General features: G+C 62.3%; 11 protein-coding genes across 26 annotated transcripts; 4 read left to right on the plus strand and 7 right to left on the minus strand.

Annotated features, from left to right (window-relative positions):
• Window positions 1–4,590: 4,590 nt before the first annotated feature.
• Window positions 4,591–4,920, plus strand: LOC309450382 (uncharacterized protein; the record flags this gene model as incomplete). Its single annotated transcript, XM_082073217.1, has 1 exon — window positions 4,591–4,920. The coding sequence occupies one exon, from the start codon at window positions 4,591–4,593 to the stop codon at window positions 4,918–4,920; it is 330 nt and encodes a 109-aa protein (XP_081929343.1).
• A 2,145-nt stretch (window positions 4,921–7,065) lies between these two features.
• LOC309450315 (uncharacterized protein) lies at window positions 7,066–7,774 on the minus strand (the record flags this gene model as incomplete). Its single annotated transcript, XM_082073113.1, has 2 exons — window positions 7,066–7,170; window positions 7,640–7,774. 2 exons carry the CDS (start codon window positions 7,772–7,774, stop codon window positions 7,066–7,068), a joined length of 240 nt encoding a protein of 79 aa, XP_081929239.1.
• A 4,477-nt stretch (window positions 7,775–12,251) lies between these two features.
• LOC309450307 (protein MRP-126-like) lies at window positions 12,252–14,093 on the minus strand. Its single transcript, XM_082073105.1, has 3 exons — window positions 13,935–14,093; window positions 13,200–13,358; window positions 12,252–12,583 (listed from the first exon to the last, which is right to left on the minus strand). The coding sequence occupies exons 1-3, from the start codon at window positions 13,998–14,000 to the stop codon at window positions 12,398–12,400; spliced, it is 411 nt and encodes a 136-aa protein (XP_081929231.1). The 5' UTR covers window positions 14,001–14,093; the 3' UTR covers window positions 12,252–12,397.
• Window positions 14,094–17,061: 2,968 nt separating this feature from the next.
• Window positions 17,062–18,468, minus strand: LOC309450316 (protein S100-A8-like; the record flags this gene model as incomplete). Its single annotated transcript, XM_082073114.1, has 3 exons — window positions 18,463–18,468; window positions 17,485–17,730; window positions 17,062–17,226 (listed from the first exon to the last, which is right to left on the minus strand). The coding sequence occupies exons 2-3, from the start codon at window positions 17,686–17,688 to the stop codon at window positions 17,062–17,064; spliced, it is 369 nt and encodes a 122-aa protein (XP_081929240.1). The 5' UTR covers window positions 17,689–17,730; window positions 18,463–18,468.
• A 2,547-nt stretch (window positions 18,469–21,015) lies between these two features.
• On the minus strand, window positions 21,016–21,991 carry LOC309450383 (protein S100-A12-like; the record flags this gene model as incomplete). The annotated part of the gene is made up of 3 exons (XM_082073218.1): window positions 21,957–21,991; window positions 21,567–21,726; window positions 21,016–21,339 (listed from the first exon to the last, which is right to left on the minus strand). The coding sequence occupies exons 2-3, from the start codon at window positions 21,720–21,722 to the stop codon at window positions 21,016–21,018; spliced, it is 480 nt and encodes a 159-aa protein (XP_081929344.1). The 5' UTR covers window positions 21,723–21,726; window positions 21,957–21,991.
• Window positions 21,992–25,208: 3,217 nt separating this feature from the next.
• On the minus strand, window positions 25,209–29,774 carry MLLT11 (MLLT11 transcription factor 7 cofactor). Of its 3 annotated transcripts, none has more exons than XM_082073038.1 (2): window positions 28,292–29,774; window positions 25,209–26,878 (listed from the first exon to the last, which is right to left on the minus strand). In XM_082073038.1, the coding sequence occupies exon 2, from the start codon at window positions 26,868–26,870 to the stop codon at window positions 26,604–26,606; it is 267 nt and encodes an 88-aa protein (XP_081929164.1). In that variant the 5' UTR covers window positions 26,871–26,878; window positions 28,292–29,774; the 3' UTR covers window positions 25,209–26,603. The 3 variants fall into 3 exon arrangements, with proteins under 3 accessions (XP_081929164.1, XP_081929166.1, XP_081929165.1); XM_082073040.1 differs by lacking the exon at window positions 28,292–29,774 and adding an exon at window positions 27,767–28,282; XM_082073039.1 differs by lacking the exon at window positions 28,292–29,774 and adding an exon at window positions 27,409–28,282.
• Window positions 29,775–29,943: 169 nt separating this feature from the next.
• CDC42SE1 (CDC42 small effector 1) lies at window positions 29,944–33,205 on the plus strand. 2 transcript variants are annotated; one of them, XM_082073036.1, is made up of 5 exons: window positions 29,944–30,096; window positions 32,189–32,369; window positions 32,455–32,565; window positions 32,871–32,945; window positions 33,065–33,205. In XM_082073036.1, the coding sequence occupies exons 1-4, from the start codon at window positions 29,984–29,986 to the stop codon at window positions 32,940–32,942; spliced, it is 477 nt and encodes a 158-aa protein (XP_081929162.1). In that variant the 5' UTR covers window positions 29,944–29,983; the 3' UTR covers window positions 32,943–32,945; window positions 33,065–33,205. The 2 variants fall into 2 exon arrangements, with proteins under 2 accessions (XP_081929162.1, XP_081929163.1); XM_082073037.1 differs by lacking the exon at window positions 29,944–30,096 and adding an exon at window positions 30,742–30,883.
• A 1,048-nt stretch (window positions 33,206–34,253) lies between these two features.
• Window positions 34,254–37,528, minus strand: PRUNE1 (prune exopolyphosphatase 1). 2 transcript variants are annotated; one of them, XM_082073034.1, is made up of 8 exons: window positions 37,373–37,528; window positions 36,448–36,552; window positions 36,173–36,378; window positions 35,804–35,988; window positions 35,570–35,728; window positions 35,375–35,469; window positions 35,135–35,293; window positions 34,254–34,896 (listed from the first exon to the last, which is right to left on the minus strand). In XM_082073034.1, the coding sequence occupies exons 1-8, from the start codon at window positions 37,409–37,411 to the stop codon at window positions 34,576–34,578; spliced, it is 1,269 nt and encodes a 422-aa protein (XP_081929160.1). In that variant the 5' UTR covers window positions 37,412–37,528; the 3' UTR covers window positions 34,254–34,575. The 2 variants fall into 2 exon arrangements, with proteins under 2 accessions (XP_081929160.1, XP_081929161.1); XM_082073035.1 differs by having other exon boundaries at window positions 37,404–37,479.
• Window positions 37,529–37,681: 153 nt separating this feature from the next.
• MINDY1 (MINDY lysine 48 deubiquitinase 1) lies at window positions 37,682–42,132 on the plus strand. Of its 11 annotated transcripts, none has more exons than XM_082073028.1 (12): window positions 37,682–38,414; window positions 38,770–38,846; window positions 38,970–39,454; window positions 39,561–39,618; window positions 39,686–39,753; window positions 39,836–39,994; window positions 40,451–40,553; window positions 40,707–40,849; window positions 40,920–41,105; window positions 41,211–41,471; window positions 41,588–41,629; window positions 41,710–42,131. In XM_082073028.1, exons 3-12 carry the CDS (start codon window positions 39,008–39,010, stop codon window positions 41,923–41,925), a joined length of 1,683 nt encoding a protein of 560 aa, XP_081929154.1. In that variant the 5' UTR covers window positions 37,682–38,414; window positions 38,770–38,846; window positions 38,970–39,007; the 3' UTR covers window positions 41,926–42,131. The 11 variants fall into 11 exon arrangements, with proteins under 11 accessions (XP_081929154.1, XP_081929155.1, XP_081929157.1 ...); XM_082073029.1 differs by having other exon boundaries at window positions 38,985–39,454; XM_082073031.1 differs by having other exon boundaries at window positions 37,682–38,059.
• Window positions 42,133–42,566: 434 nt separating this feature from the next.
• On the plus strand, window positions 42,567–47,959 carry CERS2 (ceramide synthase 2). 2 transcript variants are annotated; one of them, XM_082073292.1, is made up of 12 exons: window positions 42,567–42,694; window positions 43,633–43,806; window positions 44,997–45,111; window positions 45,178–45,296; window positions 45,377–45,434; window positions 45,510–45,560; window positions 45,989–46,081; window positions 46,249–46,377; window positions 46,448–46,554; window positions 46,740–46,893; window positions 47,092–47,221; window positions 47,274–47,959. In XM_082073292.1, exons 2-11 carry the CDS (start codon window positions 43,634–43,636, stop codon window positions 47,218–47,220), a joined length of 1,128 nt encoding a protein of 375 aa, XP_081929418.1. In that variant the 5' UTR covers window positions 42,567–42,694; window position 43,633; the 3' UTR covers window position 47,221; window positions 47,274–47,959. The 2 variants fall into 2 exon arrangements, with proteins under 2 accessions (XP_081929418.1, XP_081929417.1); XM_082073291.1 differs by having other exon boundaries at window positions 47,092–47,958.
• Window positions 47,960–48,564: 605 nt separating this feature from the next.
• SETDB1 (SET domain bifurcated histone lysine methyltransferase 1) lies at window positions 48,565–60,259 on the minus strand. Its single transcript, XM_082073140.1, has 21 exons — window positions 59,954–60,259; window positions 59,314–59,486; window positions 59,156–59,193; window positions 58,945–59,044; window positions 58,448–58,600; window positions 57,741–57,942; window positions 57,012–57,085; window positions 56,372–56,562; window positions 55,509–55,638; window positions 55,019–55,157; window positions 54,434–54,589; window positions 53,707–54,285; window positions 53,414–53,530; window positions 52,767–52,936; window positions 51,387–51,997; window positions 51,162–51,190; window positions 50,925–51,057; window positions 50,354–50,513; window positions 49,623–49,834; window positions 49,382–49,470; window positions 48,565–48,938 (listed from the first exon to the last, which is right to left on the minus strand). The coding sequence occupies exons 1-21, from the start codon at window positions 60,151–60,153 to the stop codon at window positions 48,821–48,823; spliced, it is 3,774 nt and encodes a 1,257-aa protein (XP_081929266.1). The 5' UTR covers window positions 60,154–60,259; the 3' UTR covers window positions 48,565–48,820.
• Window positions 60,260–62,779: the final 2,520 nt, after the last annotated feature.

The following is a 62,779-nucleotide window of genomic DNA, read 5'->3' on the forward strand; positions in this document are numbered from 1 at the left end:
GTATTTATTGGCACATCCCTGTGTTTGTGAGCATTTATAGGACTAGAGCACATCAAGACCTTTTAAAACATCAGTGTGGTTTAGATACAAGATGTTATTTCCCTCCCTGTAAATACAAAGTGCTCTCCAGCTGTGATCAACACCAAAATCAAACTGGCAAAGCTGTGGAAACCAGGGCCACCCACGCTGCTCCCCAACCAGAGCGAAGCAAAGGTAGGGCTGGCAATTAAAGATTTCTGCAGCACAGGAAAGACGACTAATAAGAAGAGGTGATACGCAGCACAGGTGACATGAGTCACGCGAACAACCCGAAGAGTGGGGAGAGTGGGGAGGGAAAAAAGCCACCGGTGAGCTGAGCGAACAGGCAGACCTCTGGGGTGGGAGGTGCTTTGTTTCCGAATGGGGTGCGCGGAGATGGTATAAAAGCGCTCCCGTCCCGGAGAGCCTCATTCCCTCCTCATCCTTGAGCATCTCAGGTAAGAGAGAAGCAACGCCGGGTGCTCTGGGGCTCCGTGCAGCGCCTGAAACTCTCTGGGAGGCGGGTGGGTTTGGAGGGGGCCGAATGCCACCGGAGGCTGGGTTGGGTCTTGCTCTGCTCGTGAGCGGGGAACTGAGGTAAGGAGGGAACCCAGGGATGCTGAAACAGAGATCAGGGCTTGGAGGGAGGCTCTGGGTGTCTCTAGTGCCTTTGGGAGTGAGGTGTCTCCGCTTCAGAAAGCCAGCCGTGCCCAGGCTGCCCAGCTGCTCTGGACGCTCCCGGCACCCCTGGCTATGGCTTTGGTGGGACTCTCCCATGGGCGCTATAAGAAGCTGGTGCAAGTTTTAAAGATGATAGTGGGATCTGGTGAAGATGGTTAAATGTATATTCAGATTTGTCTTCCCTGGAAAAGTAGAAGCAGGAAAGGAAAGCCCCTGACGGCTCCTCTCTCCCCACAGGCCACCCCGACACACGACGATGTGCTCCCGACAGGACAAGGACCAGTGCCACAGGCAGGAGCGCTACAGCGGCGGCTGCCACAGCTCTGGTGGCGGCTGTCACAGCTCCGGCGGTGGCGGCTGTCACAGCTCCGGCGGTGGCGGCTGTCACAGCTCCGGCGGTGGTGGCGGCTGTCACAGCTCCGGTGGTGGCGGCTGTCACAGCTCCGGTGGTGGCTGCCACAGCTCTGGTGGCGGCTGCCACGGCTCCGGTGGAAGCTATGGGAAGCCCCAGATACCGTGCCAGCAGCAGCAGCAGCAGAAGCACATCCCGCAGGTGCCCTCGCAGAAGATGAAGTGATGGGGTGTCCCACACGTCCCAGCTCCGGCAGCAAAGGCCGCACATGGACCAGCTCCCTCTGGCCTCCCCAGAGCTGTACAAGTCCCGGGGCTGCCCAGCTGCAAACCCTCTCCCCTGCCCTCCAGGACCATCGCTCCTGGGGATCAGAATCACTTGTGCTCCCCTGCTCCCTCTGCCTGATGCATCAGGCTGCGCTTTGGCCCCATGATGTACCTGTGAGACAATAAAGCATTACGTTCCTGAGACTTCTCTTGTGTTGGCATTTCCTTACACTCCTTGTCCCTGTTTTCCATGCACACTATAGTGGTTGCTGGGAAATACAAGCTCCACAGAGTTCTTAGCAGCTCATATACCTTAATCAGGGGGAATCACCCCTGAGAAAGTGGCCAACCCTTCAGCACATGTGCATAAGGAGACCATTAGACATTGCACTTTAGGGACAAAGATACTGCTGTGCCAAACAGCTGCAATTGAATTCAGTGAATTCTTCGCCTCTGGGGTTTTCTGAAGCTTGTCATGCGTGAGCCGATGAGGTGAACTCAGTGCATCCTGCCTCTGTGAGCTGGACCAAGGGATGGAAAGAGTCAGGGCGAGAGTTGGCAGCAAAAGAAGCCGAATCATCTCCCTGCATAGCCCGGACCTGGCGGAGGCTGGAGAGGCAGGAGGGACAGGGACCAGCCTGGTCCGACGTGGTGCAGCCCTGGGCACATGTGGAGTCAGAAGGGCCAGGAGGAGCAGCCGTACCCCCTGCCAACAACTCTCACCACGAGAAAACCCTGCAAGTTTTGTGTTTCAAGATTCCTTTCCTTTGCCTTTTAGGTTTTTTTAGTATTTCAAGGTATTTTAATTGTTTTCCTGTAAACACAATAAAAAAGGACAAATGCTTATTTGATTCTGCTTTGTTGTGGTTTCTGCTTTTAACTGAAAGCTGAATGAACACATCTGAGAGGCTGGGGACTAAAAGGAAAACATCAGCCATTATGAATCTCATCGGTCCTTTCTCACTGAGTGAGTGAGGTCGCCACCTGAAAAACACATCAGCATTAAACTCTCCCACGCAGAACATCACCCTTGACCTGGGCAAGACAGGTTTGCTGCTAATGTCCTCCGTAAAAGACAACAACGGATTACACAAGACTCATGCACAGAAATGCATTTGTCCTTGACTCACGGGTTATTTTTCGGGTGGTATAGGGGATGCACACCGTAAGAAGCCCTGTGGACATGGCGCTCAGCCTGCACAGCCCCCATCTGCGCTTGCGCACACTTGCCCCAGCAGTCCCACGGGGTTTGCCTGCAGCACATACAGCTCTAAATGGGTGTCTTCCCAGTTCCTCCACTAATTGCAATTGCAGCCACCGGTTTCTATATGAAATGTTACGACATCAGCGGCAGCCAGCGCAGTACATGCCAGGTGCATTTTGTGCTGGTGAGCCACGAGTCTGCGAGGTCAGCGGAGAGCTCCGCAACCCGCCCCAGCGGCGACCCTCCGGTGAGACGGAGCGCCACCGCCACCAGGCGGGACGCTCACGATGGGTGGTTCGAGCGTCCAGGATCTCAGATGAGAGCAGCGTGAGCAGCTCACACCCTGGGAGCGCCTGCAGCCCCAGGGGAGGGTCCACCACGTTGTTGCCATGTCCACCTCGGCTCCAGCGGGGCCACATGCAGGGCATGGGGACCCCAGCACCAGCTCAACCCCCCACCACAGGGTATTTGTCCGAAGCCAGACAGGAGCCACCCGGCAGCCGCCAGGAGAGGCAGGAAGGAGCTAATTCTCAGTGCCACTGGCGGTGCTGAGTATAACGAAATAGCACGAATTCTGTGTGTCTAAGGAAAGACACTGACTTCCAGCTCACAGAGCCCAAGCCCCCGTGCTGCCCCCTCCTCCCTCAGAGCTGCCCAAGCAGGTCCCTCTGGCAACAAGCGGATCTTCACATCTGTTTACATGACTCCTGAACATCATCTTCTAAGGGGCAGACTTTTTCTTGCCTTTATCCTGTAGATGAGTTGTGACCTTTACACGTCAAGGTGCTTTGAGGGGTGGTGGTGTAGGACAGCTCTTCAACCAAGACAGGGCTGGGCAGAAGGGCCGTCTCCAGAGCTCCGGCTTTGCCCCAGAGGATGAACTCATGAACTAGGCAGCACCAGATTAGTCTTTTAATTTCTCAATCTTCATTTCCTGATCTTTGTCATTAAGATGACGGAAATAGTCAGTATTTGTCAATGAAGCACTCAGGGACCTTGCCCAGATGTATGCAAACATAGTAGGGCTTGCAAGGCTTTCAGAAGGCCCCAAAACTGTCTTCTGGCTACTCAGGTGCCATCTGGGGGGAATTCACACCCTTTAGGTCAAGGGGAACTAGAAAACCCCTGCTGAAAACCTGACACCCTTCTCTAGAGGAAGCCCGGGAGGATTCTGTCCTTGCCACCATGACTGTCCCCATGGCCATGGTGGCTTTCAGACCAAGCACCTAAGGGACAAGACAGAGCAACTTTCCACTCTTTTCTACCTGGATTATATCGGGGTTTATCTAGTGCTGCCTCAATAGCAGGCTTTAGTCTCCAAGAGCAGAGCCTCATGGGATGGGGCTATAATTATGCCTGGATATAATTTAACAAAACAAATCCCAAACAGATGAGCCTTTGGAAACCCAGGCACCCACAGGTGCTCCTATTAAGAGCAGGTGAGGCTGACAATTAGATATTAATGTGGCACAGGAAATAGATAAAAAAGGAATGATACCCATCACAAGTGAGTCAGGCCATCCATGTAAACAGAGGGTGGTTTGATAGGGATTGGGTATTAAATTAATAGATTGCTATGACAGAGAGCTGTGTCATTTCCGGGAAAGGGATCCAGGTCTCTATAAAACTGCTCCTCTCCCGGGGACCTTCATTCCCACTTCTCGCTTTCCTCTCGATCTCAGGTAAGTCTGGCAGCACAGGTGGATATTCATTCTGCAGGGACTCGGCAAGGGATGCGGAGCACGGGTTGAACGCAGCGGCTGCTGCTGGGGTGCAGGGGCGCTCAACGATACGTGCATGGAGGGGGGAGAGGACCCGTCTCACGGCCCTGCCGTGCCACGCTGCTGAACACAGCTGATTAAACCCTCCACTGGCCGACCAGGGGTGCTGTTCCAGACCCAGAGTCTTCCTGGGGACCTGCTGGGATCCTGTGCAGCAGTGCTGGGGGTGGGATTGCTGACGGGGGCACAGGAGCCACAGAATCGGGGCGCTGGGGCAATCGGGTTGATGGGACATGCAGTAGCCCCTGACAGCTCCTTTCTCCCCACAGGCCACCCCAACACTCGACGATGTGCTCCCGACAGGACAAGGACCAGTGCCACAGGCAGGAGCGCTACACCCCTCAGAGCAGCGGCGGCTGCCACAGCTCTGGTGGTGGTGGTGGCTGCCACAGCTCTGGTGGTGGAGGTGGCGGCTGTCACAGCTCCGGCGGTGGTGGCGGTGGTTGCCACAGCTCTGGTGGCGGTGGCGGCTGCCACAGCTCCGGCGGTGGTGGCTGCCACAGCTCCGGTGGCGGCTGCCACGGCTCCGGTGGAAGCTATGGGAAGCCCCAGATACCGTGCCAGCAGCAGCAGCAGCAGAAGCACATCCCGCAGGTGCCCTCGCAGAAGATGAAGTGATGGGGTGTCCCACACGTCCCAGCTCCGGCAGCAAAGGCCGCACATGGACCAGCTCCCTCTGGCCTCCCCAGAGCTGTACAAGTCCCGGGGCTGCCCAGCTGCAAACCCTCTCCCCTGCCCTCCAGGACCATCACTTGTGGGGATGGGAATCACTCGTGCTTCCCTGCTCCCTCTGCCTGATGCATCAGGCTGCGCTTTGGCCCCATGATGTACCTGTGAGACAATAAAGCACTAAGTTCCTGAGATCTCTTGTGTTGGCATTTCCTTAAACTCCTCATCCCTATTTTCCATGCATGCTACTGGGGCACAGACAGATTAACACACATGCTTATGCCATTTGTGCAGAGGTTTCTCTCTGAACCCTCTTGATGCCTTGGTCACTGGCCACAGTCAGTGTGGATCACAGAATCACAGATGGTTTGGGTTGAGGGGACCTTCAAAGCTCATCCAGTCCCCCCTGCCATGACAGGGACATCGTCACCAGCTCAGGTTGCTCAGAGCCCCGTCCAGCCTGGCCTGGGGTGTCTCCAGGGATGGCTCATCCACCACCTCTCTGGGAACCTGGGCCAGGCTCCCACCACCCTCAGGGCCAACAATTTCATTCTATCTAGCCTGAATCTCTGCTCCTTTAGTTTAAAACCATCATCCCTTGTTCTATCACAACAGGCCCTGCTAAAAAAGTCTGTCCCCATCTCTCTTATTGGCCCCTTTTAAGTACGGAAAGGCTGCAATAAGGTCTCCTCGGAACCCGATTTCCTCCACCAGCCGGGACCTACAGGTCTCAGGTGAGGGGAAAGAACATAAAGTCTTCCCATCCCATGTGTCCCGCCTGTGCCCTACGCCCAGGGCACGGTGCCAGTGTCCCCCATGCCCCCAGCGCTTTGCTTTTCTGCCCCAGCCCCGTGGGGCTTCCCCACCACTCTCTTTCCCCGCAGCTGGGTGATCTCCCCCAGGGAGGCTGCTGATAGCACCGTGGCTCACAACAGTCACACAGGCTTCGCGTTGGACGGGTTTTACAGTTTTTTATTGTATTACAGCCATTTCTGTAAGAAAGAGGAAAATAAGAATGAAAGAAAGAAAACAAGAAAGGCAGCTTGCTGCCCCGGCCGCTTGTGTTAGACCGAAACATCCTCATAGGTACTGAGGTGCATTTCTGGTCCCCTCAAACCCATGGGAATCTCACCATTGACTTCAAATGAGCTGGAAATGAACTCTCAACCACAGACCTTTCATTTTCCCTAAAGAATTGCCCCTCCTTATTCATTATTACCACACAGCATGAGTCAAGTAATTGCGTGGCTCATTCCAACCCTATTGACTAGTGATTTTTCACTTTCTATCCATTAAAAACGAAGGACCTCACAGGGGAAGGGGTTGATAGATCAGCCCTTGCTTTGCCATTGTGTTTACAAGAAGAAAACAACAAATCTGCCACCACCCCCCAGCCTTTAAATTGCATTTGCAAAGCACCCCAAAGAGACACCCATGGAGCATCAGGACAAAATGAGAGACCCGGGGTTACTTTTGCCTCATGGAGGTAATATGTGGAGCGGGACGTGGTCTTCGCATCTCAAGGACGAGCGTTGTCTGCGCTGGAGGGCAGAGGGAGCTGGAAGGGGCCGGAGGTGTCATCAGACTGTGCCACATGCTGCTGACACCTCTGTCCTTCGTCCCCAGGGAAATTCAGGGATCCTAGAGAAGGAAGAACATGGCAGGGGGAAGTTCACCCACTGCCCCAAAGCCCTGCTGGGGCCGGTGTCGCTCCCCATAGCTCCCGTCTCCCATCGCCCACCCTGGGCAGCACCTCTGCTTTGTGCCAAGGTTGCGCCCAGTTAGCACCAGGTGATTTTACTGGAGTTATTAGAGCTGATTAAACACTCCCTGGGTCCCCGCGGAGCTGGAGCTCAGCTCCTGGTTCCATCCCATCCTCCCCAGCGGGTTTGGCTCACTGGGACAACCGCGAAGGGTAAAGCAGACCTGGGGAGCCATGCACTGTCTTGGGGTGACACCGGTCCCGAGGGAGGATCTGTCCCTGCCCCATGAGGTGATGCAAACACCATCTGGGAGCTTCTCCTGCTCTGCTGTGCCCCCTGAGCCGTCCCCTACCTGCTCGTCCTGCACCCCGGGAGCAGCAGCTGTCACCCTTCAGTACACACAGTGCTTGGCAGAGCCCCTCTTCTTCTTGTTCATGGGCTCGGTGTCCGAATCCGGCAGGCTGGTGATGTATCGGTACTTGCTGGTGGGTGACCTCTGAGGGGACAGGAGCCATCAGACCCTCCGCAGTGCAAGGGGGTGAAGCAAGAGCTGGGTCCCCATATTGCGAGGGCAGTGTAACGGGAGGACAGCCACAGCGGGGGCAGAGGCGGCACAGTGCTCAGCACTAATGCTTCGTTGCATGGTATCACACTGGGATTTGTGCGGGGAGGAAAGGGCGGCGCGGCAGGACCCGGCACCTGTGGGGCCGAGCACACCTTCCTCAGCCTTCACCTCCTGCCCCTGCAGGAAAACGGGACCAGGAGGGTGCAGAGGAGCTTTGCTGCCCTGCAATGCAAACCCGAGGAAATTGCCTACAATGCTCAACCCCAGGAAAATCAAAGATTGGATAGACTCGACTCCAACTCTGGACGTGGGGTGGGTGTTGCAGGACCCCTCATCACCCCTAAATATTGTCCCATCACCTTTCCCACCCATCTTTGCATCCTTGAGCCCATTAAGTTACCTTGACAGGAGCAAACTCCTGCTGGATCAGCTTCTTGAACTCACTTCTACTGAACGATTCCGTTTTCTTCCCCTTCCTGGCGCTGCCCTGGTAACTCTCCATCATGTCCGTGATGGCTTTAATGAGCCTCGACATGTCTCTGGTTCTGGAGAGGACCAAAACCTGAGGACACAGCGAGGACACAGCGGTAGCTCTGCCCACAGAAACCCCCACATTCTCTTCCAGTAACCTGAAACATTTTCAGTCCATTTTCAGCCTAAATTTCTCCGCCAGGTGTAAAAATAAACCTCCTTTTGCTGGATGCTGGAACCCGGGCTGCCCCGCCACCCTGCCAGCTCTCAGGACTTTCACCTTACTTCACTTAATTTCTCCGTTTTCCCACTCCCTGGTTAAATTAGAAGGAAGGAGCTCCCTGTAGCCATCTCAGGCACTCGTGGCATTGAGTGAATCAGCTCTTGTGCCAAAGGGAAGCGCCGTGTCTGCAGAGCCGCTGTGCTCGGGCTGGGCTGAGTAGCCCGGCAGCTCGTCCAGCCCGAGCCTTGCTGGGGAGGACTCAGTGCAGAGCGGCCATGAAAACACAAAACCTCATTTCTAGTACAAAAATAAACGGTGGAGACTCACCCTCACCAACCAGCGGATGGGCGAAGATGGGACTGTTGGGACAGCTCTGTGTCGGCTCCTCGCAGGCTGCGAGGTGGGTGGAGGGTGAGGATCCCTCCGGTCAGTCCTGTTCTCTGGCTGCCTCTCTGCATTGCTGAGCTTCCCAAGGAGCCTCCCTCGCCACCCTCTGCCGGGAGGATGTTCGCCAGCGCACCTGGGAACGATGGATGTAGGTCAGCGGGTGTTGTTCGGGAACCCCAGCGCAGGGGTGTGCACAGGGGTTTACACAGGGGTGTGCACAGGGGGTTGCGCAGGGGTGTGCACAGGGGTTTGAACTGGAGACATCTCCTTTGATCAAACAAAAGTAAAAGCTAACCAGGGTTTCTCTTCATATATGAAAGTTTGCATTTAGCTTCCCCAAATAAAGGGTTTTTTCCTTTCCAATCAAGGCGATTGATGAGTTCATGGGGCTTTGCAATGCCAAACCCTAGAAAATGTCATAGGCAAAATATCTTCCTGCAGAAAAGGTGGTTTCCACCTTATTTCTGAGCCTGTCTCGTATCCCGTCTGACCTGCCGCTGATCGCAGGCTGCGTTTGTTCGCCCAGCTCCCACGGGGCAGCAGAGCTGCGGTTTCTCTGTGAGAAAGGAAGAGGAGAGAGCAGCCTGCTCCCAAAAGGGACAGCAGCGCAGGGTGCCCCGGCGGCGCCAGCCCCGGGTGGCCGTGGCCAACAGGTTTACGAGCTCCCTCCCGTGGGAAAGCCACCTACTATAAGTCTCGATGTGGCAGAGGCGGCCACCACCGCCCCCGGTGACACGGCCTCGGCCCCGGGCTGCGTCCCAGTCCCGATGGAGCGAACCGAGCGGTGCCCGGGGCACAGAGCAGGCACCGGGCTGCGGGGATGCCGGGCACGACACCTGGCTCCCGGCCCGTTCCCTGTGTGGCCTCAGAGAAGTCAATGACCCCAGGTTTGCTCACCGGGAAAGGGGGTGTAACAAGCCCTCCCTGCTAAGAAGGGTGTGCCAGCTTTCATTAAGGGCTCAGGCACCAGCCCAAGATTGCCAGATATGGTATGAAGCCCGATGAGATCATGCTCTACATCAATCTTCCCAGGCAGCGTTTGCAGGGCCGGGTTTGCGGTGGCGTGTTTGGAGAGGAGGGGTTGCTGGAGCCGACCTGCACTGCCCACGTAGTGCTGCTGACACCGCCAGGACGGCACAGGACACCTCCGCAATTAAGCGGGTTGTAAATGAGATACAAACCGTGGTCTGGAGCTAAATTTTACCCTGGCACAGTGAGGCGAGAGGCAGCAAGTCACTGCAGGTCCTCCGCAGCGAGGGCTGCCCAGCGCATGGCTGGTTCTGCTGCAAGCCAGATCAGCCCTGCAGCTGCTCTCATGCTCCCAGCTGCTTACAGCCCCAGGGGGCCTGGGAAGAGCATCGCCCTGACAGGGCGATTGTGCACGTCCAGGCGTGGGAAGGACCCCGGCGCCGGGGACGCTGGGGTGTAGCAGGCGTCGTGGTGCAGAAGCCACCACACCGGGCAGGAAGCACTTGTGGAGGGTGGGAGGGCAACGCATGGCAATGGCACCTGCGACGATGTACTCCTCCCTCCACCGCTGCCACCCAATTTGCACACATCCGTCCAGGGAACGAGGAGGAAAATTGCTCTGAATCACCCTGGGCCAGTCCCTTCCGCTGGCTCCATCTCCAAGCCGCTGCCACCACGGTGCCACCCTGTGGCAGCACGTCCCCTCCGCAGCAGCGTCGGGCTGGCTGTGCTGGGCTCTGCCCATGGGCCTCACCAGCACCCCAGGACCAACCAGTTCTACCCTGCTGCGGCTCATCCCCACTGGCATGTCTAGACTGATAACGACCACAACGCGCATGGTGCACCAAAGTCCCCAGCTGTCACAGCGCTGGACATTGTGCAACCGCTCTTGTGCCAGGCACCGAGCTGCACATGGGGGGTCTGCGGAGGGTGCAGGGGGCTGTGGCAGCTGGAGGGGACAAGAGCAGGTGCGGGTGATCTGTGATCAGGATGGGGACTGGGGCAGGGCAGGGAGCACAGCTCAGCCCCAGCTGAATCCCATCACCTCGTTACAGGGCGTTCATAAAGCCCAGCCCCAGAGGCTTCAGCCCCTTTTCTCCAACCTGGAGGTCTGGGAGGGGGTCAGAGGTGTGGGGAGATGGCAGAACCTTTCCAAGGCTGCTTTGGTGGGGCGGGACAGGGTGGCGGTCAAGGAAAGATACAGGCTGGGACCCTCTCAGGGCGTGAATGCAAAGCTCAGGGAGAGAATGTGGAGTACGACACCCCCGGGCAGGGAGGAGAGCGGAGGATTTAGCATTTGTCTGCATCCGCCGACTGCCTTGAGCTGCATCCTGGGGAACCGCGACGCTCCCGCCTTCTGCTGCCACTGGGAAACAGGTAAGAAAAGCTGCTGGGGCACCGCTGGGGAAGAACAGAGCCCTGATGAGCAAAACCGCACGGTGGTTTGAGCGGGGAGGTGTGAGAGAGGTGCCCGGGTGTTTGCAAATTGCTGCATGTTTCTCCTTAACATATAAATCTGGATAATCCTACTTATTGCAAAGAGCACGGGTGGTGTAGAAATCGGGGATGTGACAAATAGCGGGTCACAGGAGCGGGCTCTGGCTGTGATCAATGAGCTGTGTCCCCGGGTGTAACCCCTGGGGAGCAGGGCAGGACCGTGGGCTGGTCCAGGGCCGGTGGCCACCTCGACGGCCATGGTGGCAACGCCACCAGGTGGCAGCAGGAGCCTGTCACAGCCTGCCTCGTCCTGCCTTGGTTTGTGGGTGTCCCCAGCACCACATTTGTGTGCTTGGCCCCTGCACACAGAGGAATTCCTGTGCTGCACAGAGGAGAAGGGTTGATCACCCCTGGGAGGGTGCTGAGCTGCTGCAAACAGGCTTGTCCCAAAATGTGGGCATGTCCTTATGGGCCAGCACCGGGGACAGCTCAGGTCTTGGGTGTGATGAGCTGCTGCCCTGGCGGGGTGCTGGCAATGAACCAGCTCTACTGGGGCCGCCACCTTCTTCAGAGACCCTGAAGTGCTGCAGGATGGGGCGCATGGCCGGTGCCGGGGTGCAGGCTGGGTGGTGGGTGTCAGACCTGGTTCCAGAGAGGATCTGTCACCCTGCACAGGCTGAGGCAGGTCTGGGGGGTCTCTGGGTGCTGCAGCAGGTTTGTACCTCGTGAGCAGATGTTTGACCCTTGAGATGTCAAAACTGCCTCCAAAGGAAGCTGAAGCAACCTGGCCAGGAGCGGTGAAGCAAACTTGCGGCAGCCTTGTGTTACGGGGGCTTGCTTCAGCGCTGCTCTTTGGGGAAGCTCGTGGCAGGTTCCTTCACGGAGCAGGGTGATTTCAAACCTTTGACCCACCCTTAGGAAATCACGACTGTTCCTTTTTCCCCCTCTACAAGGCATTTGCAAACCAGTAGCAAGGCTGCAAGTATGCACGGGGGAGGCTGCTGCTCTGAAAAGCAGATGTTAATAATGGTGCAAATTCAGGATGCTCTGATTGTGGATCTGGGGTTCCTCTCGGTTCTTGGCCACATGGAACGCAGTGGACAGACCTCGCCACTGGCTGTAATGCTGAAACTAAATGCACCTACCCCCAGCCCATGCCACGGCCCTGCAGAGCAAGTGTGCCCTGAAAAGGGTGCTCGCTGCCCCCATCCTACTGTCCTGCTCTCGCCCACCACTGCCCCTCAGTCCCGGAGACATGCAGAGCATTTCCAGGCAAAAACGGGCACTCTTTTTGGTAGTTGGCACTGCAAAGATCTGTCAAATCGCACCACATTCCCTGACGGATGGAGCACTTTGTCACGTAAGCATTGTTGTGAACACCCGCTGAATTACACCCCCTGCCCTCCCCAGGCACCCCGCTCCCCCGGGAGCCTGCAGCCTGTCTCACGCTGGACTGGCCTGGGCTGGTTTAAAGAGGAAGGAGCAGGGCTGTTACCTCCGGAAAAACCCACTCAGGCACACAGAAGAGCTTTGACAGCCTCAGGGGAAACTTTATTTGGCAGCAAAACCATCAGAGCTGAAGGAAGGAGGGAGGCAGGCAGGGGGGAACGGAGAGGGGAGAGGCAGGGGCTGCAGATGCTGCCTGGGGGCTCCGGCGGGACCGCAGCCGGCTCAGTGCTGGTGCTGCTGTTTGAGCTGCTGCTGCTGCTGCTGGCCCTCGACGTCGTGGAGGTGCTCGTGGGTGGCGATGGTCACGCGGGTGATCAGCAGCATCACCTCGCAGAAGCTGATCTGCGCATCCCTGTTGATATCAAGGTCCTTCATGATCTCGTCAATGGTGGCCTTGCTCTTCACATGCTGCAAAGGAAGGGACAGGGTGAGGGCAAGTCCTGTCACCCACAGCTCAAGCCTCCACCCAGCCTTGCTGGGACCTTCGCAGGTGACAGGACCCGGGAACTGTGCGTGGCTCCGTCCTTGTGCCGTCATCACCCATTGCTTTGGGTAGAGAAAAGATTCACCTGCGGTGATAAAGCATTTGGGGCACAGCAGGCTGGCATCGACAGGGGACACGGTGCAACGTGGAGACCAGCGAAGGCAACAGTGCTGGATTTAAAACACTTCACCTTCTGCTTTGGTAAAGCCAGTTATAAAAAATGGGCTTTTCAGCTGATATTTCTGACATCGTTGCTCTTAGATGGCAAAGGAGCTCCTGGGCAATATGATCCTGCTTTTTGCAGAGAAGGTCATGAGGGTAAATCTCTAGCTGCAGGTTCACCCAGACCCAAGGGGGTTTCCTTCATCTGTCACTATGGAATATGTTTGAAAATGGGCAGTTGGACAGGGAGGGACTGGGCAGGTGGTGTTGGGGCAGGAAAGAAGAGCGGGAAGGGGCTGAATCCGGTCCCTGGGGTGTCTGGGCAAAGGGGTCCAGCCCGGCTCCCTCCCCACGTGAGTCACGAGAATCTCCGCTCACCTTCAGGTAGTTCGCAAGCTGCTTCTCAATCAGGAGCTTCAGCTCCTTCTTGGTCAGGGTGTCTCTGTCCCCCTCCCGCCTCGAGTACTGGTGGAAGACGTCAATGATGACATCCATGGACTTCTCCAGCTCGGAGAGAGGTTCCTGGGTCTGGGAGCTCTGGAAGAGAATTTGTTACACTGAATAACCCCAGGAACCACAGTAGGTGGGGAAGTCTGATGTAAACAGCAGAGCTCTGGTACAGCCACCTGTTTCACACCACATCGGGGTGCAGCCTGGCTTTTTTCAGTTATGCTTGTTTAGAGGATAAATTTGACCTGTTTGTGCTGAGTTTGCTGTTATCTACAAGCCAAAGGGCTCTGAGGGGGGTTGCAGCCTTCGCCTGCTTCTGCTCTGGGCTGCACAGCTATGGGTAATACCCAAAAGGTGATATTTCTCCCCTGAAGAATGTGCCTTCTGCAAGGCCGGCTCTGAGGAGCAAGGCTCCCAAAACAGCTCTTGGCACTGCGAAAGCCGCTGCAGAGATGCAGGCGCTGAGGATGAGACCCGAGTCCAGGAGCCGCTTTGGCCGGGCTGTCGGGGGGAGGAGACCGCGCTCCGTCTGGGTTGTGCTCGCTCGTTCTCTGCCGGCATCTCACAGAGGAGAGGAGAAGCTCCCCAAGGTCCTCTGTGTCTCCAATGGCCCAACCAGCACCTGGAGAAAGAACAGAGACCGTAAATGCCCATGTCACTTGCCTTGCTCATCGTGGCGAGGCAGCGCGATCCACTCAGGCTGGGATGGGGCTGGTCCAAGCGCGGCATCTCTTATAGCCCGTCCGCCCGCGTCACTCTGCCTGTTGTGAAATGCCCCTGTTCTGTCCCATTCCAGTGCATCTTTGTGACATGTTTGTGCATTGCTTAAAGTTTCAGGGAAGTTCCTTAAAAGGGATTTCTGTGGCTCTTCCCGCAAGCTCGGTGTGTCACACACGCTGGCTGGGTGGCAGGGAGGTGGCCAGGACGTGGATGTGGCCTTGCAGCTGCGTCCCCTCCACCTGGCTATGGGGGTGCATTTATCTGTTGGTTCTCAAGAGAAGCTGTTCCTCTCAGTTTCTTCAGTTTCACCTGCTTTATTCCCCTCTATAGGGGTGTCTTTTTGTGCCACGAGGCAGAGGGGACCCACAGCATCGTGTGTACACCTCCCCAGTGAGCCAGCCGTGCCTGGGCCCACAGCATCCCCATCCTCGCGGGCCTGCTGGACGCAAGCACCGTGCGGCCCTGTGCACCCAGGAGTGTCCCACTGTCCCCCTGTTCTACACTGAGAGCATGGACAGGGCTGCCTGTGTGATATGGGGACCGAGCCGGTGCTCAGGGTAGTGCCACGGTGCTGGGGACCATCCCTGCCTGCAGCAGGCAGCTCCTCATGAGAGGACAGCGGCATGGGGGCTCTCTGCCTGTCGGGACTCCTCAGGTTAGCGACAGCCCGTGCCAAGGGTGGTGTTTGCCTGTCTGAGGTGTGGCTGAAAAGTGTATTTGTGCTCTTTTAGGACTCTGTCCTCACTTTGCGGCTTTTTTTTAATCTTCTTTCTCCATGTCTCAGAACAAGCGCAGGCACTTCGGCTCAGAGCAGCCGGGATTAGGAGCAAAACAAGATTTTCCAGTGCTTCTTCATTAAAACGTTCTTCCTGCTGACTCAGCTGAGTTGTTCAGGGGTTTAACCTGCCAAATCTGATGTTAATCTCAGACACAAAGTAGAGGCCAAGGTGGGGTCAGGCACAGGCGAGCTGCGGGTGGTCTGACAGGGCAGCACCGTGCAGGGAGCTGCTGCGGGACACGGTGGCCACCTGGTCCATGCACGGTGGCCACCTGGCCCACACCCGGACCCCATCCCTCACTCACTGGAGTGCACTGCATTTCACAACTGGAGTGCTCTGATGCATGAAACAGCTGAAGAAGGGCCAGGTCATTTCACAACAGTGGCAGAGACCATCCGCTCAGTTGCAGAATTTTGTAGCAATTTCAGGAAACCATACTTTTGGTCATTTTATCATCTCGGAGGTGGGGAAGAGCAAGGAGGGGTTACAGGGCGTGGGGTGGGCCAGGGATTTCCAAGGCTCTCAGATGTGCCCACCAGGCAGCAGCGATGAGACCCCAGGTACGTGGTCTTTAAATGCCAGTGCAGTCCCTAAGGTGGCCAGGGAGCCTGGGTGCCACTGAGGTCACATGAACATACAGTCACAGATGGTTTGGGCTGGAGGGGCCTCCCCAGTCCCCCTGCCATGACAGGGACGTCTTCACAGCTCAGGGTGCTCAGAGCCCCGTCCAGCCTGGCCTGGCATGTCTCAGGGATGGTTCATCCACTCCTCTCTGGGTACCTGGGCCAGGCTCTCACCACCCTCGGGGCAACAATTCCTTCCTCATGTCTGGCCTGAATCTCTGCTCCTTTGGTTTAAACCATCATGCCATGTCCTATCGCAACAGGACCTGCTCAAAAGTCTGTCCCTGTCTTTCTTATAGACCTTGTTTGAGTACTGAAAGGCTGCAAGATGTGCTAGCACAGCTTTCTGCCTGCAGGATCTGCAGGGGTGTCTTCCTGCCAAGCCACACCAACGTAGCTGCAGCAAGTGACAACCCTGTCACCAGGGTTGAGCAAGGAAGGAGTGGGAAGCAACCCGGTAGCCATGGCAAGGGGAAGATCTGGTTGGCTTTGGCTGCGGCTGGTCGTGCCCCGAGGGCCCGAGCCCGGGCGGGACGCCCCGCGCTTGGCAGGGTTGCAAAACTCTTTCAAAACACACGTTTACGGGCAAGGGAGTGGCTGAGGCGGGAAGAGGGCACGGTGGGGTCTGTCCCTGGGGTTCACAGGACCATTGTGATTGAAGAGACCCCCAGATCATGGAGTCCAACCATTGGCCTGGCTCTGGGGCAGCAATGCCCAAGCCTTCAGTGAGGAAAAGGGCTGAATCACAGCGTATGGTCACCCAGACGCTGGTTTGTTGGTGCCACAAGGCATCTCCCAGGTGGCTCAGCGGGGACAAGACCCTCGTACCCCCTTGTACCCCGCTGGAGCCCATCAGGGCTTTGGTGAGTGTTCTACTGGTGGAAAACTTCAAGATGGAAACCATTTGGTCTTGGCTGGGTGGGAGGGAGCACTCTGGGTGAGTTGGCTGTACAGGAAACCTCTGAATTCGGAGTTTCATTGTGGTTTAGGGAGAAAACTTTAAATCTCAGAATTTCCCAGACTGGAAGCTGTATATGCAGATAGTGAGTTCTCTGTGTATTTTCCCCCCGTAAGAGCCCCCTGGCTTGTTCCTTGGTAAGGGCTGTGCTGTGCACCGCTGTGGTCAGGGGTATTAGTGCGTTTCCACTGCTCACAGGTAATTCTGCATCCAGAGGATGCACCTGAGGTGGCTGATGGGAAGAAGGATGAAGACGGGCAGAAGAGGAGGCGCCTCCCATTTGGGCAGAAAAATTCCTCTGCCTGGAGGAAAAACCTCTAATAATGGTTAAAATCCAGCAGAGCTCAGGAAGCGTCTCGCACTGGTCTTGTGGGCACTAATACCCTCCTACCCTCAGCCCAGCCCTCCTGGCTTAGACCAGACACTGAGCAGAACAGCTCTTGCCCACCCACCCCGTGACTGTAAGGTTCCTCGTGGATTTTGGGGTGCCCCCTTTAGCCAAGCTGTTGTCCCTCGGCTCTGGCAGGACCGCGCATTTGTTGCAGCCGGTGCCTGCCCACCCCTTCTGCAAGAGACGGATGCAAAGCGCGTGTTGAGACAAGGACTCTGAACTCCAGGTGGTGTTTATTGTCTCACGAGCATGAACGACCTGAGCAGACAGCGGCCGGAGCCGAATTCCGCTCCGAGTCTCCCACGAGGGGCGCGGAGCCTCAGTCGCGGTCCGGCCCGCAGGGGTCGTGCCCGTGGCTGAGCCGATGGGCGTCGTCAGTCAGCTTGGCCAGCACGATGGCGAACTCCTCGAAGGTCAGCTGCCTGTCCTTATTCAGGTCTGTCTCTTTGAAGAGATCCCTCAGGTAGTTTGCACGGTCCCTGCCCTGCAGTGGGGGGACCGGAGATGCGTCAGAGCGCCCCCTCCCTGGGCCGCACACCCACCGGTGGAACCGAGCCGGCTTTATCCCTGCGCGCCCTGGGGAGAGTTTGGAAGGCGCAGGATCATCGTGACTCTTCTACCGGGCAGTTATCCCCTAGTTAAAACCCCGGGTGGACGGGCTCTTATCCCAACGGTTCCTCCCGCTCCCCTGGGGCGCCCCGGAGGGATCCCCGTCCCCGTCCCGCCCGGGGGCGGCACTCACGCAGTTCTGCAGGAAGTGCTGGGCCTGCTCGTGCAGCAGCACGTTGAAGTCGCCGAAGCTGAGGAGGTCGAGGTTCCCGCTCCGGGCGCTGTAGCGGTGGTAGACGTCCACAACGGCGCCCAGCGCCGCCTCCAGGGAGCAGTTCCCCGGGAACTCGGGGTTGCCCGGGCACTGCCCGGCCTCGGGCAGGGCGGCTGCGGACATGGCCGAGCTCTGGATGGACCTGCAGAGACTCTGTGGAGAGACCTGGAGGCCATGAAGAGCATCAGAAATCAAGCGGCTCCTTGCCGTGCTCCGGTCCCGCTGTGCCAAGGAGGGTTGTGCCGCACGTCCCGCCAGATCTGCACCGGCACCCGCGTCTCGCCGGGCTGGGCAGCAAACAGCACCCAGCAAACCCAGAGAGCGCCGGCGGCTCCTCAGCATTGAGCAGGGAAGAGATATTTTTAGGGATATTGCTGCTTTACAGCATCACCCTCTAATTTTAGCTTCACCTAATCAGCAGCTTGTTCTTAATGACCTGGAGGCATTTGTGGGCGGGTTAGACAGACCTGTCAGGCTGCAGCCGGGTACCCGCACCGCGCCGCTGGCAGCAGGATGAGTGCAAGGCAGGGAGCACAGCTCAGGTACGGGGTTTGTAGCAGCTTCTGCCTCACCCTCGTCTTCCTCTCTCTATGAATCTCTCTTGACTCTCTGGGCTCCAAACCCTTTTCCCGCAGTCACTGAGCACAGGAACCCCGCTTTCCACTGGACACCGTGCAGGGACACCCCGAAGGGCGCTCTCCTTTCCAGCAGAAACAATTGCACCTCTGCTAAAGATGGCACAGAAACGCCACTAATTCATGCTTGTTTTGGTGTAGCCAAAACCAGCCTCCTACCCGGCCCCGTGTAGAAAGCATCAATGAAACGGGCATCGCACTGATAGCAATATCGCTTCTGCCGCATCTTATTTCCTGCGAGAACCACTGCAGGGTTACTTACCCTTGTGTCCAAGAGGGTTTGCAGAGGATGGATCTGTTGTGCTGACCCAAAAGCCTGGAAAGCCCTTTTATAGAAGTCTGAGGTCTCTTTCATCAGACGCAGTGACACACCTGCAAGCATCAGCGTGAGTTGGCCTTTCCCGTACCTGGAAATTGCGAGTGACACTCTGAGCCCCTCCCTGCCCCGTGTTTCTCCACACGGTTCCTGGATGCGCCCACCGGGCTCTGGAGACGCTGCCCCTCCCCCCCGACGGGGCCAAGCTGCTCGTGTGCCGGGTGACACATGGGACAGCGCCGGCTGTGCCATTGCACCCCATGTGAGCGCCGGCTGTGCCGTCGCCCCCCGACGCGAGCGCCGGCTGTGCCATCGCCCCCCGACGCGAGCGCCGGCTGTGCCATCGCCCCCCGACGCGAGCGCCGGCTGTGCCATCGCCCCCCGACGCGAGCGCCGGCTGTGCCATCGCCCCCCGACATGAGCGCGAATGGCAAATCCACCTTGGTCAAACCTGCCACGTGGTCCCCGTTCTCTACAACAGTAGCCGGTTGAACACAGGCAGAGGTGAAGGCTGCATCTGCCTTTCAATTAATTGTTTTCCAGGCTATTTCCCATTACTTTCTATATTCATGTCCCTTGTTCCAGACCTTTCCTCTGGCTCCATAGACTTTGTGGAGGAAACTGGACATAAAACAAGAAGAAAAATGACATCAGGGTCTTTAACGTCTGGACCATTAACTAGTTTGTGTTTTGCAACAGTCACCACCGTGCCACCCACCTTGCGCTGGCAGGACAGGTATTGGAAGAATGGACTATAAAAAGATGTAAAACGAAGATGACAGATTTCGGGAAGAGGGCAGGAACACAAGAACACAATGGTAACCACCCTGTTGGAGGATGCTTCTCGTGTGCGCTGCGGGCAGTGTCGGGAACTGTTGCGTGAGTTTTGTTCTCCCTGTAGTAATTATTTTGTTTGCCTGCTCTGCTCGTCAGGGACCGCCGACAATCTGCCCCCACCCCCGCTCCACAGCGGGGCCAAAGGCTGCGGGGGGGGCAGCTTCTGCTGCCCAAATGGCACCTGGGTGGCAAGGGAGTGACCAACGTCCGCCTCCGGGGGACAAGGGTGGTCCCCACGGGAAAACTGTGGAGCCAAAGAGCAATCACGTGTGTCACTGAGTGCGGGTGACCGCGCCGGAGCCCCGCGCTTCCTCCATGGCTCAGCTTCCCTCCTGGTTTCGTTGATGTTGGAGATGATGGAGCCTCCTGAGCCTAAGGGTTTCCCACTCAGCACAGTCACTGGCAGACAATAGAAGTCCTGTTCCGCTCAGGAACCCGGAGTGGCTCAGACAGGTGCTGTGACGGGGGCTGCTGCCCTACCCTAAACAAAACATCCGCGTTCACTGTGCGGAGCTGGCATCAGCGCCGGGGAGCCCCTCGGCTCGTCCTTTGCCCCACTGTTGTGCTGGGGCTTGCCAGGTTAGTGCTGGTTGCTTTGTGGGTTGCAAAATGATTGCATGCGCCCCGGGACACGGCACCCCCGGGACACCGCACCCCCGGGACGCCGTATCCCCGGCACCGCAGCGGGGTCCCGGCAGCCCCCTGTGCTCTGCCCGCGGCACGTCCTGGAGCTGCTGTGAGAAGGGGCCGGGAGAACCGGGGCTGAGGACGCGGTCATCGCTGCTTCTGCCCAGACCCCCCCATTCACAGAACAGTTTGGGCTGGAGGGACCTCCCGAGCCCTCCAGTGCCCCCCCTGCCATGACAGGGACATCGTCACCTGCTCAGGTTGCTCAGAGCCCCGTCCAGCCTGGCCTGGGATGTCTCAGGGATGGTTCAGCCACCTCCTCTCTGGGCAACCTGGGCCAGGCTCTCCCCACCCTCAGGGACGACAATTGCATTATATCCAGCCTGAATCTCTGCTCTTTTAGTTTAAAACCATCACACCTTGTCCTATAGCAACAGGCCCTGCTAAAAATCTGTCACCGCTGTTCTTATCAGCCCCTTTTAAGTCCAGAAAGGCCGCACTAAGGTCTCCTGGAGCTTCTCTTCTCCAGCTGAACGCCCCAGCTCTCTCGGCCTGTCCCCAGCAGAGCTGGTCCAGCCTCGGTCGCTCCTGGGGCTCCTCCGCCGCTCTCCAGCGGGTCCGTGTGTGTCTGTGCTGGGACCCAGCGCTGGACAGGAAGGCAGCGGGGAGGGTCACAGGGTCTCAGGTGTTTCGGGATGCGGAGCCCGCGCAGCCCGTGCTGCTCGGCTGGGACACGGCAGAGCTGTTGTCCTGCTCTGTCCCCGCAGGGTCCCCCCCGGGCCGCCTTCCCCTTCCCGTGCTCTGGTTCGCTCTGCGTTTAACCCCCACAGCCAGTGGGTGCCTATTGCATCCTCCTGCAGACAACAGGACACAACGTGGGTGCATTTGGTGCTTGAAGAGACTTTATTTCAATGCCACAGACAGAAGCTGATGACAAAGCTTTGGTTACAGTTTGGCTGTGCTTGTGGACAAGTGGAAGAGACGATGCTGCTGGGAGAGCACAGTCCCGAGGGTGCAACCACCCTGGCAATCGCTTCACTTGCGGGGGCTGTGGCCGCAGCCACGGTCCTGGTCACGGTTGGGACCATGGCCATGGTCATGGATAGGACCATGGCTGTGGCCATGGCCGTGGTCATGGTCATGGCCGTGATCATGGCCATGGCCGTGGTCATGGTCGTGGCCTTGACCAGCCTCTGGTTGCTGTTTATTCCTCTTGTGACACTCATGGAACCTCTCGTGGGCATCGATGACCACGCCGCTCAGGGTGGTCAGGAACTCGGTGAACCTCAGGCGGCCGTCGCGGTTCTTGTCCGCTCTGGAGAAGAGCTGGTTTATGTACTTATCCACGGACAGGCCGGGCTGCGGCAGGACAGAGCGACAAGAGTCAGCGTGAAGCACAGCGGGCCCGGGGTCACCCACCAGCCCACGGCACGAGACAAACCCAGCCAGGATCGCGTGGCTTCAGGAGAACCCGAAAACACCCTTCCTCCCCTCTGGGACCCCCCAGCCGCCCCCAGGCCCCAAGGGGCCGCGGCTCCTGCGAGCCCTGACCCGGATCAGCAGAGCGGAGTGCGCTCGGCTCTCACCGCCGTGTTCCTGTGCAGGAAGGGCTCGGCGTTCTCCTTCAGCAGCTGCGAGAACTCGGTCTTGTTCAGGTAGTCGTCTATGGGGGGGCACTTCACGGCGTACTGGTGGTAGATGTTGACGATGCACTCCAAGGCGAGCTCCAGGTCGGTTTTCATCTTGCTGGAAAGAGACAGGCAGAAACACGTTAAACCCTATGGGAGGATGAGGAGGACTCCGCGCTCCGCCAGGGCCCCGCTGGCTCTGCCGCCCGCACGGGGCGACCGGTGCCGGTGGCGTTTCCACTTCCCATGCCAACCGAAGCCACCACCTGGCAGGGTGTACGTACCAGCGGTGCCGGGGCCGGCAGGGTGTACGTACCAGCGGTGCCGGGGCTGGCAGGGTGTACGTACCAGCGGTGCTGGGGCTGGCGGCTGCGCGGCAGACACACGGGAGCGCTGCTGTGTGTTGGAGGCAAGGTCTGCTTTTTATACTCTTCCTGAGCTACAATTTGTGACACCCTCAAATTTATTTTGGGGTGATAACCCCGGAATTGTGCAAGGCTGCACAGCACACCCAGGCAGCGATTTATTGCCTGGAACCGGCTGCTCTGACTGCTAACAAGGGAGGGACACACCAAACTTGTTATGGCAAAACAAGGAAACGCCACGAGGCATTCCCAGAAGAGCCGGGATGCTGTGGGGTGAAAGCCCTGAGCGCAGGGCTTAGTGTGGAATTCAGAATCACAGCGTCATTTTGGTTGGAAAAGCCAAGATCAAGCCACATCGTTAACCCCCCCAGCACTGAGCGTGTCCTGAGAACCTCATCTGTGCGGCCCCCGGGACGGCGACGCCGGCGCTGCCCTGAGCAGCCCGTCCCGGCGCCCCCGGCCCTTTGGGGAGAAATTGTCCCCAACAGCCGGTCTGAACCCCCGGTGCTGCTCGAGGCCGCTGTTCAGGGTCTTCGCAGAGACGACGGCGGAGGAACGTTTCTGGTTCACCGAAGGGTGCGGCGTGAGGGTCTCTGGTGGGGTGACGCTGGTTTTGTGTTCACTGCTCCCGCACCTGCCCTGGTGCTGTGGGATTTGGCTGGTGATGCAACACGGGCGCTGGGGCGACCGGCGCGTCCCACCCTGTCAGCTCTACAGGACCACGCGCAGCACCCTCATCCCTCCCTCCCGAACCATCTAACAGGAAAGGGCGTTGGGAACCCGGGACCGCGCCCGCTCCGAGGAGGCGGCGCTTCCCGGCACCCGCGGTTGCTGCCCGGCAATAACCGGCGGTGTTGGCAACGGCTGCCGCCCCAGCACCAGGGACCGGGGGACCCGCGGGGGCTGCCGAGCCCCCAGCCCGCACCCCAAACAGCCCGTGGGGTGTGGAGCTGGGAGGGACAGGGGAGCTGAAACGTCCCCCGGCGCACGAGGAACTTGTGCTGGGGAAACAACCCTGGGTTAAACCCTGGATTAAACCCTGGATTAAACCTGGGTTAAACCCGGATTAAACCTGGGTTAAACCTGGATTAAACCGTGCATAAAACCCTGGGTTAAACCATGCATAAAACCCTGGGTTAAACCCTGGATTAAACCTGCATTAAACCCTGGATTAAACCTGCATTAAACCCTGGATTAAACCCGGGTTAAACCCTGGATTGCCAAAGCAGGAACCAAGGGGCCAGTGGTGCGGAGGGGCTGGGACAGCGGGAGCCGGGGTGGGACACGTGGAAGCCGGGAAGGGTTTGGGTCATTGTTCGCTTTGGGTGCTTTTGCTTTGGGGTTGTTGTTGTTGGTTGGTTTTTTGCCTTTTATTTTTTTCTTCTTAGGTGTTTTTGTTTGTTTGCTTGCTTTGGGGTTTTTTATTTGTAATATTTTTGTTCGCTTTGGGGGTTTTTTCCCTGCTTTTTGGGGGTTTTTTTCTTTGCTTTTCGTTGGGTTTTTTTGGGGTTTTTGGTTTTACATTTTTTTTTGTGGCTCCACTCTTTTGCGTTTATTGGTTGTTGCATCTTTATCAGTTTATTTGTTTTCAGTTTTTGGATTTTCTGCTTTTTGGGGTTTATTTGCCTTTTTTTATTCTTTCCTGCCTTTTTTTTTCCTTTAGTTGCCTTTTTTTCGCTTTTTTCCCGTTTTCCGGAGGACACCGCGTGCTCGTGTCCCTTTCTCCCGCCCCGTTACGTGTTGTCATTTGCGCCAGTTCGGGGGTTGTTTTCTGGGAGCGAACCCCCGGTTACTCCACGGTTGCACTGGGAGGGCGGGGCTCAGCGCAGCCGGGACTCGAACCCCAATCCCGGGGTCGATGACTCATTCACTGTCTACGCGCGGGCACCTGCGACCCTCATCACTGGATGAGTCACCGGCCCGTACACCGGGGTCCCGGGTTCGAGTCCCGGCTGCGCTGGGCCCCGCCCTCCCAGTCCCCGCAGCCGCGCGGGGCCGTGGCGGGAGCGCAGGAGCGGGACCGAGCTGCGGGACCGAGCTGCGGCACCTGCTGCCCCCTGCAGGCCGGCTCGCTCCCCAAAACAACCTCCCGAACTGGCGCAAGCGGCAACGCGTGAGGGGGTGGGAAAAGGGGCACGGGCACGCGGTGTCCCCCGAAAAACGGGAAAAGACAAAACAGAACTGAAGTAACAAAAACAGCAACCAAAATCCAGAAATAGGGCGCAAAGATAAGGAAAAAAAAGGGACAAAAAAAAAAACACACACCCACGAAAGGAAAAAAAACCCCAAAGACCAAAGCAAAAAAAAACCTTAAAGGAGAAAAAGACCAAAAAAAAAGAGGAAAAAAAAACAGCAAAGCAAAATAAAACAAACAAACAAAAAAGCAAACAAAAATGGGAAGGGAAAAAAACACAGGCGGCTGTTCCCGGCTCGTGGCACCTCCCCGTCTCTCCTCCTCCCATTCGGGCTGTTCTCGCCCCTCCCACCGCGGCCGCACAAAATGGCCGACCCGGAAGAGACGGCGGGAGGCAGTGGCGGAAGGATATCGGTGTCAGACAACAAAGAGTCCGCCTCTGCCGGCGGATTTCGGCAATTTCTCCTCCTTTTTCCCGGTCCCCTCCCCGCTCCGGAGCCTGGAGGCGCACGGAGAGCAATGGGGGAACCCCAGAAGGGGAGCATTTTCTCTAGCGGAGGGATAGCGGGGAGACGCGCAGGAAGCGTTAGCGCGGATGGCGGTGATGCGCCCCTGCAGTTAGTTCCGGCAGAGGCGTTTGGGCGCCAAGTACAAAATGGCGGCGCCGCCCTAAGGTAACGGGGCTCTGGGCCTCGTAAAGCCCTTCGGTATGTTTGTGTCTATAAAGAAAATATATATATATATGTGTGTGTATGTCAGTAAAGCTTGTGAGCCTCTGTCCCCTCCGGGTGCCTTCCTGTCCCGGTTTGGGCTCCCTCAGGGTGCGTTAACCCCCCGGCAGCCCTGACACACTCAGTGCCTGTTCTGAGGTAAACATGACACCCTGAGGCCTCTTACTTCGACCCTGGGGCCTCTTTCTTCTCTAGGGTTCGTCTGAGACGTTTCCCTGTGGGGTTTGGAAGAGCTGAAGTTTAAATAATAGCCTTAATGCTCTTAAGTTATAATAATCCCTTAGGCTTAGTTTTTTTCCACGCTTAAACCCTCCGTGTCATTTGCAAAGACACAGGTACGTGTTCTCAAGTCAGTTCTCAGCTCAACATAAAGACTTAAAGCAATTTAATGGCAAATTACGGAAATAACTCGATGTTAGTTTACATGGATTTGTTTTTGAAGTGTCCACAGGAATGCGTATGCTTTCAAATCATTTTATTTAAAGTCTCGTAATAAATACTTCTCCTGGGGGTTTTCAAACAGCTCTGCGTAGGAGAATTAACAACGTTTCGGTTCGGAGTCGGCAGGTTTGGGGTTTCCGCGCTCCCTTGCTAGGATACAGTGCCGATTTTTTGCAATATTTACCTATTTTGGGCACTGTTTAAGTCCCCCCAGCCACGTTCCCCAACTCTTAGGGCAGTTTTGGACACTCCACATCAAATCAAACCCAAAAAAAGCGCGTTCAAGACGACAAACCGGCCGCGTTCGCCCTCCCAGAAAACGATATTGGGGGGAAAAGCTGTTTAAAAGCCAAAAGTGATCCAGGGTTGTTTGGTGGGTGGGCGGTTGGTTTGTTTAGAGACGATGCTCGGAAACAAACCTCGACCCGTGGAGAGCGCGGCGGGAGCCTCCCACAGGCAGCGCGGCCGGGGGGACGCGGCGCGTTCCGCTGTGATTTGTAAAGGGGATGATTCATTGGGTGGGTAACCAAAAAGCTTTCATTCCGGGGCGAGACCAAACTGAATTCTCTGTTTTACGTTGCAGCTCAGCCCCGTTGCCCCCAGACCCCGCGATGGGCACGGCCCCGGTCCCAGCCCGGAGTCACACCTGGGCAGAGCACGCGAGGGGAATAGCGGAGGAAAATCGCATTTTGGGCAGTGAACATCCAGCCTTGAGCCCACCGAGCGGGATCGCAGGTTTCCGTGGGTATTTACCCCCCTGGCCATTGTTTCTGCTGCTTGGGCTCCAGCCACAAGGCTCGAGGAGGTGTATTTGGAGACAGAGGTTCGTGCCTCTTCCACCGTCATTATCCCCAGCGGAAGTTAAAGGGGCGAAGCGGCTTTTGGAGAAACTGGGCCAGGGAAGCGCAAATGGAGACGATTCCCGCCGGTCCCGCGCCGCTCCCTGTGCACAAATGGGTTCATTTGAAAAGAAAAACAGGTGAGAAATGAGCACAAACGCGCGTCCCGGAGCACGGGGACACGTGTGGGGTGGCAGCAACCCCCAGCACCTTCCCGGGGAAATCTGGGGGCTGTTTGTTGCCCTCTCCCCTCGGATTTGCCCCCCTGCTCGCACTGTTGTGTTTCCAGCTCTACTGCAAGATGAGAAGACAAGAGGGGGAAGGCGGAGAGGGGCCGAAGCTTCGCAGCATTGTGGTGAACGGCTGCGTTAATTAACAACATCAAAAGAACTGCCCAGAAACAACCAAAAATACCCCAACCTCCAAACCCACAACAAAACCGAACCCTCGCGCGCCCAGCAGAGACAGAGAGGGGCCAAGGGGCTTCAAATGAGCTCGAAATCTAAGGAGCTGATGCTGGCGATGGGAGCCCTCCAGAAGTTGAAGCTGTTGAACGGCAGCAGGCCGTCCTCCTCGTCCGGGCCGTCACGGCGGGGCCGGTCCCGCTCGCCGCCCAGCTTGCCCAGCCCCTTGGGCTTGTAGAGGGTCCCGTCGCCGAGCCCCAGCCCCTCCAGCTCCGCCACGTCCAGCCGCGGGATCGGCAGCCGCCAGTAGATGAAGGAGTCGTACTGGCTGCTGATGGTGTCCAGCATTTTCCAGGCTGTGAGGGCAAAGAGGGGAGAGAAGAGGAGGAGAAAAGCTCTTCAGGAGTTGCCCTAAAGCGGCTGGAACAGGTGAAGTGGTATTGACCAAATCCCACGGGGCTGGCCCCAGAAATGAGAGGGGTGTGGGGAGGTTGGGCTCTGGGCTGGGGCTCAGCGCCGGGCTGAGCTCCGCCGCCGGTGTGCTCCACGGCTTTGGGCACAACGCTCGGAGCCGTGATTTGGAGGGGTGGGCAGTGGGATTTGCCCCCCTGTGCCTCAGTTTCCCTACCCGCATAAAGGGGAGGGCGGGAAGGCCAGGGTGGGGGCCACCCCCTTCTCAACCACATCCCCCCACATTCACCCCACACCCGTGGAGTGACATCGGTGTCCCCCCCGCCCTGCTCTGACCAGCATCCAAACGAACCCGTTTTCCACCAAACCATACAAAAGGCTCTTGCCCTTTCCCTGTGCTGAGCCCCCCTGGAGCAGACAGCGACGGGGGTCCCTGCGTGTCCCCACAGCCCCTGTCACCCCCCGTCCCACCCACGTGGCACCGCATCGCCCCGGGGGACTGCAACGGAACGCTCTAGAAGGGGCTGGGAGAAGCATCACTCGGCGTTGCCATCACTCCGTCCGTCTGTCCGTCCGCAGCCGGGGGTGCCGGTGCCGCAGAGCCCCCCCGCAGCCCCGCCCAGCCCCACAGAACGGGAAGTGGCAGCAGGGGCCGCGCGGCCTGCGCTGAGTCACGGCGCTGCCTCGCGTTCCCCGCAGAATTGTGTCAGCGCCCGGCGCTGGCAGCGGAGCGGGGGAAACAAACAGCTTCTCCCAGAAATACCCTCCTTTTCCCCTGATTCCCTGGGTTCCAGCGCTGGGAATCCAAATGCTAAAGGATGATTCAGACATACCTCGAATCACGCCCCCCCGGCTCCCCGTCCGTGCGATGCGCAGTGACCAGCTGCTCAGTTTAAGGTTCTCGGTGCAGCCCAGAGGCTGTGAAAGGCTCCTGTGTCACCCCACACATGAACCGAGCCACAGGGCTTTAAAGAGCCTCCCCGGGGGTATATCCCGGGGAATCTTTCTGCACATTGTTTAACGGTGATGGATGTCATGGACAATGGATTTTAAAGCTCCAAAGTGGGGAAAAGGGAGTTTAGTGACAAGAAATTAAAAAAAATCAAATGTTCAGAAAAGGCAGTTATGGGGAAAAAAATAATAAAGCTCCTGTGTTGCGTGTCACCCCCAAGGAAGAGCATCTCTGGGTCAGCGTGGTCCCCGCGTCCGCGGAGGTGAGAACACACTATCCCCTTAATCCCTGCTGGTTGTTGCTTATGCCCCCCCAAAAAATAATCTGGGGGTGCCAATGCCTCCCTGCACCCAAAGCTCTTCCAAAGCCAAAGCATTCTCTTGCTGCTCGTCCCGCCGCCCCTTACCTGTCAAGGATGGACGGACAGACGGTGTCTTTGTGCCGGGAGGCGTCGCAGCGTGGCTTTTGTCTGCCGGCGCGGCTGGGTCTGCAATGCAGCCCCTCCGAGAAGCCGCGCGATGAATTCCCCTTCGTCATGGGGGGATGATGGAGAAACGAGGCGGATGAGTCAGCGGCTCCCACCCGCGCGGGGGGGAACCTGCGCGCTGGACCCCAGACAGCGATGTGTTAAATCGACTGATGGGAAATTGCCTGCAGTAATTCCTGGCTCACTACGGCTCAGGATTTGGGGTATAACAGACGGTTTTCGGCCTCCAAGGAGGCGGCCAAGGTTTATTTTTACCTGCATGTGAGGAAAGGGTGTCCTGGGCTGTAGGAGGGCGCTTTTGGGTCAAGCAAAAACATCCAGATAAGGAATTTTTGGGTTTTTGTGGCATTGCTGAGTCTGGAGGTGTTTGGTCCTGATGCTGTGTGGGAAAAAATACCTCGTCTTTGTGTCTGGAGCTGGAAATCGGAGGGTGACGCCCAGAGCCGGTGACACCGCCGGGGCTGGGACCCGGGGCCGGGGGCACCTGGCGCAGCCCCTGCCCCCCCTCCCTGGGCTCTGCCCGGGATTAACGTTCCTGGGGGGCTTTAGGAGGGTTTTTTCCTCCCTTTCCTCCCCGCTCCCGGTGCGCAGCTGGTTTCTGCTGGTGCCAAGTCCTTTCGCCAGCGCTGGGCTTGCAGCCGGGCTATTTCTGCCTCCTCCTCCTCCTCTTCTCCCTGCCGGGAGCCAAGAGGATCCCAAGTCCCTGCTCCTAAACAAGCCGGGTTTAGCTCGGCCCCGCCACCGCCCAGAAAATGCCGACCGGGGGCCCGGCGGAGGATGCTGATCCCTCCCGGGGTGTCAAGTGTTTTTGGGGATCCCGAGGATGTGGGGCCCAGCTCAGGCTGGATGGGACCCGTCTGCTTTGGGGTGTCACCTACTGAAAGGGGTGGCTCGTGTCTGACAACCCGAAGTGTGACATCCCTCCCCAAGAGAAGGGACCCGGGGCAGACCCCATAGGCGACACAGCGATACGCCGTGGGGACCCAAATCTCTTCACCGCAGCTTTGGACCCAATGGTTCTGTTTCGGGGGCTGTAGGGGGGACAGTGTCCTCTGGCAGCACAAGAAGCCAAAAAAAAAGGGCTCTTGAGCTGAAACGAGGCCTCAAACACTTGGGGTATTATCAGCCCAGATGGCTCCGGGCAGGCGGGGACAGAGACGCGACTGAGAGGGGACAGTGCCGCCTTGTTCGGGATTGCTGGAGTGGGAGCCGTGGGGACAGTTGGGGTTTGGGGGCTGACGCAGGAGGGGACACCCCAGAGGTGACACCAGCTTGGCTGCTGCCTGGAGCCGTGGGATGGTGCTGGTGGCAGGACCGTGGGCGGTGGCAGGACCGTGGGCGGTGGCAGGACGGTGACGGTGGTGGTGGCAGGACGGTGACGGTGGTGGTGGCAGGACTGCGGGCAGTCCCCCAGGACCCCCAATTCTAGGACCCCCCGGCCATATCGAGACCCCCAACCTTCTGGGACCCCCAGCCCTACCGAGACCCCCCGGAACCCCCAACTTCCCGGGATGCCCCAGCCCTACCAAGATGCCCAGGACCCGCATCCCCGCCGGGCCCCCGAGCCGTTCCGCCCCCAGCCGTGCGGTGCCCGGCGCGGCGGGCCCTGCAATGCCGGCGGTGTCCAGGGTGGGAGCTGGTGCTCCGGGCCGGGCCACGCCTGCCGCTGCGAGCTGGGACCGGCCCGGGACCCGCACCGGGACCCGCACCCGCCAACGGGCCAGGTAACGGGGCCGCACCGGGACCGGCCCCGCGGGAGCCGCGACCCCGCGGGAGCGCCCCCGAAAGCGCCGTGGGAAGGCGGGGGGCACCGGAACGGGAAGGGGGCGGCGGGAGGACCCCCCCTTGCAGCCCCCCGGTCGGAGCGGGGAGTCCTGCCCGGACCCCCAGCGCCACCGGAGCCCCAACCCCACCGGAGCCCCGGGACCCCCAGCCCTGCCGGGACGCCCAACTCCCAACTCTATGGGGACCCCCCGCCCTACCGGGACCCCCAGTTCTACTGGGACCCCCAATTCCACGGGGACCCCCCAGCCCCACCAGGACTTCCCAGCCTTACCAGAACCCCCGAGATCCTCAGCCTTACTGCGACCCCCCAGCCCTGCGGGGACCCCCCAGCCTCAGAGCGACCCCCGGGCCCTGCAGCCCCCCGGGGCCCCCCGTGCGGCGCCCAGCGCCCCGGGTGGCAGCCGGGGCGTCCCACACAAAGGGGCTTCTCCCTCCATGTTGCTGCCTCCTCCGGGGGGTCCCGGGCGCGCAGCTGGGGGGTCCCGGGGCTCTCACCAGCATCCCCCCACACCGCCGTCCCTTCCGACCCCGGGGGACCCCGGTGGGCGGGTGACCCGCAGCGCTGGGGGTCCCGGAGCAGCCCCCCGCCCCCGCCGTGCCCCGCCGGTGACGCAGCCGCCGAGCGGTGCTTTCCCAACCGGGAAGTCATTTTGTGTGTGCCGGCTCGGCTGGGCCTGAGCCGCCGTCCCTGCGCTGCCGCGGCCGGACACAGCGCTCTGCGGGGCGGTGAGTGGGGAGGGGGCACCGAGACCCCCGGGGCGGCCGCGGCCTGTGGGACCCGCCACCGACAGCCGCCCGGAGCCGGGAGAGCGGCCGGTCCGGCCGTCACCTCCGCGGGCGGGGGGACGTGAGCCCCGCGGGTCTGGGGTGGGTGGGGGGGAGGGTCCGAGGGGGGGTCGCGGCGGCTCGAGCCCCTGGGGGTCACCGGGGACTCGCCGGTGGCTCGTCCGAGGCTGAGCGCGCCGGGGGGGCTCCCCAGGGACCCCTCGGTACCGAATGGTGCCGAATTTGGGGGGTGCCCCCTCCGCACGGCTTTTCCGCCGCGGTGCCGGATCCGGGGCGCTGTGCCGGGGGCTCCGGCAGCCTCGTTTCCTAAGGAAATGGGGCTAGGAAGAAACCCCCCCCGTCCGTCTGTCCGGTGCGGCCCGGGGGTGCCGGTCCGCGGGTCTGGCCCGGGCACAGCCCCGGTTTCCGCCACCCCGGACGTGTCACAACCTGCCCCTCGGCACCGCTCGCCGGGGGCTGCGCGGCAGGCGGCCCGAGTTCGGGGGTCAGCGCCCCGTGTGGGGGTGCGGGCGGCCGCGGGCCCCGCTCCTCCCCGCGCGGGCAGGAAGCGCCGCCGCCGCGGCCCTTGGCCCATCCGGTGCGGCCGGCGCGGGGCAGAGGAACGGCTCTTCCTGTTTGCCGGCGGCCGGGCGGCCAACTGCGGCCGAGCTCGCCGTGCCGGCCCCGCCGCGACCAGCCCGGGGCCGCGCCGCTGGCGCCGGCTGCGCTCGCCCTCCGCGGGCGGTGAGTGCCGTGCGCGCGCCGGGCGCTGGGGCACCGGGATGTGTGTCTGGCCTTGACGGGAGGAAGCACCAATTTGGGGGTGCACCCTCTTTCCACACCCTCTGCCTACCCAGCTTTGCCTGCCCCCCGCCGGGTCGGGGCGGTTTTGGGGCAGAGTCCCCGGTTTATTCTGTTTTTCCCCTCCGTCTGCCTTTGAGCCGGAGCGGAAGAGCCAAACCTCCGGCCTCTTTTCGGAAAGGCCGGGATATTTATAGCTGCCTGGCTCAGGGAGCTGGGATTTGCCGTGGCCGCCTCTGTCCCCCCATCCTGCCGCAGCATCCCGTCCTGCGCCGGGGGGCGGGACAGCTCCTCTGGGGGGGTGTGAGATGCCCCGGGGTCCCTGGGGGTCTCTGGGTGACGCTGGGGGTCCCCTGAGCGTCTCTGTCTCTGCTCAGCCGGTGGGAAGTGGATTTGGGGTTGATTTGGGGGCTCAGGACTCTGGATATCTCTCCCCCCCATTCCAACCCGCTCTGCCTCCCCCAGGTCCATCCCCACCGGCTCAGCCACCCCAACCAGGTCCCCCACCCGTCCCCATGGAGTGACCCCGTGCGGGGGTCTCTGCACCGGCGCAGCCCCCCGGCAGGGCGGGAAGCTGGACGCCACCGCGAATATGAGCGACTTCTGGCACAAGCTGGGCTGCTGCGTCGTGGAGAAGCCACAGCCCGTGAGTACCATCAGCCTGGCCGGTTCGGTGGTTGGGGTCCCGGGGCCGTGGGTTCGGGGGTCTGACGGCCTCGGTCCGCTTGCAGAAGAAGAGGAGGAGGCGGATCGACCGCTCCATGATCGGGGAGCCCATGAACTTCGTGCACCTGACGCACATCGGCTCTGGAGACATGGCCGCGGGAGAAGACCTGCCCATGGTACGCGGCCCGCGCGGGGGGACGGGTGTCACTGCTGGGTGACAAGTCTCAGGGCAGCCTTGTGTTTGGGACACAGATCTTATGCTTGGGTGGTGGGACAGCCCAGCTGGGTGGTGGGATGGCCCAGTGGGGTGACAGGATGGCCCAGCTGGGTGACGGGATGGCCCAGTTGGGTGACGGGATGGCGCAGTGGGGCGGTGGGACAGCCCAGTTGGGTGACGGGATGGCGCAGTTGGGTGACGGGATGGCGCAGTGGGGCGGTGGGTCCCGCAGCGGTGACGCCCATCTCGGTGCCCTCCCCGCAGAGCGGTGCCGTCCAGGAGATGAGGTCCAAGGGCGGCCGGGAGCGACAGTGGAGCAGCTCCCGCGTCTTGTAGCATGTGAGTACACGGCCCTGAGCGCCATCTCTGCCCCCGCCGCAGCACCGCCGCTAATTAACGCACCCAAACGAGCCCCTGCCTGTGCGGGTCCCTCACCCGGCCTCTCTTGGACCTTGCAGATTCCTGGCTTTTTCAGCCCAAACTTGAACTGCCTGATCCCCCAACCGGAGGAGGAGCCGACCTCGAGTGCTTTAACCCCGCGGCAATTTCTGCAGAGCCATCCTCGCCCGGCTCCCGGTGGCTTTTGGCTGTGTCCCCCCGGCAAATCCCCGCGTCCCGGGGACATCGGGTTGGTGACAACGGCCCCCGCCTCGCGCACGACCAGGATCTCAGCCACAGGGACGCAGCCGCCCTCCCGGAGCCGCCGGGCACAGCCCAGATGTGCCAAATCCTGCCCGTTTTCCCTCATTTCCACGCCGGCATCCCCCGTGGGCCCCCGGTGCCTCGGTTTCCCTGCGGCATCCCAGCGAGGCCGGTCCCGCTGCTGCGGCTGCTTCGGTGCCCTCCCGGAAAGGCGCAGAAGAGCAAAACCGGGACTAAACCCCAACGCTTCAATGCAAAACCGGGATTAAACCGTGATGCTTCGGCGTCTCACCAGCAGCAGCTCAGCGCCGAAACCACCACTGAGCCCACGGTGCTTCCAGCCGGCGTTTCCACCCCCGGTAAACCACCACCTTTCTTCTTTTTTAGGATATATATTGTTTTTTAAGCTCAAAAACCCAGCTCAGCGGCCTCCACCGCCTCGGAGGCAGGACCGCGGTGGGGATCTGCGCCGGGGTTTCACCGGCACCGGCCGAGGCAGGACGGGGCCCGACCCGAGGAGGGGCGTGGGCTCCCGAATTCGGGTGCGGGTGTATATAATTTAAATAGCGCCGGGATTAAATATTAAATGGCACGTGCCGGGCACCGCGGCCGGGGGCAGCGGCTGCTGCCGCGCTCCACGCCGGCCGCTCCTGCGCGGCGCCGGGTTGGCCACCCTGCGGCACGCTCGGTGTTGGGAAGCGAGTGCCGATGCTTGGTTTGGTTTTCCCTCCCCTGGGAAATAAACACCCCCCCTTGAAATAAACCCCTCGTGCTGCCCCAGGACGCGTCCACCAGCGGCTCCTGCCAAATTTGCCAGGAGAAGCTGAGATCCCACCCCAGCCACGTCCTTTGTCCTCCCGTGGGTGCTCGGGGAGCGCTTTGGCCCCCGGAAAAGAGGGGGTGCCCCCCAGGGATGCCACGGGGAGGGTGGGGGCTGCGCCGAGCACCCCCGGGTGAACCAGCCAGTGCCAGACCCATTGTGAAAGAGAAGCTGAGAGCCAAAAGTGGAAGAAGTGAGGGAAGTTTAATCCTCGGAGCACGCGGGTGACAGCCCTGGGCTGGTGTGGGTCTGGACCCCCGCCCAGGGACCCCACAGCCCCCAAAGGGAGGGAGAATGGCAAGAACTCAACCACCCCATTAAGTGGGTGCTGTCGTGGCCCCCCAAAAACCCACCTGGGGGACCAAACCCCTCGGGGCCATTGGGGAGCCCGTCGGGGGGCTAATTGCACCAAAGACTCATCTCCATTAGAGCTGAGCTCTAACGAAGGCGGCTGCAGCCCCCCCATGCCCAGGGAACCCCCCCGTCCTTTTGTGCGCCCCAAAACCCTCATTTAGGGGAGCCGGGGGGCTGCCCCGCGGCGATGCGGCTGACCCTCTCCAGGACATCCTGGGGACAGAGGGGCGGCACGGCCTGCGCCAGGGGACATTCCTCCACCAGGCTGTTCATGGGGGTGGGCGGCGGGACCACCTCGTCCTCCGGCGCCCCCGCGGGCCCCGGCGCCCCCAGGGCTGCCCGCAGGACCGGCAGCACCTTCTTGCGCGACGCCAGCGCGTTGCCCTGCGCGTAGGTGGCCACGCAGGGCCAGGGGCTCGCCAGGGGCTGGAGCTGCAGGGACGGCGACGTCTCCTCCTCCAGCGCCCGGCACACCTGCGGCGGAGCGCGGCGGCTGGGACCCCGGGACCCCCAAAACCAGGGCATTTCAGGGCAAACCCAAGTGCCTCCCTCCAGCCCCCCCAAATTGGAGATTTCAGGGCAAACCCAAGTGCTGCAGCTCAGAACTGCCCCAGACCCCCAGAATCGGGGGACTTTGGAGCAAATCCCAGCGCCACGGCAGGGACCGCCACGCAGGACCCGCAGGGCGAGGGTCGCGGTGTCCCCCACTCACGGCGCTGCGGAGGGCCTCTCGCTGGCTGTAGACAGCAAGCTGCCGCGCGGGCTCGTTCCGTTCGTTAAAAGAGATGGTCATGGCCACCAGCCCCGCGTAGCCCCGAGCCCGGCAGAACGCCTCCAGCTCCGGCAGCAAGCCGGGCCGGCGCAGGAACGTCTGCAGGGGAGACAGGCGCTGGTGCCACCCCGCCGTCCCCGCGTGTCACCCCGTGCCTCAGTTTCCCCCACCCGGCCTCACCTCCAGGTCCACGTAGATGGCGCTGACGGCGAGGAGCAGCTCGTCGCTGGACAGGACCTTGAGGTCCTTCCGCAGCATCTGCTCCGTCGTCAGCCCTGCGAGGCGAGAGGGGCCGAGCGTGAGCCCCTGGGGACACGTCCTTGTCCCCAAGGAGGGGGGTTTGTCCCAGTTTGCTCCCAGTGAGACCCCCCAGACCTGAGACGTCGAACTTGGCCGCTTGCAGGGCTTGGAAGATGGTGTCACGGGCGGGCAGCTCGGGGAACCTCTCCTCGAGCAGGGACACGCACGCCACGTCCCTGGGCGTCACCTTGCCGGCCGCCGGGCTCAGGTTGACGCAGTCCAGGAGGATGGTGCCTGGAGGGGACAACGGGGGGACCGTCAGTCGTCACCGTCCCCCTCGCTGGGGTTGCGAGGGCCGCCCGTCCTCACCGTGCAGCAGCGCGGCCGTGGGTCCGTCCAGCACGCCCGGGGGACCCTGCGCGATGCGCTCGGTCACCAGGGTGGCGCAGGAGCCCACCGGCTCCGCCGTCACCCGGCAGCCGGGCGCCCGGTCCCGCTCCAGGGGCCGGTGATCCAGCACCTCCACCACGGCCTCTTCCAGGGCGGCGTCGGCGCTGGCGGGCGAGACGGGCAGGGTGAGACCCCGGGGCGCCACGCGGCACCCCGGCACATCCCGGAAGCCCCTTTTTGTTCCTCTGCTACCCTAAAAACACCCCGGGGAAGGGAAAGATTTTACCCACCCCGGGCCAAATCCCAGCTGGGTGGCCCCGGCTGTGCCCGCGTCCCCTCCCGGCTCACCCGGGCAGGACGTGGTGATCGACCAGCGTCAGGGCCAGCAGCCCGGCGCGGTGCAGCCCCCCCAGGTCGATCTCGTCCCGAAAGACGAGGGCGGCGGCGGGGACGCCCTGTTCCCGCAGCAGGAACGTCGTCTCCGTGCGCAGCGCGAAGTCGGCGCGGGGGATGTTCAGCACCGGGACGAAGGCGGCTGCGGGCGCCGGGGCCGTCTGCGGCGGGTGACAGCGCTGAGCCGTGTCCCCAGCGCCACCCTTGGCCCCCAGCGCAGTTTGTCTCACCTTCGCCAGGAAATACGCCAGGGCCAGGGCCGAGACGGTGGAGTCCAGGTCGCAGGCCTCGTTGCCCATCACCACGTGGATCTCGCGGTGGTGCCGGATGTTCTCCTGCCGGGGCAGGTGACATTCGCACGTCCCCGTCCCCAAAAGCCCCCGAGCCTGTCCCTTCCCCTCGAGGGGACCCAGAGCTGCCACCCCCATGTGCCACCCCTCTCCCAACCCTGGGCAACCGGTCCCTTGGGACGAGACCTGCCCAGGAGCCATTTCTGGCACAAAAACGTCACATTTTGGGGCACGTGCGTGAAAATGGGGCCCTGGGGAGAAAGGGACAACCCAGCTCTGCCACGGCGGGGACAGGGACCCTCCTGTTTCAACCCCAGATCCACGTGGTTTTCCAGAAGCACGTTTCGGGCTGGCCACCCCCAAAACACCACGTTTCACCCCTTTGCTTCTTGCCTGCAGCAGCAGGAAATATATCCCCCGTGTCCCCCCCCACATCCCGCGTCCCCATCCCGTCACACTCGAGGGAGCGTGTCACTTGTTCGGTGACAATCGTTTGATGCTGTAACCCAGATTCGCTCCTTTATTCCGTGTTGTAAATAACCGAGAGCCGCCTGCGGCACCGGCCCCGCGCCCGGCTGGGACGGGGTGCTGGGATCCCCGCTGTGGAACCGGCTTTGGGGTGTCCTGGCACTGAGTCCCCCTGCACCCCAATTCCCCGGGCGCCCAGTTCCCCTGCACCCCCGTCCCCTTGTGCCCTGCTTTTCCCTGCACCCCAATCCCCCTGCACCCCAGTCCCCTGGGTGCTCATCTCCCCCTGCACCCCGAGTTCCCTGTACCCCTCTTTTCCCTGCATCCATCTCCCCCTGCACCCCAATTCCCTGGGCGCCCAGCTCCCCCCGCACCCCGGTCCCCCCGGCCCCGCTACCTGCAGCGCCGCCCGGTTCCCCTCCACGAACCGCTGCATAACGGCGCCGATCCGCGCCCCGACCCGCCCGGCCCCGCCCAGCGCGCTCCGGCCCGGTTCAACAACGCGGTACCGCCCGTTCAACCCGGTACCGCCCGCACGGCCCCGCCCCCTGTCACACCGCGGGGCGTGGCCTCGCGCGTGCGCTGCCGGGAACGGGGCGTGGCTGCGAAGGGGCGTGGTTGCGAAGGGGCGTGGCTGTGAGGGGCGTGGTGCTTCGCCGCTGGCCCCGCCCCTTTCCCGGGATTTCGCGCCGGCGGGGCTGGGGGCCGCAGTGAGTGGGAGGGGGGTGACACCCCAAACCCCCGACACAACAAGCCCTCTGACACCCCCAAGGCCCCCGACACCCCCAAGCCCCCCCCAAAACCCCCCAACAGCCCCAGGTGGGCCGTGCCCCGCCCCGACTTTCTGCCCCCCCAGGGTGGCGTCGCCCCATCCCGACTGGTAACTAGTTCTGGTAACTAGTTCCCGGTGACCAGTGACCGGGAGCAGCCGCCCCCCCCGGCTCCTCCTCCTCCCCGGCGCAGCCCGGCGGGCGGGGACAGCGGCAGCGCAGCCGCGGAGCGCACGGACCACGGGGAAAAACGGGAAAAACGGGAAAAACAGCGGCGGAAAGGAGGCAAACGAGCGCAAAGAGACCGGGAAAAGGTAAAAGGAAGCGCTAAAGGAGGAAAAAGAAGGGGAAAAGGAGGAATAAAGGAAGAAGAAGGATTAAAGAAGGGAAAAGGATTAAAGAAGGGAAAAGGAGGATTAAAGAAGGAAAAAGGACGGGGAAAGGAGGAAAGAAGGAGGCAACAAGGAGCAAAAGAGAGTAAAAAGGAGCAATAAAGAAGGAAAAAGAGGGATAAAGAAGGAAAAAGAGGAAAGAGGAGTAAAAAGGAGGAATAAAGGAAAAGGAATAAAGAAGGAAAAGGAGGAAAAAGAAGGAAAAGGAGACAAGGATAAAACTCAGGAAAACAGAAGGGACAAGGAGAAGGAGGGAGCGGCGGCAACGCGGCCCCAGGTACGGGGGGGCGGGGGGGGCGGCCGCGGTTTGGGGGGTTTGGGGCGGTTCCAGCCTATATATGTATTTATTTATCTGGTTGTTGACAGTATCCGCGTGCCTGTCAGGAGCGTCTCTCCGTTGTTTCTTTGGTTAGCAACACTATTTACCTGTAGAGCTACTTACCTGTCAGGAGTATTCGTTTATTTACTATTTATCGATCAATATGGTTTTATCTCACAAGTATTTATTTACTTATTTCTCTGTTTGTCTCTGTGATACTTGTTTATTGTCATTATTTAATAGTAATAGCCAAAAAGCCAGATTTTCCACGTCTCCTGACTATTTCAAAGCCAAACTTTCAAAATCTCTTTAGCATTTCGACGCCAAAGTTTCCGATTCACTTGCCTGTTTTATTTCCCAAATCTCTCTGCGGGAGCATTCCACTAATATGTATGTATTTTTTTCTTGAAATCCGTGTTTTCCCCCCTCGGGGAGACGTTTGGGACGCGGCTGTTCCTGGGCTAATCCGTGTATTATTTTCCTGGACTAATACATGTATTTTTTTCCTGAAAGCCCCGTTTTTAGCAGGTTTGGGATGCGGCTGCTCCCACATGGACCCAGCGCATCCCCAGGGGCCCGATCCTGAGGGTCCCATGGAGCCGCCACCTGAGCAGGACAGAGGGACATCGGGGGACAAAGGGACCCCCCAGCCCCCGGGGGAGGTTGGGGGGGGCTCAGAGGTGCCTCCCCCCCCCGCCGTGGGGCAGGGCGGCTGCGCCCCACATCCCCCCCCCAACGAGCATCCACAGGACGAGGCTCCGGAGCCGCGAAGCGCAGAGGACGGGGTGTCCCCAGCGGGTCCCCGCGCTGCCGCGGGGGGGGCGACGTCCCCAGCTGAGCCCCCCCCGGCCCGGAGCCCCGCTCGGGACGCGGAGGAGGATTTCTATTGCGTGAAGTGGATTGACTGGAAGGGGGAGCGCACGCCCGTGGTCACGCAGAGCGCCAACGGGCCCTGCCCGCTCCTGGCCCTCATGAACGTGCTGCTGCTGCGCTGGAAGGCAGGTGGCTTCGGGGGGGCCTGCGGCCTTGGGGGTCCAGCCTCAGCCCCCCCAGTTCACAAGGGGAAGGGCCGGGGGACTGTCCCCGACCTCTCTGCGCCCCCAGGTGAAGCTGCCGCCGCAGAAGGAGGTGATCACGGCCGAGGAGCTGATGGCACATTTGGGTGAGGCCCCGGGGTCCCTGTCCCGGGGGGTCCCCGCGCGCGGGGGGGCTGACGCGCTGCCTTGCAGGGGACTGCATCCTGTCCACGCAGCCGCCCCGCGAGCCGGCCGAGGGGCTGCAGCTCAACTTCCAGCAGGTGAGAGCCCGGCCCCCGACAGCCGCCCCGGGGAGCGCGGGGCCGGGGCAGCTCCCCGCAAACCCCGCTCTGTGCTCCCCAGAACATCAGCGACTCCATGACGGTGCTCCCCAAGCTCGCGACGGGGCTGGACGTCAACGTGCGGTTCACGGGCGTCTCGGACTTCGAGTACACGCCCGAGTGCATCGTGTTCGACCTGCTGAACGTGCCGCTGTACCACGGCTGGCTGCTGGACCCGCAGGTGGGCGCGCCGCCCCGGGGGCTCCGGGACAGGGACGCGGGGCCGGGCCGGAGCTGGAGGGCGCGGAGCAGGCGGCCCGGAGGGGCTGGGGGGGCCTTGTCCCTGGAAATGGTCACGGTCGGGTTGGAGGGGGCTTTGAGGAGCCTGGTCTGGTGGAAGGTGTCGCTGCCCACGGCAGGAGGTTGGACCTTTGGTGACATTTGAAGGTCCCTTCCAACCCAAACCCGTCGGTGATGCCGTTGAGGAACCTCACCTGGTGGGCAGTGTCGCACCCCGTGGCAAAGGGGGGGGTCTCAATGGCTTTTGAAACCCTTTGGTGGCGGGTCCTTCCCCATGGCGGGGGCCACCACCTTGGCTTCCTGGAGGTCCCTGTGGTGGCTGGAGGAGGCTGTGACTGAACCAAGCCCTGGTCCCGGTGTCCCCACGCCCTGCGGTGACAGCCCTGTCCCCCGGCAGAGCCCCGAGCTCGTCCGCGCCGTGGGCAAGCTGAGCTACAACCAGCTGGTGGAGAAGATCATCACCTGCAAACAGGCCAGCGACTCCGGGCTGCTGAGCGAAGGTAACGGCGCCGCGCGGCCCCCCCCGCGCCGGGCGGCACCTCGTCCCACGCGCCGTGTCACCTCGTCCCACGCGCCGTGTCACCTCGTCCCACGCGCCGTGTCACCTCGTCCCACGCGCCGTGTCACCTCGTCCCACGCGCCGTGTCACCCAGGGCTGGCGGCCGAGCAGTTCCTGGAGGCCACGGCGTCGCAGCTGACGGTGCACGGGCTGTGCGAGCTGGCGGCCGCCGTGCCCGAGGGCGAGCTCAGCGTCTTCTTCCGCAACAACCACTTCAGCACCATGATCAAGCACAAGGTGCGGCCCCCGGCCCCGCGGAGCCCCCCCCGCGCTGGCAGGGGCCGACTGTCCCCCCGTCCCCTCCCAGGGCCACCTGTACCTGCTGGTGACGGACCAGGGCTTCCTGCGGGAGGACGGCGTGGTCTGGGAGACCCTGCACAGCGTGGACGGCGACAGCTGCTTCTGCGACACCGAGTTCCGCCCCAGCCACGCGCACGGGGGGGCCGCGGCCGCCCCCCCGGGACACCGGCTGCAGCAGAGACAGGTGGACCAGGTGGGACACGCGGGGCAGCTGGGGACACACAGGTCCCAGCTGGGGTCACTGCAGGTTTGGAGCCCATGTGCTGAGCCCCCCCCGTTTCTGTGTGTCCCCCTCCAGGATTACATGATCGCGCTGTCCCTGCAGCAGGGGGGAGGACAGGACCCCTCGGTGCTGAGTGACCTGGAGCTGGCGCGGCAGCTGCAGCAGGAGGAGTATCAGCATCAGCACCCCCAGCACCCCCAGCACCCCCACCCGCAGCACCAGGGCCCAGCGCAGGTATCGGGGGGTCTGGGTGCTTCCCACCCCCTGCCCAGCCCCGCTGCTCCCGGGGGGTGGCGGTGTCCCCGGGGGGTAGTGGTGTCCCCTGGGCGGGTGGCAGTGTCCGCGGGGGGTGACGGTGTCCCCTGGGGTGGTAGTGGTGTCCCCTGGGCGGGTGGCAGTGTCCGCGGGGGGTGGCGGTGTCCCCGGGGGGTGACGGTGTCCCCGGGGGGTAGTGGTGTCCCCTGGGCGGGTGGCGGTGTCCGCGGGGGGTGACGGTGTCCCCTGGGGTGGTAGTGGTGTCCCCTGGGCGGGTGACGGTGTCCCCGGGGGGTGACGGTGTCCCCTGGGGGGGTAGTGGTGTCCCCCAAGGGGTGGCGGCATCCCCGGGGGGTCTCTGCCCCCCATCCCCAATTCCTGCCCCCCAGGCCCGTGCGCCGCGGAGGCAGCGGCAGAAGCCGGATCTGGACTGTGTCCTGCTGTAGGACCCCTGGGGGGTCCCTGCCGTGCCCCCCCAGCTCCCGGCCGTGTGACCCCCCGGGGGACCCCTGGGGACAGGGACACACACGCATGAGGGGGTGTCCCTGCCCCCCCCGCCGGGACCACCCGAACCGTCCCAGTGGCCTTAACGCGGGGGTGTGACCCACCCGGGGGTCCCAGCGCTCGGTCCCTGCTCCGAGACGTGGGGGACACACGTCTGGGGGGACACCCCCCCGCCTCCAAAATGTGGCCTTAGCCCTTGGCAAATAAAGGACTTGTCCCCACACACATGGGTCCGGCTGTCTGACACCCGGGGGGGCCCTGCGCCCCACGGACACGCGGGTTTGGGGGGGCTTGCAGGGACTTGAGGGGAACTTGGGGTGTTGGGAACCTCCGGACCCCACGGACACGCGGGTTTGGGGGAGTTTGGGCGGTTTTGGGGTGACAGGACCCTCCGCACGGACACGCGGGGCGGGGGAGTGTCAGTGGGTGCAGTGGCGCGGCCGGCAGGAGGCGCTGCGCAGCGGGACCGCCGCCAGCGTGGGGGGTGAGCGGGGTCTGGGGGGGTATGGAGCGCATAGGGGGGTCTATAGGGGACACGGAGCGGGTGCGTGGGCTCCGTCCGCCCCGCCGCTCGCCGAATCGGCGATGGATTGCTCCCGCCTGGCGCGCCGCCGCGCTCCCCGTCTCGGCGATGGATCGCTCGGGCCTGGCGGCCCCGCCCCGCCCCCTGGAGGCGCCCCCCGCCCCCCCCGCGGCCCTCGGCGTTGCGGTGACGTCACTCCCGCCGCTGCCTGGCGCGGGGCGCGCGCGGACCGGGCCGGGGGGGCGCGAGCGGCGGCGCGAGGCGGCTCCGGCGGCGCGTGAGTGACGGGGGGGGGGGGCGGGGGGGTCCCGGGGCCGTTCGGTTCCCCGGGGCCCCGGTTCCCCGGGTCCGTTCGGTTCCCCCGGGGCCCCGGTTCCCCCGGCCCGGCCCCGCTCGGGGCGGCGGCTCAGGCCGCGGGGGGCGCGGCGCGGGGCCGGTTCCCGGTTCTCCCGCCGCAGGGGCCGCCCCGTTATGGCCGCCCGGGCCTGCGGGCGGGGGGCCCCCGGTGCTCCGGCCGCCGCCCGCGGGAGGCCCGGGCGCGGTGGCCGCCCCCGCGCTGGACGGGCCGCGCTGCCCCGGTACCGGGACCGGCAGCGCCGCGGGGCCCCCGCCGCCTTTATTTTCGCTCTGTAAGCTCCGCATTCCCGGATTTTCTCCGTTTCCCGCACGGTCGGGGGGGTCCGGCCACACCCGGTGGCGCCCGGGCCGGGTCCCGTGTCCCCCGGGCCCGTTACCTGCCCCGGCCCCTCCCGTGTTAGCGGGAACCGGTTGTGAAACCGGCCCCGGTGGTTCCGCTTCCCCCGCGGGGCGAAGCCGCGTCCGGATCCGTCCCTGTCCCGGGATGGAACCGCCGCCCCGGGACGGGAACCGGGCGTACGGCCCCCGGGTCCCGGGGCTGCGGTTCCACCCCGGGGCGGCGGTTCCATCCCGGGGCGGCGGTTCGATCCCGGGGGCGGCGGTTCGATCCCGGGACGGGGATGAGCCGAACCGGGCGCGGGGGGGGGGGGGTGTCCCCTCCGTGTCCCCGGGGGGAGGGACATCCCGGGGAGCGCGAGCGGGTGTGTCCCCGGCGGTCCGCGGTTAATCATCAATCACCCCTGACCCCGCGGCACCGGGGGCAAAGTCCCGCGGGGGGGGGGTCACCGCGCGGTGTCACCGAGTGGGTGTCACCGTCCGGGGGTCACCGCCCGGTGTCACCGTCGCCGCTGTCCCCAGCATGCTGCAGACCCTGTACGGCGCGTTCTGGTGGGAGCGGCTCTGGCTGCCCGCGAACCTGAGCTGGGCCGACCTGCAGGACCGCGACGGGTGCGTCTACGCCAAGGCCGCCGACCTCTACGTCACCCTCCCGCTCGCCCTCCTCTTCCTCGTCGTCCGGCAGCTCTTCGAGACGTGAGGACACTCCCCCCAGCCCCCCGCGACGGGGACGCGGTGTCGCCCGGTTGTGTTCGCACACCCCGGGATGGGGACGCGGTGTCGCCCGGTTGTGTTCACACACCCCGCGATGGGGACGCGGTGTCACCCCGGTTGTGTTCACACACCCCCGCGATGGGGACGCGGTGTCGCCCGGTTGTGTTCACACACCCCGCGATGGGGACGCGGTGTCGCCCGGTTGTGTTCACACACCCCGCGATGGGGACGCGGTGTCACCCCGGTTGTGTTCACACACCCCCGCGATGGGGACGCGGTGTCGCCCGGTTGTGTTCACACACCCCGGGATGGGGACGCGGTGTCGCCCCGGTTGTGTTCACACACCCCGCGATGGGGACGCGGTGTCGCCCCGGTTGTGTTCACACACCCCCCGCGATGGGGACGCGGTGTCACCCCGGTTGTGTTCACACACCCCGCGATGGGGACGCGGTGTCGCCCGGTTGTGTTCGCACACCCCCCGCGATGGGGACGCGGTGTCGCCCGGTTGTGTTCGCACACCCCCCGTGATGGGGACGCGGTGTCGCCCGGTTGTGTTCACACACCCCGCGATGGGGACGCGGTGTCGCCCGGTTGTGTTCACACCCCCCGCAATGGGGACGCGGTGTCACCCCGGTTGTGTTCACACACCCCGGGATGGGGACGCGGTGTCACCCCGGTTGTGTTCACACACCCCCGCGATGGGGACGCGGTGTCGCCCGGTTGTGTTCACACACCCCGCGATGGGGACGCGGTGTCGCCCGGTTGTGTTCACACACCCCGGGATGTGTCACCGTGTCCCCCCGGCCCGGGCGCCTGTGACACCCCGGGGTCCCTCCCGTCGCAGTCCGGCACAGGCCCGGCTTTGTGCATCCCCCGCCGGCCTCATCGCGGCGCGAGGAGCCGTTTGTTGGGCAAACAAGGGCGAGCGGAGGCCGGGAACAGACGGGGCTTTGTTGGGATGTGGGGGGGGGGACGCGCTTGGGCGGGGACGGTCCCCAGCCCCGGGGTGACACGGGGACCCGGTTCCCCCGTGGTTAAACCCACTGGGAGGAGCAGCAGCGGGATGGGGAAACTGAGGCACCGAGCGGCTGTGGGTCCTTGGGCGGCTTCGACGCGGCCACCTCAGCGCGGTGACACAAATGGGGACGTTCTTCTGTCCCTTTACCCCCCAGGTATGTGGCCACCCCCTTGGCCGGGCTCCTCAACGTCAAGGAGAAGATCAGGTTAAAAGCCGCCCCCAATGCCACGCTGGAGAAGTTTTACGCCACCACCAAGCACCCCAAGCAGGTGAGGGGGCGGGGAGGTGCCGGAGGGGGCAGCGCCGGGTCCCGCGTGACCGTCCCGTGTCCGCAGGCCGACGTGGAGACGCTGTCCCGGCAGAGCGGCTGCACCGTGCGCCAGGTCGAGCGCTGGTTCCGCCGCCGCCGCAACCAGGACCGGCCCAGCCTGCTCAAGAAGTTCCGCGAGGCCAGGTGAGCCCGCGCGGGCACGGCGCGCCCGGCCGTCCCTCGCCCCCGCGCGCCCCTCAGGACCCTCTGCTTCCTTTTTCCAGTTGGCGATTCACCTTTTACCTTCTTGCTTTCATTGCTGGCATGGCTGTCATAGTGGATGTGAGTACTGCCCCCCCCGGCGTGCCCGGCGCCCCGGCCCCCCCTAACCCCGTGTCTCTGTCGTCCCGCCCGCAGAAGCCCTGGTTCTACGACCTGCGGGAGGTGTGGAAGGGCTACCCCGTCCAGGTGAGCGCCCGGGCGCGCCGTGGCCGCGGGTCCCTGTGCCGCCGTGGCCGTGGGTCCCCGTGACGCGGTGGCCACGGGTCCCTGTGCCACCATGGCCGTGGGTCCCCGTGACGCGGTGGCCGGGGGTCCCTGCGCCGCCGTGGGGTCCCCGTGACGCGGTGGCCGCGGGTTCCCGTGATGCCGTGGGGTCCCCGTGACGCGGTGCCCGCGGGTCCCTGTGCTGCCATGGCTGTGGGTCCCCGTGACGCGGTGGCCGCGGGTCCCTGTGCTGCCATGGCCGTGGGTCCCCGTGACGCGGTGGCCGCGGGTCCCCGTGATGCCGTGGGGTCCCCGTGACGCGGTGGCCGCGGGTCCCCGCGCCGCCGTGGCCGCTGTCCCCAGGAGGGGTGCAGGCGCAGCGTCCCCCCAGCTGGTCCCTCGTCCCGCAGAGCATGCTGCCCTCCCAGTACTGGTACTACATGATCGAGCTCTCCTTCTACTGGTCGCTGCTCTTCAGCGTCGCCTCTGACGTCAAGCGCAAGGTGGGGGCTGGGGGGACAGCGGTGACAGACACGGGGACGCCTTGGGGGGGACACACAGGGGGAGGGTTTTCTTGGGGTAAAACCAGCAGGGCCGGGAGGACACGGGAGCTGGGGATGAGGGGTCTGGGGGGGACAGGGCCAGTGTGACCCCCCGTCCCCACACACAGGACTTCAAGGAGCAAATCATCCACCACGTGGCCACCATCATCCTGATCAGCTTCTCCTGGTTCACCAACTACATCCGCGTGGGGACGCTCATCATGGCCCTGCACGACTCCTCGGACTATCTGCTGGAGGTAGCGCGTCCCCCCGCGCCCGCCTCCCTGTCCCCCGTGCCCCCGCGTCACCCGCTCTGTGTCCCCTCAGTCCGCCAAGATGTTCAACTACGCCGGCTGGAGAAACACCTGCAACAACATCTTCATCGTCTTCGCCGCCGTCTTCATCATCACCCGCCTGGTCATCCTGCCCTTCTGGTGAGGAAACCGGCACCGGGGGGGAAACCGGCACCGGGGGGGAAACGGAGGCACCGGGGGGGGAAACGGAGGCACCGGGGGGGAAAATGGAGGCACCGGGGGGGGAAACGGAGGCACCGGGGGGGAAACCGAGGCACCGGGGGGGGAGACCGGGGCGCCCGTGACGGCGCGCGGCGTGTCCGCAGGATCATGCACTGCACGCTGGTTTACCCGCTGGAGCTCTACCCCGCGTTCTTCGGCTACTACTTCTTCAACTCCATGATGGCGGTGCTGCAGGCGCTGCACGTGTTCTGGGCCTTCCTCATCATCCGCATGGCCCACAAGTTCATAACTGGAAAGGCAAGCGGGGGCTCCTTGGGGCGGGGGGGTCGTGTCCGGACCCGGACGACGCGGTTTGGGGGGGGGAGGCGCCAAAACCGCGAAGCCAAACGGCGCTTGGCCCCCGGGTGGTTGGCGGGGACGCGGCTGCGCCGGGGAAACGGAGGCACGGCCGGGACGCGGGTGCTGATGGGCGACCCCCCTTTGGTTCCCCCCGAGGTGGTGGAAGACGAGAGGAGCGACCGCGAGGAGACGGACAACTCGGAGGAGGAGGAGGAGGGGACGAAGAACGGGCCCCTGTCCAACGGGCACCCCGTCCTCAACAACAACCACCGCAAAACCGACTGAGGTGTCAACCCCCCGTGTCACCGGGTCCTGTCCCCCCGTGGCCACACCGCGAGGTGCCGACCCCCGTGTCACCGGGTCCTGTCCCCCCTCCCCCTGTCCCGCTCGCTTTTGGGGTGTTTTCCTGCCTTTTCGCCCTCTGCCTTACGCCACCGCGGGGCGGGCGGAGCGAGGACGGGACCCGCTGTCCCCAGTGTCCCCGGTGTCCCCAGGACGGGGACGGCTCCTCCCCATGGCCCCCCCGGGATCGGCTCCAGCCCCTTTATTCCCCTTTTTCCAACCAGCGCGTCCACTTCAAAAATGGGAAAAAAAACAGGAAAAAAATCCCCTTTCCCGCCCGGTGTCCGGATTCCCGCGTGAAACTGGCGCGGGGTGTTTAGTGGCCGAACGACGGGAGGTGACACTGGGGTGACACTGGGGTGACACTGGGGTGACGCTCGGGGGCAGCGGGCTCCGTGTGTCCCGGGGGAGCTGGAGCGTCTCGCTCCCCGTGTCCCGTGGGTGGTTCTGGGTGTCCCGGCTCCTCCCCGGCGGGAACGGGACGAACTCGGGACTCACTGGGGCCTTGGGGGTTTTTGGTCGTTTCTATTTATTCGGAAGGAGCCGGGTCTGGGGGGGCCCGGGGGGTGGGGACCAGGGACCGGGGACCGTGGGGCCAGGACCAGAAGCGACGCCGACCAAACCGCCTCCTTTGTTTCTTCTTTTCTTTTCTTTTTTTTTTTTTTAAATAAAAGGTTAAATATATTAAAAGTTTAAAACTAATAAACTTCAGTAAAAAATCCCAAAGGGCCTGTGGCTGGTGCGGGGGGGCAGCGGGGGGGCGGGAAAGGGGCACATTTCACGATCTCTGTGTTTGTTTTAATATGTTTGATGTTTTCCCTCCCCAAGCGCTGTCGGAGCTGAAGCCGCTCGCGGTGACGGAGCCGCCGCTCGGGGCGCCCGGGACGGACCCGGCGCCCGCGGCCCGAAAAGGCGCTTTTTAGAAAGTGAGAGGTTATTGAGCATTGGAAAAGCAGCGCTGGGGGGGCGCTGGGGCTGCAGCGTGGGCTCCGGCGGCCCCCGAACCGCGTTGGGCTGTTCGGCTCCACCTGAACCGCGTTGGGCTGTTCGGCTCCACCTGAACCGCGTTGGGCTGTTCGGCTCCCCCCAACGCATTGGGGTCGATGGTGTCGAGTTCAGGTTCTTTCAACTGCAGCTTCGCTGTTTTTTTAGGCCAAACTGTGTTTTTCGGTGAGCGGTGGAACAGGCGGCACACGCGCCGCCCCGCGCGGGGTCGAGCAGCTTCGCTCCAGATTTACCGGGATTTGTTCTGCTAGAAACGGTGAAATCCTCCTCTTTCGGGGTTTTTTGCTGTGTCTGAAGTTCAAGGCAACTTTTTAATAGAAAAAACATACTTTATTGCTTTTTAACACTGAAAAGACTCTTTACAGCTGATCACAGTCAGAGACAAGATGCTTTTTTTGGTTGTTTTTTCATGTGAATTCACTGTAAACCCACTGAAGCGCGGGCCAGGCGGGTTCACCTCGGGGCTCAGTGCCGCCCGCAGGCGGCGCCGCGCGGTCCTCGAGCGCCCGTCCGCGAGGCGGCGCCGGCGCCGGGCGGCTCAGAGCAGCCGCCCCCGGCACTCGATGGCCCCGCAGCAGCACAGCAGCTCCTTGCCCTCCACGCTGCCCACCTCGTAGTTGTAGTCCCAGGTCAGCTCGGTGCCCGCGCGGATCCTCCTGCCCGGACGCGGTTTAGGGATTTAAATGTTTTCAAACAGAGAAGCCGCAGCTCCCCGGGCGGGTCCCGCTGCGCCGGGCCGGGGTGACGCCAAGGGACAAAGGTCCCGATGAATCAGCCCCGTGGGACGTCACGGTGTCACCCGCCCCGCGCTCCGGGTGTCACCCCCCCCCCCGCGCTCCGGGTGTCACCCCCCTGCGCTCCGGGTGTCACCCCCCCCCGCGCTCCGGGTGTCACCCCCCCGCGCTCCGGGTGTCACCCCCCCCTGCACTCCGGGTGTCACCCCCCTGCGCTCCGGGTGTCACCCCCGCCCGCGCTCCACCCTCCCCTTCGGAAAAGCCTGAAATGGGTGCGAATCGCCCCAGAATGGCCAGCGGGGGGGGGTCACCCCAGTCACCCCCGGGGACACCGGGAGGTGACACCCAAACCCTGTGCGACTCACTTGCTGGCGAAGAAGGCGACCCAGGGGAAGCGCAGGTCGTGCGTGTCCACGAACACGTTCTGCACGAAGAGGTTGGGGCTGCAGCTGTGCTGTAACGGGAGCGGCAGCGTCAGCTCCCACCGGGAGACCCGGGAGGCCCGGGAGACCCGAGGGGGAGACTCGAGGGTCTTTCCAAGCGAAGCAGCTCTGGCTCCACCCCCGGTCGCCCCGGCCCGGCCCGGCCCCGGTTGGGGCGACTCACGTTGAGGTAGCGGCCCAGGTTCCCCTCCAGCTTGGCGTCGATGATGTAGCAGGACTCCTCGCCGTCGTAGAACTGGCGCGTGGTGCGGCACACGGGCGCGCTCTCGCCCTTCTCGGCCGCCGCCAGGTTGGCGGGTTTGACGGCGATGCCGTGCGTGGACTTGAGCGCGAAGCCGCGCGTGGACTTCACGGCCACCTGCCGCTTGGCGGGCCCTGCGGGGGAACGGCCGCGCGGGTCCCGAGGGCGGAACTCGCGGCACAACGAGCCCTCGCCACAGCAGAACCACCAGACGCAGGTAACAGCGGCGGTAAAGCCACAAACCGCCACGTTCGCGCTGTATTTATAGATTTTCATTCCAACACCCCGTTGTTAAGATTCTCCCTTTTGTCCAGAATGCCTAAAAAACCTCCATTTTAACGCCCAGTGAGCATCAGCCCGATGGACAAACTGCCCTCGGACGAGCAAAGCGCCGCCGAACGCGGCACCGGGAGCGCGGGCCGGTCCCTCCTCGTGTCAGCAACCGCGTCCCGCTCACCAACGCCTCATTTTGTTTACAAATGGAAAAGATGCGTCATTAATCCGTTCTGCGGGTCAGAGGGGCCGGTACGGACGGGGACGGGAGTTCAGAGCAGACAGGACAAGGGGTGACGGTTTTAAACCGAAAACGGGAGGTTGGGGCTGGACACGAGGACGGAGCGAAGGGCGCCCGCGCGGTTCCGCCTCCCGCTCACCTGCCCCGGGCGCCGGGTTCCGCTTCTCGTCCTCGTCCCCGGAGCCCGAGGAGATGGTCTGGATGTCGTCGCTGTCGTTGGCGGCGCCGGGGGCCTGTCCGGCCGCCCCGGGCCCGTTCTCGCCCTCGCTGTCCGTGCTGCTGGACAGCGTCAGCACGTCCTGCGGGAACGGACGCGGCTCCGTCGCGCCGGTTCCCCACCGGCGCTTTTCTCTTTCCAGGAGACCCCCCCCGTCTCCAGGAACCCGGGACAGAACCCAGCGGGTTTGGGGGCCGGTTGGTCCCGCAGCACCTGACCCTTCCTCTGGGCTTCGCAGGGAGGAAAAGCCACCCCAACACCCAAAGGTTGTCCCCAGGACGGTTTCCCAGAGCTGTGTGCGCCCTGATGTGCGAACCGAGGGGCCGCATCGCGCTGTAACGCGGCCCCGCACACGCCGCGCCTGTTCCGGGCTCTAACAACCGGGTAAGCTCCCCCCAACACCTGAAACAATCGGCTGCCCCCCAGGAAATCACAGCAAGTGTAACCGGGGGCGCGAACGGCAGCGAACCGGCCGCGGGGCGCGGGCACTCACGTCGGCGCGGGCCGGCGGCGGCAGCGCGTGGCGCCGGCTCTGCAGCTGCGCCGTCTTGCTGGGCGGCCGCTGGATCCCCTCCAGTTTGGGGGGGCTGGGGTTGTACCCGTACATCCTGCCCAGCTCGCTCAGCCTGCGGGACGGCGACGGGACGGTCACTGCCCAGCGCCCGCGGCCCCGCGCTCACAGGCAAATTTGGGGAGAAAAAGCAGGAAAAGGCGATTTCAAGAGCCTTACCCGGACAGCTTGGTCGGCTCGTCGGGCTCCTGCGGGGGGAGAAGCGCGGGTGGTTAAAATCTCTCGGTTTTGGAGCAGCTTTTCCGCAAACGCTCCCCAAGACGCCGGCTGTCCCCCCCGCTCCCTGGGACGCCAGGTCCCCCACCCTCCGCGTCCCACGGGTCCCCAACACCAGGCACGTCCCCGCGCCCCAGCGTCCCCACCTGCGCCCCCCACCCCCCTCACCTCTTTCTTCAGCAGCTTCGGCTCCCCGCGCGCGTCGCCCGCCCCGGGAACGGGCGTTTTCTGCCCCTCCCCGGGCAGCTCCGCTTTGCCGCCCTTGCCCTCGCCGCCCTCGCCCGCTCTGAAGGAGCCGGCGCTGTCGCTGTCCTGGAAGCCGTCGGCCACGTTGTTGGAGCTCAGCCACGACGCCACCTTGTTCTTGGCGCTCTCCTCGGACACCGGCAGCTTGCAGGCGCCCGCCGCCTCCTCGTGGCTCGCGTGCCGGGCGAGCCCCGAGTCCTTGGAGGCCGTTTCCGACAGCCCGTTGTCCCTCTGGCCGCGGGTCTGGCGCCGCGTGGCGTAGCTGCGCCACACTGGGCTGGCGCCGAAGTCCTCGTCCTTGCAGAAGTTGTCGTCGGAGCTGTCCTCGTTGGACTCCTCCGGCTCCTCCGTGCCCGTGTTCTCCTCCTCACCGTCCTTGATGTCCACGCCGCTGCTGTCCGAGGAGCACCGGGCGTCGCTCTCGTAGCCCTCCTTGAAGTTCTCCACGCTCTCGATGTGGTCCAGGTTGGCGAAATACTCGTCGCCCATCTCCAGCCCCTCTTTGTCAGCAAAGTCGTCCGTGAGGATTTTCCCTGGGGGCAGAAGGAACGAAGTGAGTGGATTTTCTGACCGCGTTACAAAGCCAAGTGTGAGTTTTCCCGGGATGACGCTCCGAATCCGTAAGTCCTCATGCTCCTGAAGGGCTGATGGAGGAGCCAGCAGGAGCGACACCACTTCGCTCCAAAGCTGGGCTGGGAAAGGACAACCTGACACCTGAGGAAACGAAGATCTGACCCCTTGCGAACCCCTGGCTTCCAGCACAGAAACCTCCAACCAGCAGCTCACACTCTGGATCTCAAAGGGCTGGAGGCGACATGAAGGACGAGCAGCCAGAGCGCCGGGCGATGCCCGCGCGGAGCTTTACTTCAGAATTAGGGCAAGTTCTGCATTTCACGGCTCGCGCCCACGTCTGGGTGTCAACAGGAAGGAGGTTACGTGTCCATTCACCCAGAAACGGCCCCGGGGAGCCGCGCGTTCCCCTCGGTGCCAGCGGCGCCGGGCGTGGGGCTGCGCACGGGAAGGGCATCGATAGGAAATCAAAGTGCTGCGAGTTCAGCAGCTCGGTTTCCACTCCCCTGGGCGCTGAGCAAGCACAGGAAGAGCTTCACACCCGTTACTGTGTGACAAACAAAGCCCAGACCTCAGGCCTGACACAACCAGACCTTTCCAAATCCTTATTTCCCCCTCTCCTGAACCAGCACAAATTATCCTCTGAGTATACGGGAGCGCTGGGAAGGACACGGGCTCCACGGCGGCTTTCCGCACGGCACCGTTCCGGAGGAAGAGGTTTGGAGCTCCTACCTGCGTAGATGCAGACGAAGGAGCCCTTGGCGATGTCGTCGAGGCAGCGGATGCCCCAGCCCTTGTTCTGCGTCTTGAAGAGCTGCAGCCGGACCTGCAGCCCGTGCTGCACCAGCCGGTTGGTGCACATGTTGATGTTGCACTGGCACCGCTTGTTGCACTCGTAAACGCTGCAAGAGAGGAGAACGGTGACACTTCCCGCAACGCGACACGCCGAGCAGGAACGACGCGCCGGGCGGCGCGGCTGGAGCTCGGCAGAGCAGGCAGAGCGTGTCTGCAGGTTCGGAGGAGCCCGAGGGGGGAAATTTGGGGTGATTTCTCCCCAGAGGGCTGTGGGCGTTGGAACAGGCTGCCCAGGGCAGTGCTGGAGTCGCCATCCCTGGAGGGGCTGAAATACACAGAGATGAGGTTCTCAGGACATGCTTAGTGCCGGGCTGGGTTATGGTTGGACTCCATGATCTTGAGAGTCTGTTCCAACCAAAATGATTCTGTGGTAACGCACCGAGATCCTGGGATACCCGTTAACGGGCAAATCAGGAGCAGAGGGAGGTTTTCGGTGTGTGGGGAATTCCGCCTCTGCGCCAGCACCGGAGCCGCGTTCCTGGGGCGGGTGTTGGAGCGCGCGGAGGAGCCGCGGCCCTGCTTACCCCGTGGGGAGACATTCCTCCAGCCGCTTGTGCTGGTACCCGGAGTTGGGGTTGATCTGCCCGCCCGGGGTGCAGCCGGTGGCCTGGACCGTCAGCTGGTGACAGGCGCATTTCGACCTGCAGAGGAACGCAGAAAAAACCCACAAGTTCAGTTTCTACACCAAGTTCTGCAGCAGGGAAAATAAATCCCACCCTCCTGCAGAGACAGGCGCGTGGGGCTGGACCAGAGCGGGCTCAGGCTCCAGGGTGTCCTCCCCGCGCTCCAGGGCGCAGCGACACGCGGCGTCACCTACTTGTCCCTGCAGCCGTCCTTGCAGTCGCAGCCCACCAGGAACTCCCAGCTGGTGTTGATGTAGACGCCCTTGCCGGGGATGCGCTCCTTGCTGTAGGCGACCTGCGGCGGCGGCGTGTTGTCGATCTCGTTGACGCAGGACAGCGGGACGTCCTCCCGGCCCTTGGTGATGTCTGCGATGTAGTAGAACGGTTTGTACGGCTGGAACTTGCGGTCGACCAGCACGTACGGGTCCAGGCAGAACATCTCCAGGAACAGAAAGTCGCAGTCCGTCTCGAAGAGGTAGCGCTCGATCTCCTGCATGGTGCGCAGGCTCAGCCCGCACGGCGTCTTGTAGAGCACGTGGAAACCCATCTTGCGGTTGATGCGCCGGCGCGCCGTCATGCGCCGGAAGTCGTAGAGCAGCGGGATGAGCAGCGGGTTCTTGCTGCGGTACTGGTCGCTGCGGATGGGCCGCACGTGCGCCAGGCAGGTGTAGCTGCAGACGTGGGGCAGGTAGAACAGCTTCTCCAGCGGCGCGCGGTACGACGGCTCGTTGGGGACGCGGTCGCTCATGCCGTGGAACGGCTGCGCCGCGCCGCTGCGGACACGGGGACAGGGGCGCGGTGAGCTGGGCGCTCGGGAGGAGCCGCGGGGGGGCTTGGGGGACCCACCCCGTTTCCCCGACAAGGAGCCCCACAGCGCGATTTGTCAGGACGCCCGGAAGGCGAGTCCGCGGCTCCGCTCACCGGTGCTGCGGGGCCGCGCTGGTCCTGCCCGAGGGGGCGTCGCTCAGGACGGGGGACGCCGGGGACGACTGGCCCGAGCCCGCGGAGCTGGGCCGGAACGACGTGCTCTTCTTGGCCACCTGTTTCCTCGCCTGGGCCAGCTGAGTGTCGGAGCCCCTGCGGGAGGGAGGCGGCTGGACTGAAAACAGGGGCAGCCAAATAACATTCCCATCGAAGAGAAACCCGGCGATTCTTCCCTAAAGGGTGAGAATCAGCTCGTGTCCGACTCCTTGTGCTCCCGCCATCCCGCAATGAGCCCGACCAAACGCCAGCGCTCGGCTGCGTTTTCAAACGAAGCCCTGAGCGAGAACGTGGCGTTCGGCTCGGGGGCGCTGGGCTGACAGCCCTCCCGCCCCTGTTACTCATCCAGCAGCTTTTCTCCATATTTTCCCCCAAAAGCGCAACAAAAACCCATTTGTGTCACCGGGAAACAAGCCCAGACCTGGGGGAAACCCGCACCCGAGGACTCTGCACAGAGAGGTGGGTGCTGCAGGAGCCGAGGGCGAATGGCGCGGGTGGACGCAGAAAAGCGGCTCCAGTACTCACTCGGGCTCGGCGGGCGGGGGGGACGCGCCCCGCGGCGGCAGCGCGGCCGCCTGCATCTGCTCCAGCGCTTTGTACTGCGGAGCAGCTCCCGTCAGGTCCTGCGTGTACTGCACGACGGGGCCTCTGCTGCGGACGGCGCCTGGCGGGACGGCGAAAAGCAAAACGTCAGCAAGAAGAGTCGCTGCCCTCAACCCAGCTTGTTGCGCCAGCCACAAAACATCAGTCGAGTCCCCGAAGGCAACGAAAACAGAGGCGCTTGGAGTGAACGTGGGGTCACGGCCAGGCGCCCCAGTCAGTCACACAACCCCAGGCTGGCTTTGCGGCATCTTTAAGCCAGGAGGAAACGCTCATTGGAAATGTTACACCTCCAGTTCTGCTAAGAAAAAACGCGCCAAAACCCAAACCAAAGCCAAACCAAACCCACCTGCCCCCGCCAAGCCCCAATTTCATCCAGATTCCAGGATACACAAAAGAAAAAGGTGCCACGGACCGACATTGGGGCGAGTCCTCGCTTGTCCGCTCTGTTTCTTCTCCTGGGTGGAGGCCGTGGAGGTTTTCATGCTGAACATGGGCTCGAGGCGCGTGGAGCCGCGGTAAATCCACTCGCAGCGCTTGTCGTCCTGCGGCAACGGGAGAAACCGCTGACGGCGCCCGCGGCCACGGGACCGGGCAGGACGCGGCGGGAGCCGAAGGGAAAGGCAGCAAAGCATCGGCCAACAGAGGAAGAACCGGGAACCCACCCTGCCCGCGGACACGCCGGATACAAACCGCAGCTAGGAAAGCTAGGAAGAGGCTGGATACCGAGAGCCCAAACCTCAGAGGCGCTTTTATTCTCAGCCCAACGAGTAACGGGCACGGCGGGAGGAACCCAAGACGGGGAGCTCCTCACACCCAACCCGCTCCAGGACGGGTCCCGTTGCAGGACGCCGTCCCGCCGGCCGCGCGGTTCTCTGGCTCTCGGGCAGGAAGAAGCCACGCGGGCACGGGCATTTCTCTGCCATTTTAGAATCTGAGCGAGCAGAACGCGGCAGCTGCTGCTCAGTCCCTCCTGCACCGGGACAGAAACACCGCGGGTGCTTCCTCGGAGAGAGGGGCCAGGACACCTGCAGACAATGCTTTTTGTTTCTTATCCATCTCCCGCTTGCAAGTTTCGTGGGCAAAACGCTTTAAAAAGCTTTGGAAGCTTTTGCTGTGCAAGTAAATTGCATGAGTGGAGCAGAAACTGGTGCTCTACCCACACAACACATATCCGCTCGCTCCAAGACATGAAACCAAGGCCAAGGAAACGGGCACGAACAGCCCAGCCGCCTCCCGGCCCCGGTCCAGCCCGCGCTCCGCGGGAAGCCGTCCTACCAGGAACAGGATTTTGACCAGGCTGCCGTCCACCTCCTCCACCCGGGATTTCCACCAGGTCCCTTCCCACTCGGTTTTGATGAGCTGCCCGTTCTTGAGCAGCACCATGGGCCGGTTGGGGTAGGCCGTGATGTACTCCTCCACGAAATCACGGCACGACACGTCCTCAATGTCCTCCCAGGTCTTTTTCACTGTGCCGAAAGGGAAGGGGAGGAAAGAGAAGCTTTTAATCATTTTTCTAAAAAAATCCCAGATGGATTCTTAAACAAGAGCAATCAAGCAGCGATCCCAAGCGGATTTTTGGTGGTACAGCCACGTTAACGCACCCCCAGCGCTCCCTCTGCTGATAACAAACCCCTGTTTCCTCCAGAATCACATGAAAAATGCCCCCGGCGCAGCAGTGAGGGGACGCGGCGCCGCCCCTCGCTTTGCCGAGGGTCCGCGCACAGCTCGGGTCCGGGGGCGCGGGGGCGCCCCTCGCTTTGCCGAGGGTCCGCGCACAGCTCGGGTCCGGGGACGCGGGGGCGCCCCTCGCTTTGCCGAGGGTCCGCGCGCAGCTCGGGTTTGGGGGCGCGGGGGCGCCCCTCGCTTTGCCGAGGGTCCGCGCACAGCTCGGGTCCGGGGGCGCGGGGGCACTCACGCGGCCTGCAGACCGGGTACAGCTCCCACTCCTTCACGTAGGACGCGTAGCCGTCGTCGAAGAAGATGAGGAACCTGCGGAACAGCGGCGCTGCCATTAGAAACGCGGTCGAGTGGCTCCTGAGATCTGCACGGAAAGCGTCGCCTGGGGCGCGGAGCCGGAGGGGACGTGTGACGAGCTCAGCGCAGCCGCAGCACCGCCCCGGGAGGGAACCTGCGCCACGAGGTCGTTTCTCAGGTATCGAACGTGCATCAGGTGCAACGAGAGCAGATCCACATTAGAAAGGGCAATTTTATCCTTTAAAACATTCCAGCGAGGCCACGAGCCCAAACCGCCACCTCACACATGTTCTGCCCCGTGTTTCACCGAAAATGCTGCTTCCAACCTGCCGCTGCTTCTCCTGAAGCGTTTTGGCAGCGCTGCGGCTCTACACCTTGCCAGGGCGCGGGTTTCCTAACCGGTTTTCTGCCTCCAGCGCGGCAGATTTGCATTTGTGTGATAATTGGAACGTTACCAAATATAATTCCTGACTCGGGGACACGGCAGCTCCACCCAGAGCTGTCAGAGATAAGAAAAGCTGAAGGAACAGCACTCCGAGTTACGTCCGTGGAAGGAATTGCGCTCCCACAGGAGCAAATATACAAATGCGCCTTTTTTTTCTTATTTCTTTCCTAAAAACGGAACAAAAAAGGGAGAGGGAAGTACGGGGCTCTGGAAGAGAATGACTACCTGTCTTTATTCTTCACGTTGGGGGCTTCGGCCACGATGCCGGCGTACAGCCACACCTGATTCCCGTCCTTGTACTTGGCCACGACGCGGCTGCCCACGTAGTGCTTCTCCGGAGAGGGGTGGTAGTCGTAGGCGATGTGGTTGCCAGACAGCAAACTCTTCCCTTTGTTATCAAACTTCACCTTGTACTTCTTGCCGGCCCCTGCAAGACGTTCAGCAAGATAAATGAGAGCCGAGTGATCTGCACGAGGAGCCCAACGCCCTCCGCCTTCCCGACGCCATCCAGAACCGATCCAAAACTGAGCCCAACGCCCTCCGCCTTCCCGACGCCATCCAGAACCGATCCAAAACGGAGCCCAACGCCCTCCGCCTTCCCAATGCCATCCAGAACCGATCCAAAACTGAGCCCAACGCCCTCCGCCTTCCCGACGCCATCCAGAACCGATCCAAAACTGAGCCCAACGCCCTCCGCCTTCCCGACGCCATCCAGAACCGATCCAAAACTGAGCCCAACGCCCTCCGCCTTCCCGACGCCATCCAGAACCGATCCAAAATCTTTTCAGGAATGAATCTGGATGGTAAAATATCACAGCGGAGACGTTTTGTTTTCACGACTCGTTCCAGGTGGCACCAGGTGCTCTGCCACGGGACCGACCCTGATCCAATTACCCGCCCGAAGCTTAACGAGGCCGGCACGCGGGACGTACCGACCGTCTGGATGGCGATGAGCGTTCCCTTGTGCCACGTCTTGGTTCTCTTCTTGCCCAGGATCCTCATGCCGATGCTCAGGTCGCCGTCGCTGCTGAGGTCGCTCCCGACGGGCTGGACGGTGCCCGGAGCTTCCCAAGGGGTCTGCGCGTCTACCCGAGGAGCGGCAACCAGAGAACGGGTCAGAAACTGCCCCAAAGCCCACCCTTTTCTGTACGAAATTGGAAGAACACCTGCTGGACCTGAGACAGGAGGCGTTCTCGCACTCTCCTTCACCTCAGCACCTCAGTTTTAGAGGATGAAATAATCAGCGACTGAGGTTTAAACATCATTTATGGAAACTGCACCACTTGCATTTTTATTTCACAAAGGGCTTAAAGAAAAGTAGGAATTCGGAATCAATACATCGTAAAGGTCTCTCCAGCGAGGAAATAAAACGGTTATTTTCTTTTCCAGGACGGAAACGCCTGCAGCCGCAGGACGCCCTCACACGCACCTTTCTGCGCGTCCTGGGCGCTCATCCTCTTGTTGACGGCATCCACGAATCTCTGCATGTCCTGGGTGGACTTTCTCATGGCAGCCATGGCTTCCCGCAGCTGGCGGGAGGAGAGGGGGGGAAGATGAAACACCCGTCCTTGTTTGGTGCCCTAAGCGTTCCAGCAAACCCCCTGCAGGAGGACGCGACAGTCAGCGCTTCTCCGACTCACCCGAGTCCGATTCTTCGGGATTCTGTAATTACTGTTGCCTGCGTTTAAAGAGAAAAGAATTGGTTTAAAACATCTCGGGGAGGAAAAGAAATCCGTCCTAGTTAAGACAGCGAAAGAAGAGAGAAAAGCATCTGCTCCAAAGCAATGAGATACTGAACTGTGTTTCCAGCCCGAATCGACGCTCATGACGTCGTCGTCGTCCTCGTCCGGGATCTCGATCACCTCCATGGCCTTGGCGGCCGAGTCCTCGTCCTCGGAGCTGCTCTCGCGGTAGCGCAGGCCCAGCTTGGCGTACAGATCCTTCACCGACAGCTCGCACCGCTCGATGTCTCTGCGGAAACCAGACGGGCAGAGGCGCGGGGAGCTGCTGTTAAACGCGACCGCGGTGAGGCGGGAAACGTCTCCACAGAGAGGACTTAAAGCCACAGGGGAAGAATTTTAATTATCCCTCAATCATAGAGTCATCATTCTGGTTGGAAAAGCCCCTTGAGATCATGGAGTCCAAGCGTTAACCCAACGCTGGCACTGCCCTGCGTCCTGAGAACCTCACGTCTGTCTGTCCAGCCCTCCAGGGACGGTGACCCCACCCTGGGCAGCCTGTTCCAACACCCCACAGCCCTTTACAGGAAAAAATATTCCTAAAATCCAACCTAAACCTCCCCAGGACAACTTTGGCCGTCTCCTCTCGTCCTGTCGCTTGTTCCTTGGGAGAAGAGACCAACTCCCCTCACCCCAACCTCCTCCTCCCCTGTTCCGAGGCCCAAATGCAACAGGCAGCTGCGGTTCGAGCGCCCTCACCTCGCAGTGTCATCGAAGAGCCGGTCGACACGCGCCACCTCCTCCTCCTTCTGCTTCACGCACTTCTCCAGCTCCTCCAGCTGCTGCTTCCACTGCTTCACGCACTCGAACTTCTCCAGCTCCTTGTCGATGATCTCCTGCAGCTCCTCCATGGAGATGCCCAGCTCCTCCATCACCTCCTCCATCTCCTCGGCATCCATGTCTGCCGCACCTGACGCCACAGAGGCGAGAAAACTGGTGAAATCCCCCGAGGGCAAAACCCACTGTCTGAGAGCGGCTCGGGGAGAGAAACCCTCCTCACCCGACACCCCCAAAGCCTCCACCCCATCCCGTCACCTCAGTGTCCCCTGATCCCCAGGATCTCCGCACACCCCGCACACCGCCCGTTCGCACACCCGGCTCCCCGGCTCTCCCGCTCCCCGGCTCTCCCGCTCCCCCGGCTCTCCCGCTCTCCCGCTCTCCCGCTCCCCCCGCTCTCCCGCTCTCCCGCTCCCCCCGGTTCTCCCGCTCCCCCGCTCTCCCGCTCCCCCCGGTTCTCCCGCTCCCCCGCTCTCCCGCTCCCCCCGGCTCTCCCGCTCCCCCGCTCTCCCGCTCTCCCGCTCTCCCGCTCTCCCGCTCCCCCACTCTCCCGCTCCCCCCGGTTCTCCCGCTCTCCCGCTCCCCCGCTCCCCCCGGTTCTCCCGCTCTCCCGCTCTCCCGCTCTCCCGCTCCCCCCGGCTCTCCCGCTCCCCCCGGTTCTCCCGCTCTCCCGCTCCCCCCGGCTCCCCCCGGCTCTCCCGCTCTCCCCGGCTCTCCCGCTCTCCCGCTCTCCCCGGCTCTCCCGCTCTCCCGCTCCCCCCGGCTCTCCCGCTCTCCCGCTCCCCCGGCTCTCCCGCTCTCCCGCTCCCCCCGGTTCTCCCGCTCCCCCGGCTCTCCCACTCTCCCACTCTCCCGTTCCCCCGCTCCCCCCCGCTCTCCCGCTCCCCCCCGGTTCTCCCGCTCCCCCGCTCCCCCGCTCTCCCGCTCCCCCCCGCTCTCCCCGCGGCCCCGTTGGGGCAGAACGAAGCCGAACAGACCACGGGGGCTCGAAACCGGAGCCACTTCGACGTCACTTCCGGCACCCGTCGCCCCTGGAGCCCAATCCGTCGCCGCCGGTCGGGACCGGCGTGCAGCGCGCATGCGCGAAAGGGGCGGGGCGCTGCGGCGCGGGAAAAGGCGCGTGCGCGAAGGGGAGGAGCCAAAGGCGCTTAAAGGCGCCGCGTCCCGCGAAGCGCGCAGTGGTGCCCCCTAGGGGAGGGCGTGTGGAAGGGCCGGGGACCCGGAGAGGCCGGGTGGGCCCTGGGGGGGGGCCGGCAGTGCGGGGGGGCCCTGGGGGTTTCAGGGATCCTTGGCGGTGTCGGGGGTCCCTGGGGGTTTTGGGAGTCCCTGGGGATTCCGGGGGGTCCCCGTCCCCCTCAGCCGCTCTGCTCCTCCCAGGTGACGGTGGGGACGGCGCTGTAGGGGTCGGCCACCAGCCGGGCGCAGCGCAGCGTGGCGGCCGCCAGCAGCAGCGCCAGCAGCACCACGCAGGCCAGGGCCACCCCCCGGTCCACGTCCACGCCGGCCGCCGCGGCCTCCATGCGGTGACACTCAGGGACGGCCCTGGGGGTGAGACGGGGGGTTCATGGTCAAAAAGGTGCTGAAATCGTGGCCTTGGGACCCCGCTTTGGCGTGGCTGGTGGGGGCGGCTTGGGGACACCCGGTGTCTCCCAAAGTCGCCCCTGTCACCCCCGCCACCATCCCGCCTGGCCTCCTCCTTTAGAGGTTATTAGCGATAAGCGTCTTGCTTTCTTAAATGATTCCTAAAAGAAAATCATCTGTTTCTTCGTTCTTTGCATTAAAACACCCTAATTTTTATATATAAATATACATATTTTTAAAGGGTTTATAAAGCTAAAAAATGTAATACGTACATAAGTATATGTATACATAAATATACATATTTTTAAAGGGTTTATAAAGCTAAAATATGCTCCTGGAGCAGATGACCACCCTGATTGCCCCAAGGACGGGAAATAAATCACCAGCCCCTTACCTCCCTGCAGACGGACGGACGGACGCTGTCCCGCTGTCCCCTGCCCCGTGCGCTGTCCCGCTGTCACTGTCACTTCATCAATATTGCAGGGACGCGGCGTCGCCTTTCAGACGCTCCCGGTAACGGGGAGAAACAATCCGGGGGATTAAATTCTCAGCGAGGGACAAGGGCTCCTGGGCCCCTTCATGGGGACACGGGCTGAATCGGAGGATTTGTCCCCAAAATCATTTAAACACCCCAGAAATACCTCAGGTTCTGTTATTCCCCCCCGCGCGGGGAAGAAGGATCATTGTGAGCACAGGGATCATTTCCCGGCAAAGCTTTGCCCCCAGGCGGGCACGAGGTGGTGTTTCTGGTGATTCTTTTTGTTGGCAAAAGCTGAGTTTTGGGGTTGTAATCAGTGCTAATTAGTGATTTCCTGCTGCCCCCTATTCCTGACTTAAAGCCCAGTTCCAGTCCTGGTTCCAACCTAAACCAGAGTTCCAGCTGGAATTCCAGATCCCCACCCCAACCTAATCTCGCTTTCAACCCTGATCCCAATTCCTGCCCCAACCTCAATCCCAGTCCCAAACCTGATCCCAGTCCCTGTCCTAACCTAAACCCAGCCCAAACTCCAGCCCCGATCCCAATCCCAGCACAATTCCCGGTCTCCGACCCCAAAAATCCCACCACGTGACGTCACCTAACCGGCGCGGCCCACGCGACACACCCTCTCCTAACCACGCCCCCTCATAAAGGCCACGCCCCGCAGAAAAGGCCGCGCCCCCAAAGCC

The sequence above is a fragment of the Streptopelia decaocto genome, assembly GCF_964273445.1.
Source record: "Streptopelia decaocto genome assembly, chromosome: 26".
NCBI classification, from domain to species: domain Eukaryota; kingdom Metazoa; phylum Chordata; class Aves; order Columbiformes; family Columbidae; genus Streptopelia; species Streptopelia decaocto.

Coding starts and splice junctions, on each gene's coding strand:
- LOC309450307 (XM_082073105.1), bottom strand. CDS start 14,000: ATGCCGCGCTTGGACCAGCCCCATCCCAGCCTGAGTGGATCGCGCTGC. Junction 13,359..13,934: donor GCCTCGCCACGATGAGCAAG/GCAAGTGACATG, acceptor ATTCTCTTCCAG/AGCTCCCAGACCCAGGAACC. Junction 12,584..13,199: donor AGCTTGCGAACTACCTGAAG/GTGAGCGGAGAT, acceptor CTTCCTTTGCAG/CATGTGAAGAGCAAGGCCAC.
- MLLT11 (XM_082073038.1), bottom strand. CDS start 26,870: ATGCTGGACACCATCAGCAGCCAGTACGACTCCTTCATCTACTGGCGG.
- CDC42SE1 (XM_082073036.1), top strand. CDS start 29,984: ATGCCGGCGGTGTCCAGGGTGGGAGCTGGTGCTCCGGGCCGGGCCACG. Junction 32,370..32,454: donor TCGTGGAGAAGCCACAGCCC/GTGAGTACCATC, acceptor GTCCGCTTGCAG/AAGAAGAGGAGGAGGCGGAT. Junction 32,566..32,870: donor CGGGAGAAGACCTGCCCATG/GTACGCGGCCCG, acceptor CCCTCCCCGCAG/AGCGGTGCCGTCCAGGAGAT.
- PRUNE1 (XM_082073034.1), bottom strand. CDS start 37,411: ATGCAGCGGTTCGTGGAGGGGAACCGGGCGGCGCTGCAG. Junction 36,553..37,372: donor GGAACCGGGCGGCGCTGCAG/GTAGCGGGGCCG, acceptor CTGCCCCGGCAG/GAGAACATCCGGCACCACCG. Junction 35,294..35,374: donor CCATCTACGTGGACCTGGAG/GTGAGGCCGGGT, acceptor TCTCCCCTGCAG/ACGTTCCTGCGCCGGCCCGG.
- MINDY1 (XM_082073023.1), top strand. CDS start 38,849: ATGTATTTTTTTCTTGAAATCCGTGTTTTCCCCCCTCGGGGAGACGTT. Junction 39,995..40,450: donor GCTGGCTGCTGGACCCGCAG/GTGGGCGCGCCG, acceptor GTCCCCCGGCAG/AGCCCCGAGCTCGTCCGCGC. Junction 41,106..41,210: donor AGCAGAGACAGGTGGACCAG/GTGGGACACGCG, acceptor GTCCCCCTCCAG/GATTACATGATCGCGCTGTC.
- CERS2 (XM_082073292.1), top strand. CDS start 43,634: ATGCTGCAGACCCTGTACGGCGCGTTCTGGTGGGAGCGGCTCTGGCTG. Junction 43,807..44,996: donor GTCCGGCAGCTCTTCGAGAC/GTGAGGACACTC, acceptor TTTACCCCCCAG/GTATGTGGCCACCCCCTTGG. Junction 46,082..46,248: donor CCTCTGACGTCAAGCGCAAG/GTGGGGGCTGGG, acceptor CCCCACACACAG/GACTTCAAGGAGCAAATCAT.
- SETDB1 (XM_082073140.1), bottom strand. CDS start 60,153: ATGGATGCCGAGGAGATGGAGGAGGTGATGGAGGAGCTGGGCATCTCC. Junction 56,563..57,011: donor GTACCCGGTCTGCAGGCCGC/GTGAGTGCCCCC, acceptor CTTTCGGCACAG/TGAAAAAGACCTGGGAGGAC. Junction 55,158..55,508: donor GAGGACTCGCCCCAATGTCG/GTCCGTGGCACC, acceptor CCGTCCCGCCAG/GCGCCGTCCGCAGCAGAGGC.